At 30.7% G+C, this 72,089-nt stretch overlaps 1 long non-coding RNA gene across 1 annotated transcript; it reads right to left on the bottom strand.

Annotated features, from left to right (window-relative positions):
- Positions 1-39,749: 39,749 nt before the first annotated feature.
- LOC124162810 lies at positions 39,750-67,749 on the bottom strand. Its single transcript, XR_006865682.1, has 2 exons — positions 67,667-67,749; positions 39,750-40,386 (listed from the first exon to the last, which is right to left on the bottom strand). It is a non-coding gene; the product is annotated as an uncharacterized LOC124162810 (long non-coding RNA).
- Between the last annotated feature and the right edge of the window lie 4,340 nt (positions 67,750-72,089).

Below are 72,089 nucleotides of genomic sequence, written 5' to 3'. Positions count from 1 at the left end.
GAAATATTGACAAAAAGAAATATTGAAAAAAGGAAATATTGACAAAAGGAAATATTGAAAAAAGGATATATTAAAAAAGGAAATATTGAAAAAAGGAAATATTGAAAAAAGGAAGTATGGAAAAAGGAAATATTGAAAAAAGGAAATATTGAAAAAAGGAAATATTGACAAAAGGAAATATTGACAAAAGGAAATATTGAAAAAAGGAAATATTGACACAAGGCAATATTGAAAAAAGGAAATATTGACAAAAGGAAATATTGACAAAAGGTAATATAGAAAAAAGGAAATATTGAAAAAAGGAAATATTGACCAGAGGAAATATCGAAAAAAGGAAATATTGAAAAAAGGAAATATTGACAAAAGGAATTATTGACGAAAGGAAAAATTGACAAAAGGAAGTATAGAAAAAATGAAATATTGACAAAAGGAAATATTGCAAAAGGAAATATTGACAAAAGGAAATATTGAAAAAAGAAAATATTAAAAAAAGGAAGTATAGAAAAAAGGAAATATTGAAAAAAGGAAATATTGAAAAAAGGAAATATTGAAAAAAGGAAATAAGGAAATATTAAAAAAAGGAAATATTGACGAAAGGAAATATCGAAAACGAAAATATTGACAAAATGAAATATTGAAAAAAGGAATTATTGAAAAAAGGAAACAATGAAATTAGGAAATATTGAAAAAAGGAAATATTGACAAATGGATATATTGAAAAAGGAAATATTGAAAAAAGGAAATATTTACAAATAGAAATATTGAAAAAAGGAAAAATTCAAAGAACGATATATTGAAATAAGGAAATATTGACGAAAGGAAATATTGAAGAAAGGAAATATTAAAAGAAGGAAATATTGAAAAAAGGAAATATTGACAAAAGGAAGTATAGAAAACGGAAATATTGAAAAAAGGAAATATTTAAAAAAGGAAATATTGAAAAAAGGAAATATTGAAAAAAAGAAATATTGACAAGAGGAAATATTGAAAACAGGAAATATTGACAAAAGGAAATATTGAAAAAGTAAATATTGACAAAAGGAAGTATAGAAAAAAGGAAATATTGAAAAAAGGAAATATTGAAAAAACTTTATATTGAAAAAAGGAAATATTGACAAAAGGAAATATTGAGAAAAAGAAATATTGAAAAAAGGATTTATTGACAAAAGGAAATATTGTAAAAAGGATATATTGAAAAAGGAAATATTGAAAAAAGGAAATATTGAAAAAAGGAAGTATGGAAAAAGGAAATATTGAAAAAAGGAAATATTGACGAAAGGAAGTATAGAAAAAATGAAATATAGACAAAAGGAAATATTGAAAAAGGAAATATTGACAAAAGGAAATATTGAAAAAAGGAAATATTAAAAAAAGGAAGTATAGAAAAAAGGAAATATTGAAAAAAGGAAATATTGAAAAAAGGAGTATTGAAAAAAGGAAATATTGATAAAAGGAAATATTAAAAAAAGGAAATATTGACGAAAGGAAATATCGAAAAAGAAAATATTGACAAAAGGAAGTATAGAAAAAAGGAAATATTGAAAAAAGGAAATATTGAAAAAACTTTATATTGAAAAAAGGAAATATTGACAAAAGTAAATATTGACAAAAGAAAATATTGAAAAAAGGATAAATTGAAAAAAGGAAGTATTGAAAAAAGGAAATATTGAGAAAAGAAAATATTAAAAAAGGAAATATTAAAAAAGGAAATATTAAAAAAAGGAAAATATTGACAAAAGGAAATATTGAAAAGGAAATTTTGAAAAATGGAAATATTAACAAAAGGAAGTATAGAAAAAGGAAAAATTGAAAAAAGGAAATATTAAAAAAAGGAAGTATAGAAATAAAGGAATATTGACAAAATGAAACATTATCCAAAGGAAATATTAAAAAAAGTAAATATGAAAAAAGGAAATATTGACAAAAGGAAATATTGAACACAGGAAGTATAGAAAAAAGGAAATATTGACAAAAAGAAATGTTGACAAAATGAAATATTGACCAAAGGATATATTGAAAAAAGGAAATATTTGCAAAAGGAAATATTGAAAAAAGGAAATAATGACAAAAGGAAATATTGAATAAAGCAAGTACAGAAAAAAGGAAATATTGAAAAAAGGAAATATTGAAAAAAGGAAATATTGACAAAAGGAAATATTGAAAAAAGGAAATATTGAAAAAAGGATTTATTGACAAAGGGAAATATTGACAAAAAGAAATATTGAAAAAAGGAAATATTGACAAAAGGAAATATTGAAAAAAGGATATATTAAAAAAGGAAATATTGAAAAAAGGAAATATTGAAAAAAGGAAGTATGGAAAAAGGAAATATTGAAAAAAGGAAATATTGAAAAAAGGAAATATTGACAAAAGGAAATATTGAAAAAAGGAAATATTGAAAAAAGGAAATATTGACACAAGGCAATATTGAAAAAAGGAAATATTGACAAAAGGAAATATTGACAAAAGGTAATATAGAAAAAAGGAAATATTGAAAAAAGGAAATATTGACCAGAGGAAATATCGAAAAAAGGAAATATTGAAAAAAGGAAATATTGACAAAAGGAATTATTGACGAAAGGAAAAATTGACAAAAGGAAGTATAGAAAAAATGAAATATTGACAAAAGGAAATATTGCAAAAGGAAATATTGACAAAAGGAAATATTGAAAAAAGAAAATATTAAAAAAAGGAAGTATAGAAAAAAGGAAATATTGAAAAAAGGAAATATTGAAAAAAGGAAATATTGAAAAAAGGAAATAAGGAAATATTAAAAAAAGGAAATATTGACGAAAGGAAATATCGAAAACGAAAATATTGACAAAATGAAATATTGAAAAAAGGAATTATTGAAAAAAGGAAACAATGAAATTAGGAAATATTGAAAAAAGGAAATATTGACAAATGGATATATTGAAAAAGGAAATATTGAAAAAAGGAAATATTTACAAATAGAAATATTGAAAAAAGGAAAAATTCAAAGAACGATATATTGAAATAAGGAAATATTGACGAAAGGAAATATTGAAGAAAGGAAATATTAAAAGAAGGAAATATTGAAAAAAGGAAATATTGACAAAAGGAAGTATAGAAAACGGAAATATTGAAAAAAGGAAATATTTAAAAAAGGAAATATTGAAAAAAGGAAATATTGAAAAAAAGAAATATTGACAAGAGGAAATATTGAAAACAGGAAATATTGACAAAAGGAAATATTGAAAAAGTAAATATTGACAAAAGGAAGTATAGAAAAAAGGAAATATTGAAAAAAGGAAATATTGAAAAAACTTTATATTGAAAAAAGGAAATATTGACAAAAGGAAATATTGAGAAAAAGAAATATTGAAAAAAGGATTTATTGACAAAAGGAAATATTGTAAAAAGGATATATTGAAAAAGGAAATATTGAAAAAAGGAAATATTGAAAAAAGGAAGTATGGAAAAAGGAAATATTGAAAAAAGGAAATATTGACGAAAGGAAGTATAGAAAAAATGAAATATAGACAAAAGGAAATATTGAAAAAGGAAATATTGACAAAAGGAAATATTGAAAAAAGGAAATATTAAAAAAAGGAAGTATAGAAAAAAGGAAATATTGAAAAAAGGAAATATTGAAAAAAGGAGTATTGAAAAAAGGAAATATTGATAAAAGGAAATATTAAAAAAAGGAAATATTGACGAAAGGAAATATCGAAAAAGAAAATATTGACAAAATGAAATATTGAAAAAAGGAAATATTGAAAAAAGGAAATATTGACAAAAGGAATTATTGACAAAAAGAAATATTGACAAAAGGAAGTATAGAAAAATAGAAATATTGACAAAAGGAAATATTGAAAAAGGAAATATTGAAAAAAGGAAATATTGACAAAAGGAAATATTGAAAAAAGGAAATATTGAAAAAAGGAAATATTGACAAAAGGAAATATTGAAAAAGGAAATATTGACAAAAGAAAATATTGAAAAAAGGAATAATTGAAAAAGGAAATATTGAAAAAAGTAAATATTGACAAAAGAAAATATTGAAAAAAGGATAAATTGAAAAAAGGAAGTATTGAAAAAAGGAAATATTGAGAAAAGAAAATATTAAAAAAGGAAATATTAAAAAAGGAAATATTAAAAAAAGGAAAATATTGACAAAAGGAAATATTGAAAAGGAAATTTTGAAAAATGGAAATATTAACAAAAGGAAGTATAGAAAAAGGAAAAATTGAAAAAAGGAAATATTAAAAAAAGGAAGTATAGAAATAAAGGAATATTGACAAAATGAAACATTATCCAAAGGAAATATTAAAAAAAGTAAATATGAAAAAAGGAAATATTGACAAAAGGAAATATTGAACACAGGAAGTATAGAAAAAAGGAAATATTGACAAAAAGAAATGTTGACAAAATGAAATATTGACCAAAGGATATATTGAAAAAAGGAAATATTTGCAAAAGGAAATATTGAAAAAAGGAAATAATGACAAAAGGAAATATTGAAAAAAGCAAGTACAGAAAAAAGGAAATATTGAAAAAAGGAAATATTGAAAAAAGGAAATATTGACAAAAGGAAATATTGAAAAAAGGAAATATTGAAAAAAGGATTTATTGACAAAGGGAAATATTGACAAAAAGAAATATTGAAAAAAGGAAATATTGACAAAAGGAAATATTGAAAAAAGGATATATTAAAAAAGGAAATATTGAAAAAAGGAAATATTGAAAAAAGGAAGTATGGAAAAAGGAAATATTGAAAAAAGGAAATATTGAAAAAAGGAAATATTGACAAAAGGAAATATTGAAAAAAGGAAATATTGAAAAAAGGAAATATTGACACAAGGCAATATTGAAAAAAGGAAATATTGACAAAAGGAAATATTGACAAAAGGTAATATAGAAAAAAGGAAATATTGAAAAAAGGAAATATTGACCAGAGGAAATATCGAAAAAAGGAAATATTGAAAAAAGGAAATATTGACAAAAGGAATTATTGACGAAAGGAAAAATTGACAAAAGGAAGTATAGAAAAAATGAAATATTGACAAAAGGAAATATTGCAAAAGGAAATATTGACAAAAGGAAATATTGAAAAAAGAAAATATTAAAAAAAGGAAGTATAGAAAAAAGGAAATATTGAAAAAAGGAAATATTGAAAAAAGGAAATATTGAAAAAAGGAAATAAGGAAATATTAAAAAAAGGAAATATTGACGAAAGGAAATATCGAAAACGAAAATATTGACAAAATGAAATATTGAAAAAAGGAATTATTGAAAAAAGGAAACAATGAAATTAGGAAATATTGAAAAAAGGAAATATTGACAAATGGATATATTGAAAAAGGAAATATTGAAAAAAGGAAATATTTACAAATAGAAATATTGAAAAAAGGAAAAATTCAAAGAACGATATATTGAAATAAGGAAATATTGACGAAAGGAAATATTGAAGAAAGGAAATATTGAAAGAAGGAAATATTGAAAAAAGGAAATATTGACAAAAGGAAGTATAGAAAACGGAAATATTGAAAAAAGGAAATATTTAAAAAAGGAAATATTGAAAAAAGGAAATATTGAAAAAAAGAAATATTGACAAGAGGAAATATTGAAAACAGGAAATATTGACAAAAGGAAATATTGAAAAAGTAAATATTGACAAAAGGAAGTATAGAAAAAAGGAAATATTGAAAAAAGGAAATATTGAAAAAACTTTATATTGAAAAAAGGAAATATTGACAAAAGGAAATATTGAGAAAAAGAAATATTGAAAAAAGGATTTATTGACAAAAGGAAATATTGTAAAAAGGATATATTGAAAAAGGAAATATTGAAAAAAGGAAATATTGAAAAAAGGAAGTATGGAAAAAGGAAATATTGAAAAAAGGAAATATTGACGAAAGGAAGTATAGAAAAAATGAAATATAGACAAAAGGAAATATTGAAAAAGGAAATATTGACAAAAGGAAATATTGAAAAAAGGAAATATTAAAAAAAGGAAGTATAGAAAAAAGGAAATATTGAAAAAAGGAAATATTGAAAAAAGGAGTATTGAAAAAAGGAAATATTGATAAAAGGAAATATTAAAAAAAGGAAATATTGACGAAAGGAAATATCGAAAAAGAAAATATTGACAAAATGAAATATTGAAAAAAGGAATTATTGAAAAAAGGAAACAATGAAAATAGGAAGTATTGAAAAAAGGAAATATTGACAAATGGAAATATTGAAAAAGGAAATATTGAAAAAAGGAAATATTTACAAATAGAAATATTGAAAAAAGGAAAAATTGAAAGAACAAAATATTGAAAAAAGGAAATATTGACGAAAGGAAATATTGAAGAAAGGTAATATTGAAAAAAGGAAATATTGAAAAAAGGAAATATTGACAAAAGGAAGTATAGAAAATTGAAATATTGAAAAAAGGAAATATTGAAAAAAGGAAATATTGAAAAAAGGAAATATTGAAAAAAAGAAATATTGACAAGAGGAAATATTGAAAACAGGAAATATTGACAAAAGGAAATATTGACAAAAGGAAATATTGACAAAAGGAAGTATAGAAAAAAGGAAAATTTTGAAAAAAGGAAATATTGAAAAACTTTATTTTGAAAAAAGGAAATATTGACAAAAGGAAATATTGAGAAAAAGAAATATTGAAAAAAGGATATATTGAAAAAAGGAAATATTGAAATAAGAAAATATTGAAAAAAGGAAATATTGAAATAAGGAAATTTTGAAAAAAGGAAATATTGACAAAAGGAAGTATAGAAAAAAGGAAGTATGGACAAAAGAAAATATTTAAAAAAGGATATATTAAAAAAAGGAAGTATAGAAAAAAGGAAATATTTACAAAAGGAAGTATTGAAAAAAGGAAACATTGAAAAAAGGAAATATTTACGAAAGGAAATAGTAAAAAAAGGAAACTTTGACAAATGGAAATATTGAAAAAAGGAAATATTGAAAAAAGGAAAAGTTGAAAAAAGGAAATATTGACAAAAGGAATTATTGACAAAAGGAAATATTGACAAAAGGTTAAATAGAAAAAAGGAAATATTGACAAAAGGAAATATTGAAAAAGGAAATATTGAAAAAAGGAAATATTGACAAAAGGAAATATTGAAAAAAGGAAATATTTAAAACAGGAAATATTGACAAAAGGAAATATTGACAAAAGGAAATATTGAAAAAGGAAATATTGACAAAAGAAAATATTGAAAAAAGGAATAATTGAAAAAGGAAATATTGAAAAAAGTAAATATTGACAAAAGAAAATATTGAAAAAAGGATAAATTGAAAAAAGGAAGTATTGAAAAAAGGAAATATTGAGAAAAGAAAATATTAAAAAAGGAAATATTGACAAATGGAAATATTGAAAAAAGGAAATATTGAAAAAAGGAAATATTGAAAAAAGGAAATATTGACAAAAGAAAATATTGAATAAAGGAAATATTAAAAAAGGAAATATTAAAAAAAGGAAAATATTGACAAAAGGAAATATTGAAAAGGAAATATTGAAAAATGGAAATATTAACAAAAGGAAGTATAGAAAAAGGAAAAATTGAAAAAAGGAAATATTAAAAAAAGGAAGTATAGAAAAAAAGGAATATTGACAAAATGAAACATTAACCAAAGGAAATATTAAAAAAAGTAAATATGAAAAAAGGAAATATTAACAAAAGGAAATATTGAACACAGGAAGTATAGAGAAAAGGAAATATTGACAAAATAAAATATTGACAAAATGAAATATTGACCAAAGGAAATATTGAAAAAAGGAAATATTTGCAAAAGGAAATATTGAAAAAAGGAAATATTGACAAAAGGAAATATTGAAAAAAGCAAGTACAGAAAAAAGGAAATATTGAAAAAAGGAAATATTGACAAAAGGAAATATTGAAAAAAGGAAATATTGAAAAAAGGATTTATTGACAAAGGGAAATATTGACAAAAAGAAATATTGAAAAAAGGAAATATTGACAAAAGGAAATATTGAAAAAAGGATATATTGAAAAAGGAAATATTGAAAAAAGGAAATATTGAAAAAAGGAAGTATGGAAAAAGGAAATATTGAAAAAAGGAAATATTGACAAAAGGAAATATTGACAAAAGGAAATATTGAAAAAAAGAAATATTGAAAAAAGGAAATATTGACACAAGGCAATATTGAAAAAAGGAAATATTGACAAAAGGAAATATTGACAAAAGGTAATATAGACAATAGGAAATATTGAAAAAAGGAAATATTGACCAGAGGAAATATCGAAAAAAGGAAATATTGAAAAAAGGAAATATTGACAAAAGGAATTATTGACGAAAGGAAAAATTGACAAAAGGAAGTATAGAAAAAATGAAATATTGACAAAAGGAAATATTGAAAAAGGAAATATTGACAAAAGGAAATATTGAAAAAAGGAAATATTAAAAAAAGGAAGTATAGAAAAAAGGAAATATTGAAAAAAGGAAATATTGAAAAAAGGAAATATTGAAAAAAGGAAATATTGAAAAAAGGAAATATTAAAAAAAGGAAATATTGACGAAAGGAAATATCGAAAAAGAAAATATTGACAAAATGAAATATTGAAAAAAGGAATTATTGAAAAAAGGAAACAATGAAAATAGGAAATATTGAAAAAAGGAAATATTGACAAATGGAAATATTGAAAAAGGAAATATTGAAAAAAGGAAATATTTACAAATAGAAATATTGAAAAAAGGAAAAATTGAAAGAACGAAATATTGAAAAAAGGAAATATTGACGAAAGGAAATATTGAAGAAAGGAAATATTGAAAAAAGGAAATATTGAAAAAAGGAAATATTGACAAAAGGAAGTATAGAAAACGGAAATATTGAAAAAAGGAAATATTGAAAAAAGGAAATATTGAAAAAAGGAAATATTGAAAAAAAGAAATATTGACAAGAGGAAATATTGAAAACAGGAAATATTGACAAAAGGAAATATTGACAAAAGGAAATATTGACAAAAGGAAATATTGACAAAAGGAAGTATAGAAAAAAGGAAATATTGAAAAAAGGAAATATTGAAAAAACTTTATATTGAAAAAAGGAAGTATTGACAAAAGGAAATATTGAGAAAAAGAAATATTGAAAAAAGGATTTATTGACAAAGGGAAATATTGACAAAAAGAGATATTGAAAAAAGGAAATATTGACAAAAGGAAATATTGTAAAAAGGATATATTGAAAAAGGAAATATTGAAAAAAGGAAATATTGAACAAAGGAAGTATGGAAAAAGAAAATATTGAAAAAAGTAAATATTTACAAAAGGAAATATTGACAAAAGGAAATATTGAAAAAAGGAAATATTGACAAAAGGAAATATTGACAAAAGGTAATATAGAAAAAAGGAAATATTGAAAAAAGGAAATATTGACCAGAGCAAATATCGAAATAAGGAAATATTGAAAAAAGGAAATATTTACAAAAGGAATTATTGACGAAAGGAAAAATTGACAAAAGGAAGTATAGAAAAAATGAAATAATGACAAAAGGAAATATTGAAAAAGGAAATATTGACAAAAGGAAATATTGAAAAAAGGAAATATTAAAAAAAGGAAATATTAAAAAAAGGAAATAATGACGAAAGGAAATATCGAAAAGGAAAATATTGACAAAATGAAATATTGAAAAAAGGAATTATTGAAAAAAGGAAACAATGAAAATAGGAAATATTGAAAAAAGGTAATATAGACAATAGGAAATATTGAAAAAAGGAAATATTGACCAGAGGAAATATCGAAAAAAGGAAATATTGAAAAAAGGAAATATTGACAAAAGGAATTATTGACGAAAGGAAAAATTGACAAATGGAAGTATAGAAAAAATGAAATATTGACAAAAGGAAATATTGAAAAAGGAAATATTGACAAAAGGAAATATTGAAAAAAGGAAATATTAAAAAAAGGAAGTATAGAAAAAAGGAAATATTGAAAAAAGGAAATATTGAAAAAAGGAAATATTAAAAAAAGGAAATATTGACGAAAGGAAATATCGAAAAAGATAATATTGACAAAATGAAATATTGAAAAAAGGAATTATTGAAAAAAGGAAACAATGAAAATAGGAAATATTGAAAAAAGGAAATATTGACAAATGGAAATATTGAAAAAGGAAATATTGAAAAAAGGAAATATTTACAAATAGAAATATTGAAAAAAGGAAAAATTGAAAGAACGAAATATTGAAAAAAGGAAATATTGACGAAAGGAAATATTGAAGAAAGGAAATATTGAAAAAAGGAAATATTGAAAAAAGGAAATATTGACAAAAGGAAGTATAGAAAACGGAAATATTGAAAAAAGGAAATATTGAAAAAAGGAAATATTGAAAAAAGGAAATATTGAAAAAAAGAAATATTGACAAGAGGAAATATTGAAAACAGGAAATATTGACAAAAGGAAATATTGACAAAAGGAAATATTGACAAAAGGAAATATTGACAAAAGGAAGTATAGAAAAAAGGAAATATTGAAAAAAGGAAATATTGAAAAAACTTTATAATGAAAAAAGGAAGTATTGACAAAAGGAAATATTGAGAAAAAGAAATATTGAAAAAAGGATTTATTGACAAAGATAAATATTGACAAAAAGAGATATTGAAAAAAGGAAATATTGACAAAAGGAAATATTGTAAAAAGGATATATTGAAAAAGGAAATATTGAAAAAAGGAAATATTGAAAAAAGGAAGTATGGAAAAAGAAAATATTGAAAAAAGTAAATATTTACAAAAGGAAATATTGACAAAAGGAAATATTGAAAAAAGGAAATATTGACAAAAGGAAATATTGACAAAAGGTAATATAGAAAAAAGGAAATATTGAAAAAAGGAAATATTGACCAGAGAAAATATCGAAATAAGGAAATATTGAAAAAAGGAAATATTTACAAAAGGAATTATTGACGAAAGGAAAAATTGACAAAAGGAAGTATAGAAAAAATGAAATAATGACAAAAGGAAATATTGAAAAAGGAAATATTGAAAAAAGGAAATATTGAAAAAAGGAAATATTAAAAAAAGGAAATATTAAAAAAAGGAAATAATGACGAAAGGAAATATCGAAAAAGAAAATATTGACAAAATGAAATATTGAAAAAAGGAATTATTGAAAAAAGGAAACAATGAAAATAGTAAATATTGAAAAAAGGAAATATTGACAAATGGAAATCTTGAAAAAGGAAATATTGAAAAAAGGAAATATTTACAAATAGAAATATTGAAAAAAGGAAAAATTGAAAGAACGAAATATTGAAAAAAGGAAATATTGACGAAAGGAAATATTGAAGAAAGGAAATATTGAAAAAAGGAAATATTGAAAAAAGGAAATATTGACAAAAGGAAGTATAGAAAACGGAAATATTGAAAAAAGGAAATATTGAAAAAAGGAAATATTGAAAAAAGGAAAAATTGAAAGAACGAAATATTGAAAAAAGGATTTATTGACAAAGGGAAATATTGACAAAAGGAAATATTGACAAAAGGAAATATTGACAAAAGGAAGTATAGAAAAAAGGAAATATTGAAAAAAGGAAATATTGAAAAAACTTTATATTGAAAAAAGGAAATATTGAAGAAACTTTATATTGAAAAAAGGAAATATTGACAAAAGGAAATATTGAGAAAAAGAAATATTGAAAAAAGGATTTATTGACAAAGGGAAATATTGACAAAAAGAAATATTGAAAAAAGGAAATATTGACAAAAGGAAATATTGTAAAAAGGATATATTGAAAAAGGAAATATTGAAAAAAGGAAATATTGAAAAAAGGAAGAATGGAAAAAGGAAATATTGAAAAAAGGAAATATTGACGAAAGGAATTATAGAAAAAATGAAATATTGACAAAAGATAATATTTAAAAAGGAAATATTGACAAAAGGAAATAATGAAAAAAGGAAATATTAAAAAAAGGAAGTATAGAAAAAAGGAAATATTGAAAAAAGAAAATATTGAAAGAAGGAAATATTGAAAAAAGGAAATATTGAAAAAAGGAAATATTAAAAAAAGGAAATATTGACGAAAGGAAATATCGAAAAAGAAAATATTGACAAAATGAAATATTGAAAAAAGGAATTATTGAAAAAAGGAAACAATGAAAATAGGAAATATTGAAAAAAGGAAATATTGACAAATGGAAATATTGAAAAAGGAAATATTGAAAAAAGGAAATATTTACAAATAGAAATATTGAAAAAAGGAAAAATTGAAATAACGAAATATTGAAAAAAGGAAATATTGACGAAAGGAAATATTGAAGAAAGGAAATATTGAAAAAAGGAAATATTGAAAAAAGGAAGTATGGAAAAAGGAAATATTGAAAAAAGGAAATATTGACAAAAGGAAATATTGACAAAAGGAAATATTGAAAAAAGGAAATATTGAAAAAAGGAAATATTGACACAAGGCAATATTGAAAAAAGGAAATATTGACAAAAGGAAATATTGACAAAAGATAATATAGAAAAAAGGAAATATTGAAAAAAGGAAATATTGACCAGAGGAAATATCGAAAAAAGGAAATATTGAAAAAAGGAGATATTGACAAAAGGAATTTTTGACGAAAGGAAAAATTGACAAAAGGAAGTATAGAAAAAATGAAATATTGACAAAAGGAAATATTGAAAAAGGAAATATTGACAAAAGGAAATATTGAAAAAAGGAAATATTAAAAAAAGGAAGTATAGAAAAAAGGAAATATTGAAAAAAGGAAATATTGAAAAAAGGAAATATTGAAAAAAGGAAATATTGAAAAAAAGAAATATTAAAAAAAGAAAATATTGACGAAAGGAAATATCGAAAAAGAAAATATTGAACAATTGAAATATTGAAAAAAGGAATTATTGAAAAAAGGAAACAATGAAAATAGGAAATATTGAAAAAAGGAAATAATGACAAATGGAAATATTGAAAAAGGAAATATTGAAAAAAGGAAATATTTACAAATAGAAATATTGAAAAAAGGAAAAATTGAAAGAACGAAATATTGAAAAAAGGATTTATTGACAAAGGGAAATATTGACAAAAAGAAATATTGAAAAAAGGAAATATTGACAAAAAGAAATATTGTAAAAAGGATATATTGAAAAAGGAAATTTTGAAAAAAGAAAATATTGAAAAAAGGAAGTATGGAAAAAGAAAATATTGAAAAAAGTAAATATTTACAAAAGGAAATATTGACAAAAGGAAATATTGAAAAAAGGAAATATTGACAAAAGGAAATATTGACAAAAGGTTATATAGAAAAAAGGAAATATTGAAAAAAGGAAATATTGACCAGAGGAAATATCGAAATAAGGAAATATTGAAAAAAGGAAATATTGACAAAAGGAATTATTGACGAAAGGAAAAATTTACAAAAGGAAGTATAGAAAAAATGAAATATTGACAAAAGGAAATATTGAAAAAGGAAATATTGACAAAAGCAAATATTGAAAAAAGGAAATATTAAAAAAAGGAAGTATAGAAAAAAGGATATATTGAGAAAAGGAAATATTGAAAAAAGGAAATATTGAAAAAAGGAAATATTGAAAAAAGGAAATATTAAAAAAAGGAAATATTGACGAAAGGAAATATCGAAAAAGAAAATATTGACAAAATGAAATATTGAAAAAAGGAATTATTGAAAAAAGGAAACAATGAAAATAGGAAATATTGAAAAAAGGAAATATTGACAAATGGAAATATTGAAAAAGGAAATATTGAAAAGAGGAAATATTTACAAATAGAAATATTGAAAAAAGGAAAAATTGAAAGAACGAAATATTGAAAAAAGGAAATATTGACGAAAGGAAATATTGAAGAAAGGAAATATTGAAATAAGGAAATATTGAAAAAAGGAAATATTGACAAAAGGAAGTATAGAAAACGGAAATATTGAAAAAAGGAAATATTGAAAAAAGGAAATATTGAAAAAAGGAAATATTGAAAAAAAGAAATATTGACAAGAGGAAATATTGAAAACAGGAAATATTGACAAAAGGAAATATTGACAAAAGGAAATATTGACAAAAGGAAGTATAGAAAAAAGGAAATATTGAAAAAAGGAAATATTGAAAAAACTTTATATTGAAAAAAGGAAATATTGACAAAAGGAAATATTGAGAAAAAGAAATATTGAAAAAAGGATTTATTGACAAAGGGAAATATTGACAAAAAGAAATATTGAAAAAAGGAAATATTGACAAAAGGATATATTTAAAAAAGGAAATATTGAAATAAGAAAATATTGAAAAAAGGAAATATTGAAATAAGGAAATTTTGAAAAAAGGAAATATTGACAAAAGGAAGTATATAGAAAAAAGGAAGTATGGACAAGAGAAATTATTTAAAAAAGGATATATTAAAAAAAGGAAGTATAGAAAAAAGGAAATATTTACAAAAAGGAAATATTAACAAAAGGAAATATTGACAAAAGGAAATATTGACCAAAGGAAATATTGAAAAAGGAAATATTGACACAAGAAAATATTGAAAAAAGGAATTATTGAAAAAAGGAAATATTGAAAATAGGAAATATTGAAAAAAGGAAAAATTGACGAATGGAAATATTGAAAAAGGAAATATTAAAAAAAAAGGAAATATTTACAAATAGAAATATTGAAAGAAGGAAATATTGAACAAAGGAAATATTGACGAAAGGAAATATTGAAAAAAGGAAATATTGAAAAAAGGCAATATTGACAAAAGGAAGTATTGAAAAAGGAAATATTGAATAAAGTAAATATTGAAATAAGGAAACTTTGAAAAAACGAAATATTGAAAAAAGGAAATATTGACAAAAGGAAATATTGAAAAAGGAAATATTGACAAAAGATAATATTGAAAAAAGGAATTATTGACAAAAGGAAATAGTGAAAAAAGGAAATATTGACAAAAGGGAGTATTGACAAAAGGGAATATTGACAAAAGGAAATATTGAATAAAGGAAATATTGACAAAAGGAAATATCTAAAACAAGAAATATTGACAAAAGGAAATATTGAAAAAGGAAATATTGACAAAAGAAAATATTGAAAAAAAGAATTATTGAAAAAAGGAAATATTGAAAATAGGAAACATTGAAAACAGGAAATATTGACAAAAGGAAATATTGACAAAAGGAAATATTGACAAAAGGAAATATTGACAAAAGGAAGTATTGAGAAAAAGAAATATTGAAAAAAGGATTTATTGACAAAGGGAAATATTGTCAAAAAGAAATATTGAAAAAAGGAAATATTGACAAAAGGAAATATTGAAAAAAGGATATATTGAAAAAGGAAATATTGAAAAAAGGAAATATTGAAAAAAGGAAGTATGGAAAAAGGAAATATTGAAAAAAGGATTTATTGACAAAGGGAAATATTGAAAAAAGGAAATATTGAAAAAAGGAAATATTGACACAAGGCAATATTGAAAAAAGGAAAAATTGACAAGAGGAAATATTGACAAAAGGTAATATAGAAAAAAGGAAATATTGAAAAAAGGAAATATTGACCAGAGGAAATATCGAAATAAGGAAATATTGAAAAAAGGAAATATTGACAAAAGGAATTATTGACGAAAGGAAAAATTGACAAAAGGAAGTAAAGAAAAAATGAAATATTGACAAAAGGAAATATTAAAAAACGAAATATTGACAAAAGGAAATATTGAAAAAAGTAAATATTAAAAAAAGGAAGTATAGAAAAAAGGAAATATTGAAAAAAGGAAATATTGAAAAAAGGAAATATTGACAAAAGGAAATATCGAAAAATAAAATATTGACAAAATGAAATATTGAAAAAAGGAATTATTGAAAAAAGGAAACAATGAAAATAGGAACTATTGAAAAAAGGAAATATTGACAAATGGAAATATTGAAAAAGGAAATATTGAAAAAAGGAAATATTTACAAATAGAAATATTGAAAAAAGGAAAAATTGAAAGAACGAAATATTGAAAAAAGGAAATATTGACGAAAGGAAATATTGAAGAAAGGAAATATTGAAAAAAGGAAATATTGAAAAAAGGAATAATTGACAAAAGGAAGTATAGAAAACGGAAATATTGAAAAATGGAAATATTGAAAAAAGGAAATATTGAAAAAAGGAAATATTGAAAAAAAGAAATATTGACAAGAGGAAATATTGAAAACAGGAAATATTGACAAAAGGAAATATTGACAAAAGGAAATATTGACAAAAGGAAGTATAGAAAAAAGGAAATATTGAAAAAAGGAAATATTGAAAAAACTTTTTATTGAAAAATGGAAATATTGACAGAAGGAAGTATTGAGAAAAAAAAATATTGAAAAAAGGATATATTGAAAATAGGAAATATTGAAAAAGGAAAATATTGAAAAAAGGAAATATTGAAATAAGGAAATTTTGAAAAAAGGAAATATTGACAAAAGGAAGAATATAAAAAAGAAAGTATGGACAAAAGAAGATATTAAAAAAAGGATATATTAAAAAAAGGAAGTATAGAAAAAAGGAAATATTTACAAAAGGAAGTATTGAAAAAAGGAAATATTGAAAAAAGGAAATATTTACGAAAGGAAATAATAAAAAAAGGAAACTTTGACAAATGGAAATATTGAAAAAAGGAAATATTGAAAAAAGGAAATATTAAAAAAAGGAAATATTGGCAAAAGGAAATATTGAAGAAAGGAAATATTGAAAAAAGGAAATATTTAAAAAAAGGAAATATTAACAAAAGGAAATATTGACAAAAGGAAATATTGACCAAAGGAAATATTGAAAAAGGAAATATTGACACAAGAAAATATTGACACAAGAAAATATTGAAAAAAGGAATTATTGAAAAAAGGAAATATTGAAAATAGGAAATATTGAAAAAAGGAAAAATTGACAAATGGAAATATTGAAAAAGGAAATATTGAATAAAGTAAATATTGAAATAAGGAAACTTTGAAAAAAGGAAATATTGAAAAAAGGAAATATTGACAAAAGGAAATATTGAAAAAGGAAAAATTGACAAAAGATAATATTGAAAAAGGAATTATTGACAAAAAGAAATAGTGAAAAAAGGAAATATTGACAAAAGGTAGTATTGACAAAAGGGAATATTCACAAAAGGAAATATTGAATAAAGGAAATATTGACAAAAGGAAATATCTAAAACAGGAAATATTGACCAAAGGAAATATTGAAAAAGGAAATATTGACAAAAGAAAATATTGAAAAAAGGAATTGTTGAAAAAAGGAAATATTGAAAATAGGAAATATTGAAAAAAGGAAAAATTGACAAATGGAAATATTGAAAAAGGAAATATTGAAAAAAGGAAATATTTACAAATAGAAATATTGATTGAAGGAAATATTGAAAAAAGGAAAAATTGACGAAAGGAAATATTGAAAAAAGGAAATATTGAAAAAAGGAAATTTTGAAAAAAGGAAATATTGACCAAAGGAAGTATAGAAAAAGGAAATATCCAAAATTTCCTTTATTCAATATTTCCTTTTGTTAATACTCCCTTTTGTCAATATTTCCTTTTTTCACTATTTCCTTTTGTCAATAATTACTTTTTACAATATTTCCTTTTTTTTATACTTCCTTTTTTCTATATTTCCTTTTGTCAATATTTCCTTTTTTCAATATTTCCTTTTTTCAAAATTTCCTTTTTTCAAAATTTACTTTTTTCAACATTTCCTTTTTCTATACTTCCTTTTGTCAATATTTCCTTTTTCATTATTTCCTTTTTTCAATATTTCCTTTTTTCAATATTTCCTTTCGTCAATATTTCCTTTTTTCAATATTTCCTTCTTTCAATATTTCTATTTGTAAATATTTCCTTTTTTTAATATTTCCTTTTTCAATATTTCCATTTGTCAATTTTTCCTTTTTTCAATATTTCCTATTTTCAATATTTCCTTTTTTCAATAATTCCTTTTTTCAATATTTTCTTTTGTCAATATTTCCTTTTTCAATATTTCCTTTGGTCAATATTTCCTTTTGTCAATATGTCCATTTGTTAATATTTCCTTTTTTCAATATTTCCTTTTTTCAATATTTCCTTTCTTTAATATTTCCTTTTGCCAATATTTCCTTTTTTCAATATTTCCTTTTTTCAATATTTCCTTTTTTCAATATTTCCATTTGTCAGTATTTCCTTTTTTTATTATTTCCTTTCGTCAATATTTCCTTTTTTCAATATTTCCTTTTTTCAATACTTCCTTTTGTAAATATTTCCTTTTTTCTATACTTCCTTTTTTTAATATATCCTTTTTTAAATATTTTCTTTTGTCCATACTTCCTTTTTTCTATACTTCCTTTTGTCAATATTTCCTTTTACAAATACATACAAAATGATGAAAAATGGGACTATTTCAAAATATTAACAAATGAATGTATTTTACATGTCAACGGATAGAGGGCGTCTCAAAAAGATAATATCATATCATCTCAACCCTTAAACGATCATTTGTTAGTGTTTTGATAGTGGTCGTAACAATGGGATTTACCTTTCAAAAACAAGAATACGAATTAATGATGAAAATGGGACTATTACAAAATATTAACAAATGAATATTTTTTACATGTCAACGGATAGAGGGCGTCTCAAAAAGATAATTCCATATCATCTCAAACCTTAAACGATCATTTGTAAGTGTTTTATTAGTGGTCGAAACAACGGAATTTACCTTTCAAGAACAAGATTACGAATTAATGATGAAAATTGGGACTGTTTCAAAATATTAACAAATGAATGAATTTTTCATATCAAGGGATAGAGGGCGTCTCAAAAAGATAATTCCATATCATCTTAAACCTTAAACGATCATTTGTAAGTGTTTTATTAGTGGTCGAAACAACGGAAATTACCTTTCAAAAACAAGAATACGAATTAATGATGAAAATTGGGACTATTTCAAAATATTAACAAATGAATGAATTTTTCATATCAACGGATAGAGGGCGTCTAAAAAAGATAATTCCATATCATCTCATCCCTTAAACGATCATTTGTTAGTATTTTATTAGTGGTCTAAACAATGGTATTTACCTTTCAAAAACAAGAATACGAATTAATGATGACAAATGGGACTCTTTCAAAATTTTATTAAATGAATGTATTTTACTTGTCAACGTTTAGAGGGCGTCTCAAAAACATAATTCCATATCATCTCATCGCTTAACACTAGAATGCCGAAGGGTGTCATTTTGACACCCTACGCGTACATTTTTTACGGAGCTGGCCCTTAGAGAGTGTTGATTCCATATCATCTCATCCCTTAAACGATCATTTGTTAGTATTTTATTAGTGGTCAAAACAAATGGTATTTACCTTTCAAAAACTAGAATACGAATTAATGATGAAAAATGGGAATTTTTCAAAATTTTATTAAATGAATGTATTTTACTTGTCAACGGTTAGAGGGCGTCTCAAAAAGATAATTTCATATCATCTCATCGCTTAATCGATCATTTTTAAGTGTTTTATTAGTGGTCGAAATAATGGAATTTACCATTTAACAACATGAATACGAATAAATGATGAAAAATGGGACTATCTCAAAAAATTAACAAATTAATGTATTTTACTTGACAACGGATAGAGGGCGTCTCAAAAAGATAATTCCATATCATCTCATCCCTTAAACGATCATTTGTGTTTTATAAGTGGTCGAAATAATGGTATTTACCATTCAAAAACATAAATACGAATAAATGATGAAAAATGGGACTATTTCAAAATATTAACAACTGAATGTTTTTTACTTGATAACGGATAAAGGGCGTCTCAAAAAGATAATTCCATATCATTTCAACCCTTAAACGATCATTTGTAAGTGTTTAATGCGTGGTCAAGATAATGGAATGAACCATTAAACAACATGAATACGAATAAATGATGAAAAATGGGACTATTTCAAAATATTAACAAATGAATGTATTTTACCTGTCAACGGATAGAGGGCGTCTCAAAAACAATTCAATATCATCTCATCCCTTTAACAATCATCTTTAATTATTTAATGCGTGGTCAAAGAAATGGAATTTACCATGCAAACACATGAATACGAATAAATGAAGAAAAATGGGACTATTTCTAAAACTCAACAAATGAATGTATTTTACATGTCAACGGATAGAGGGCGTCTCAAAAAGATAATATCATATCATCTCAAGACTCAAAGGATCATTTGTAAGTGTTGTATTAGTGGTCGTAACAATGGGATTTACCTTTCAAAAACAAGAATACGAATTAATGATGAAAAATGGGACTATTTAAAATATTAACAAATGAATGTATTTTACATGTCAACGGATAGAGGGCGTCTCAAAAAGATAATATCATATCATCTCAAGACTCAAACGATCATTTGTAAGTGTTGTATTAGTGGTCGTAACAATGGGATTTACCTTTCAAAAACAAGAATGCGAATTCATGATGAAAAATTTGACTTATTAAAAATATAAACAAATGAATGAATTTTACATGTCAGCGGAAAGAAGGCGTCTCAAAAAGATATTTCCATATCATCTCATCCCGTAAACGATCATTTGTAAGTATTTTATTAGTGGTCGAAACAATGGTATTTACCTTTCAAAAACAAGAATACGAATTAATGATGAAATATGGGGCTTTTTCAAAACTTTTTAAATGAATGTTTTTTACTTGTACACGGATAGAGGGCGTCTCAAAAAGATAATTCCATATCATCTCATCCCTTAAACGATCATTTGTAAGTATTTTATTAGTGGTCAAAACAATGGTATTTACCTTTCAAAAACAAGAAGACAAATTAATGATGAAAAATTGGACTATTTCAAAATATTAACAAAAGAATGTATTTTACTGTTCAACGGATAGACGGCGTCTCAAAAAGATAATTCCATATCATCTCATCGCTTAAACGATCATTTTTAAGTGTATAATGCGTGGACAAAGTAATGGAATTTACCATTCAAAAACATGAATACGAATAAATGATGAAAAATGGGACTATCTCAAAAACTTAACAAATGAATGTTTTTTACTTGATAACAGATAGGGGGCGTCTCAAAAAGATAATTCCATATCATCTCATCCCTTAAACGATCATTTGTAAGTATTTCATTAGTGGTCGAAACAATGTATTTACCTTTCAAAAACAAGAATACGAATTAATGATGAAAAATGGGACTATTTCAAAATATTAACAAAAGAATGTATTTTACTGTTCAACGGATAGACGGCGTCTCAAAAAGATAATTCCATATCATCTCATCGCTTAAACGATCATTTTTAAGTGTATAATGCGTGGTCGAAATAATGGAATTTACCTTTCAAAAACAAGAAAACGAATTAATGATGAAAAATGGGACTATTTCAAAATATTAACAAATGAATGTATTTTACTTGACAACGGATAGAGGGCGTCTCAAAAAGAAAATTGCAAATCATCTCATCCCTTAAACGATCATTTGTTAGTATTTTATTAGTGGTCAAAAAAAATGGTATTAACCTTTCAAAAACTAGAATACGAATTAATGATGAAAAATGGGAATTTTTCAAAATATTATTAAATGAATGTATTTTACTTGTCAACGGTTAGAGGGCGTCTCAAAAAGAAAATTCCATATCATCTCATCCCTTAAACGATCATTTGTTAGTATTTTAATTGTGGTCAAAACAAATGGTATTTACCTTTCAAAAACTAGAATACGAATTAATGATGAAAAATGGGAATTTTTCAAAATTTTATTAAATGAATGTATTTTACTTGTCAACGGTTAGAGGGCGTCTCAAAAAGAAAATTCCATATCATCTCATCGCTTAATCGATCATTTTTAAGTGTTTTATTAGTGGTCGAAATAATGGAATGAACCATTAAACAACATGAATACGAATAAATGATGAAAAATGGGACTATTTCAAAATATTAACAAATGAATGTATTTTAATTATCAACGGATAGAGAGCGTCTCAAAAACAATTCTATATCATCTCATCCCTTAAACAATCATCTTTAAGTGTTTAATGCGTGGTCAAAGTGTTGGAATTTTCCATTCAAAAACATGAATACGAATAAATTATGAAAAATGTGACTAATTAAAAATATTAACAAATAAATGTATTTTACATGTCATCGGATAGAAGGCGTCTCAAAAAGATAATTCCATATCATCTCATCCCTTAAACGATCATTTGTAAGTATTTTATTAATGGTCGAAATAATGGAATTTACCTTTCAAAAACAAGAATACGAATTAATGATGAAAAATAGGACTATTTTAAAATATTAACAAATGAATGTATTTTACATGTCAACGCATAGAGGGCGTCTCAAAAAGATAATTCCATATCATCTCATCCCTTAAACGATCATTTGTAAGTGTTTATTAGTGTTCGAAACAATGGAATTTAACTTTCAAAAACAAGAATACGAATTAATAATGAAAATTGGGACTATTTCAAAATATTAACAAAAGAATGTATTTCACCAGTCAACGGATAGAGGGCGTCTCAAAAAGATAATTCCATATCATCTCATCGCTTAATCGATCATTTTTAAGTGTTTTATTAATGGTCGAAATAATGGGATTTACCATTTAACAACATGAATACGAATAAATGATGAAAAATGGGACTATCTCAAAAAATTAACAAATGAATTTTTTTACTTGACAACGGATAGAGGGCGTCTCAAAAAGATAATTCCATATCATCTCATCCCTTAAACGATCATTTGTGTTTTATAAGTGGTCGAAATAATGGTATTTACCATTCAAAAACATAAATACGAATAAATGATGAAAAATGGGACTATTTCAAAATATTAACAAATGAATGTATTTTAATTGTCAACGGATAGAGAGCGTCTCAAAAACAATTCTATATCATCTCATCCCTTAAACAATCATCTTTAAGTGTTTAATGCGTGGTCAAAGTGTTGGAATTTTCCATTCAAAAACATGAATACGAATAAAATATGAAAAATGTGTCTAATTAAAAATATTAACAAATGAATGTATTTTACATGTCATCGGATAGAAGGCGTCTCAAAAAGATAATTCCATATCATTTCATCCCTTAAACGATCATTTGTAAGTATTTTATTAATGGTCGAAATAATGGAATTTACCTTTCATAAACAAGAATACGAATTAATGATGAAAAATGGGACTATTTAAAAATATTATTAAATGAATGTATTTTACTTCTCAACGGTTAGAGGGCGTTTCAAAAAGATAATTCCATATCATCTCATCGCTTAATCGATCATTTTTAAGTGTTTTATTAGTGGTCGAATTAATGGAATTAACATCAAACAACATGAATACGAATAAATGTTGAAAAATGGGCCTATCTCTAAGACTTAACAAATGAATGTTTTTTACTTGATAACAGATAGGGGGCGTCTCAAAAAGATAATTCCAGATCATCTCATCCCTTAAACGATCATTTGTAAGTATTTCATTAGTGGTCGAAACAATGTATTTACCTTTCAAAAACAAGAATACGAATTAATGATGAAAAATGGGACTATTTCAAAATATTAACAAAAGAATGTATTTTACTGTTCAACGGATAGACGGCGTCTCAAAAAGATAATTCCATATCATCTCATCGCTTAAACGATCATTTTTAAGTGTATAATGCGTGGTCGAAATAATGGAATTTACCTTTCAAAAACAAGAAAACGAATTAATGATGAAAAATGGGACTATTTCAAAATATTAACAAATGAATGTATTTTACTTGACAACGGATAGAGGGCGTCTCAAAATGACAATTCCATATCATCTCATCCCTTAAATGATCATTTGTAAGTATTTTATTTGTGGTCGAAATAATGGAATTTACCATTCAAAAACAAGAATACGAATAAATGATGTAAAATGGGACTACCTCAAAAACTTAACAAATGAATGTTTTTTACTTGACAACGGATAGAGGGCGTCTCAAAAAGAAAATTCCAAATCATCTCATCCCTTAAACGATCATTTGTTAGTATTTTATTAGTGGTCAAAAAAAATGGTATTAACCTTTCAAAAACTAGAATACGAATTAATGATGAAAAATGGGAATTTTTCAAAATATTATTAAATGAATGTATTTTACTTGTCAACGGTTAGAGGGCGTCTCAAAAAGAAAATTCCATATCATCTCATCCCTTAAACGATCATTTGTTAGTATTTTATTTGTGGTCAAAACAAATGGTATTTATCTTTCAAAAACTAGAATACGAATTAATGATGAAAAATGGGAATTTTTCAAAATTTTATTAAATGAATGTATTTTACTTGTCAACGGTTAGAGGGCGTCTCAAAAAGATAATTCCATATCATCTCATCGCTTAATCGATCATTTTTAAGTGTTTTATTAGTGGTCGAAATAATGGAATGAACCATTAAACAACATGAATACGAATAAATGATGAAAAATGGGACTATTTCAAAATATTAACAAATGAATGTATTTAAATTATCAACGGATAGAGAGCGTCTCAAAAACAATTCTATATCATCTCATCCCTTAAACAATCATCTTTAAGTGTTTAATGCGTGGTCAAAGTGTTGGAATTTTCCATTCAAAAACATGAATACGAATAAATTATGAAAAATGTGACTAATTAAAAATATTAACAAATAAATGTATTTTACATGTCATCGGATAGAAGGCGTCTCAAAAAGATAATTCCATATCATCTCATCCCTTAAACGATCATTTGTAAGTATTTTATTAATGGTCGAAATAATGGAATTTACCTTTCAAAAACAAGAATACGAATTAATGATGAAAAATAGGACTATTTTAAAATATAAACAAATGAATGTATTTTACATGTCAACGCATAGAGGGCGTCTCAAAAAGATAATTCCATATCATCTCATCCCTTAAACGATCATTTGTAAGTGTTTATTAGTGTTCGAAACAATGGAATTTAACTTTCAAAAACAAGAATACGAATTAATAATGAAAATTGGGACTATTTCAAAATATTAACAAAAGAATGTATTTCACATGTCAACGGATAGAGGGCGTCTCAAAAAGATAATTCCATATCATCTCATCGCTTAATCGATCATTTTTAAGTGTTTTATTAATGGTCGAAATAATGGGATTTACCATTTAACAACATGAATACGAATAAATGATGAAAAATGGGACTATCTCAAAAAATTAACAAATGAATTTTTTTACTTGACAACGGATAGAGGGCGTCTCAAAAAGATAATTCCATATCATCTCATCCCTTAAACGATCATTTGTGTTTTATAAGTGGTCGAAATAATGGTATTTACCATTCAAAAACATAAATACGAATAAACGATGAAAAATGGGACTATTTCAAAATATTAACAACTGAATGTTTTTTACTTGATAACGGATAAAGAACGTCTCAAAAAGATAATTCCATATCATCTCAACCCTTAAACGATCATTTGTAAGTGTTTAATGCGTGGTCAAGATAATGGAATGAACCATTAAACAACATGAATACGAATAAATGATGAAAAATGGGACTATTTCAAAATATTAACAAATGAATGTATTTTAATTGTCAACGGATAGAGAGCGTCTCAAAAACAATTCTTTATCATCTCATCCCTTAAACAATCATCTTTAAGTGTTTAATGCGTGGTCAAAGTGTTGGAATTTTCCATTCAAAAACATGAATACGAATAAATTATGAAAAATGTGTCTAATTAAAAATATTAACAAATGAATGTATTTTACATGTCATCGGATAGAAGGCGTCTCAAAAAGATAATTCCATATCATCTCATCCCTTAAACGATCATTTGTAAGTATTTTATTAATGGTCGAAATAATGGAATTTACCTTTCATAAACAAGAATACGAATTAATGATGAAAAATGGGACTATTTAAAAATATTATTAAATGAATGTATTTTACTTCTCAACGGTTAGAGGGCGTCTCAAAAAGATAATTCCATATCATCTCATCGCTTAATCGATCATTTTTAAGTGTTTTATTAGTGGTCGAATTAATGGAATTTACCATCAAACAACATGAATACGAATAAATGTTGAAAAATGGGTCTATCTCTAAGACTTAACAAATGAATTTTTTTTACTAGACAACGGATAGAGGGCGTCTCAAAAAGATAATTCCATATCATCTCATCCCTTAAACGATCATTTGTGTTTTATAGGTGGTCGAAATAATGGTATTTACCATTCAAAAACATAAATACGAATAAATGATGAAAAATGGGACTATTTCAAAATATTAACAACTGAATGTTTTTTACTTGATAACGGATAAAGAGCGTCTCAAAAAGATAATTCCATATCATCTCATCCCTTAAACGATCATTTGTAAGTGTTTAATGCGTGGTCAAGATAATGGAATGAACCATCAAACAACATGAATACGAATAAATGATGAAAAATGGGACTATTTCAAAATATTAACAAATGAATGTATTTTAATTGTCAACGGATAGAGAGCGTCTCAAAAACAATTCTATATCATCTCATCCCTTAAACAATCATCTTTAAGTTATTAATGCGTGGTCAAAGTGTTGGAATTTTCCATTCAAAAACATGAATACGAATAAATTATGAAAAATGTGTCTAATTAAAAATATTAACAAATGAATGTATTTTACATGTCATCGGATAGAAGGCGTCTCAAAAAGATAATTCCATATCATCTCATCCCTTAAACGATCATTTGTAAGTATTTTATTAATGGTCGAAATAATGGAATTTACCTTTCATAAACAAGAATACGAATTAATGATGAAAAATGGGACTATTTCAAAATATTAACAAATGAATGTATTTTACATGTCAACGGATTGAGAGCGTCTCAAAAAGATAATTCCATATCATCTCATCCCTTAAAAGTTCATTTGTAAGTATTTTATTAGTGGTCGAAGCAATGGTATTTACCTTTCTAAAACAAGAATACGAATTAATGATGAAAAATGGGACTATTTAAAAATATTATTAAATGAATGTATTTTACTTCTCAACGGTTAGATATCGTCTCAAAAAGATAATTCCATATCATCTCATCGCTTAATCGATCATTTTTAAGTGTTTTATTAGTGGTCGAAATAATGGGATTTACCATTTAAAACCATGAATACGAATAAATGATGAAAAATGGGACTATCTCAAAAAATTAACAAATGAAATTTTTTACTTGACAACGGATAGAGGGCGTCTCAAAAAGATAATTCCATATCATCTCATCCCTTAAAAGTTCATTTGTAAGTATTTTATTAGTGGTCGAAACAATGGTATTTACCTTTCTAAAACAAGAATACGAATTAATGATGAAAAATGGGACTATTTAAAAATATTATTAAATGAATGTATTTTACTTCTCAACAGTTAGAGGGCTTCTCAAAAAGATAATTCCATATCATCTCATCCCGTAAACGATCATTTGTAAGTATTTTATTAGTGGTCGAAACAATGGTATTTACCTTTCAAAAACAAGAAAACGAATTAATGATGAAAAATGGGACTATTTCAAAATATTAACAAATGAATTTTTTTTACTAGACAACGGATAGACGGAGTCTCAAAAAGATAATTCCATATCATCTCATCGCTTAAACTATCATTTTTAAGTGTATAATGCGTGGACAAAGTAATGGAATTTACCATTCAAAAACATGAATACGAATAAATGATGAAAAATGGGACTATCTCAAAAACTTAACAAATGAATGTTTTTTACTTGATAACAGATAGAGGGCGTCTCAAAAAGATAATTCCATATCATCTCATCCCGTAAACGATCATTTGTAAGTATTTTATTAGTGGTCGAAACAATGGTATTTACCTTTCAAAAACAAGAAAACGAATTAATGATGAAAAATGGGACTATTTCAAAATATTAACAAATGAATTTTTTTTACTAGACAACGGATAGACGGCGTCTCAAAAAGATAATTCCATATCATCTCATCGCTTAAACTATCATTTTTAAGTGTATAATGCGTGGACAAAGTAATGGAATTTACCATTCAAAAACATGAATACGAATAAATGATGAAAAATGGGACTATCTCAAAAACTTAACAAATGAATGTTTTTTACTTGATAACAGATAGAGGGCGTCTCAAAAAGATAATTCCATATCATCTCATCCCGTAAACGATCATTTGTAAGTATTTTATTAGTGGTCGAAATAATGGAATTTACCTTTCAAAAACAAGAAAACGAATTAATGATGAAAAATGGGACTATTTCAAAATATTAACAAATGAATGTTTTTTACTTGACAACGGATAGAGGGCGTCTCAAAAAGAAAATTCCAAATCATCTCATCCCTTAAACGATCATTTGTTAGTATTTTATTAGTGGTCAAAAAAAATGGTATTTACCTTTCAAAAACTAGAATACGAATTAATGATGAAAAATGGGAATTTTTCAAAACATTATTAAATGAATGTATTTTACTTGTCAACGGTTATAGGGCGTCTCAAAAAGAAAATTCCATATCATCTCATCCCTTAAACGATCATTTGTAAGTGTTATAATAGTGGTCGAAATAACGGAATTTGCCTTTCAAAAACAAGAATACGAATTAATGATGAAAAATGGGACTATTTCAAAATATTAACAAATGAATGTATTATACTTGTCAACGTATAGAGGGCGTCTCAAAAAGATAATTACATATCATCTCATTCTTTAAACCATCATTTTTAAGTGTTTAATGCGTGGTCAAGATAATGGAATTTACCATTCAAAAACATGAATACGAATAAATGATGAAAAATTTGACTAATTAAAAATATAAACAAATGAATGAATTTTACATGTCAGCGGAAAGAAGGCGTCTCAAAAAGATATTTCGATATCATCTCATCCCGTAAACGATCATTTGTAAGTATTTTATTAGTGGTCGAAACAATGGTATTTACCTTTCAAAAACAAGAATACGAATTAATGATGAAATATGGGACTTTTTCAAAACTTTTTAAATGAATGTTTTTTACTTGTACACGGATAGAGGGCGTCTCAAAAAGATAATTCCATATCATCTCAGCCCTTAAACGATCATTTGTAAGTATTTTATTAGTGGTCGAAACAATGGTATTTACCTTTCAAAAACAAGAAGACGAATTAATGATGAAAAATTGGACTATTTCAAAATATTAACAAAAGAATGTATTTTACTTGTCAACGGATAGACGGCGTCTCAAAAAGATAATTCGATATCATCTCATCGCTTAAACGATCATTTTTAAGTGTATAATGCGTGGACAAAGTAATGGAATTTACCATTCAAAAACATGAATACGAATAAATGATGAAAAATGGGACTATCTCAAAAACTTAACAAATGAATGTTTTTTACTTGATAACAGATGGAGGGCGTCTCAAAAAGATAATTCCATATCATCTCATCCCTTAAACGATCATTTGTAAGTATTTTATTAGTGGTCGAAATAATGGAATTTACCATTCAAAAACAAGAATACGAATAATGGTGTAAAATGGGACTACCTCAAAAACTTAACAAATGAATGTTTTTTACTTGACAACGGATAGAGGGCGTCTCAAAAAGAAAATTCCAAATCATCTCATCCCTTAAACGATCATTTGTTAGTATTTTATTAGTGGTCAAAAAAAATGGTATTTACCTTTCAAAAACTAGAATACGAATTAATGATGAAAAATGGGACTATCTCAAAAACTTAACAAATGAATGTTTTTTACTTGACAACGGATAGAGGGCGTCTCAAAAAGATAATTCCATATCATCTCATCCCTTAAACGATCATTTTTAAGTGTATAATGCGTGGACAAAGTAATGGAATTTACCATTCAAAAACATGAATACGAATAAATGATGAAGAATTGGACTATCTCAAAAACTTAACAAATGAATGTTTTTTACTTGACAACGGATAGAGGGCGTCTCAAAAAGATAATTCCATATCATCTCATCCCTTAAACGATCATTTGTAAGTATTGTATTAGTGGTCGAAACAATGGTATTTACCTTTCAAAAACAAGAATACGAATTAATGATGAAATATGGGACTTTTTCAAAACTTTTTAAATGAATGTTTTTTACTTGTACACGGATAGAGGGCGTCTCAAAAAGATAATTCCATATCATCTCATCCCTTAAACGATCATTTGTAAGTATTTTATTAGTGCTCGAAACAATGGTATTTTCCTTTCAAAAACAAGAAGACGAATTAATAATGAAAAATTGGACTATTTCAAAATATTAACAAAAGAATGTATTTTACTGTTCAACGGATAGACGGCGTCTCAAAAAGATAATTCCATATCATCTCATCGCTTAAACGATCATTTTTAAGTGTATAATGCGTGGACAAAGTAATGGAATTTACCATTCAAACACATGAATACGAATAAATGATGAAAAATGGGACTATCTCAAACACTTTACAAATGAATGTTTTTTACTTGATAACAGATAGAGGGCGTCTCAAAAAGATAATTCCATATCATCTCATCCCTTAAACGATCATTTGAAAGTATTTTATTAGTGGTCGAAATAATGGAATTTACCTTTCAAAAACAAGAATCGAATTAATGATGAAAAATGGGACTACTTCAAAATATTAACAAATGAATGTATTTTACTTGACAACGGATAGAGGGCGTCTCAAAATGACAATTCCATATCATCTCATCGCTTAATCGATCATTTTAAAGTGTTTTATTAGTGGTCGAAATAATGTAATTTACCATTAAACAACATGAATACGAATAAATGAAGAAAAATGGGACTATTTCTAAAACTTAACAAATGAATGTTTTTTACTTGATAACGAATAGAGGGCGTCTTAAAAAGATAATTCCATATCATCTCATCCCTTAAACGATCATTTGTAAGTGTTATAATAGTGGTCGAAATAACGGAATTTGCCTTTCAAAAACAAGAATACGAATAAATGATGAAAAATGGGACTATTTCAAAATATTAACAAATGAATGTATTTTACTTGTCAACGGATAGAGTGCGTCTCAAAAACAAGTCATAATCATCTCATCCTTTAAACAATCAACTTTAAGTGTTTAATGCGTGGTCAAAGTAATGGATTTACCATTCAAAAACATGAATACGAATAAATGATGAAAAAATAGACTAATTAAAAATATTAACAAATGAATGTTTTTCACATGACAACGGATAGAAGGCGTCTCAAAAAGATAATTCCATATAATCTCATCCCTTAAACGATCATTTGTAAGAATTTATTAGTGGTCGAAACAATGGTATTTACCTTTCAAAAACAAGAATACGAATTAATGATGAAAAATGGGACTATTTCGAAATATTATTAAATGAATGTATTTTACTTGTCAACGGTTAGAGGGCTTCTCAAAAAGATAATTCCATATCATCTCATCGCTTAATCGATCATTTTTAAGTGTTTTATTAATGGTCGAAATAATAAAATTTACCATTAAACAACATGAATACGAATAAATGATGAAAAATGGGACCATCTCAAAAAATTAACAAATGAATTTTTTTTACTTTACAACGGATAGAGAGCGTCTCAAAAAGTTATTCCATATCATATCATCCCTTAAACGATCATTTCTAAGTGTTTAATTAGTGGTCGAAATAATGGTATCCACCATTCAAAAACATGAATACGAATAAATGATGAAAAATTTGACTAATTAAAAATATTAACAAATGAATGTATTTTACATGTCAGCGGAAAGAAGGCGTCTCAAAAAGATAATTCCATATCATCTCATCCCGTAAACGATCATTTGTAAGTATTTTATTAGTGGTCGAAATAATGGAATTTACCTTTCAAAAACAAGAATACGAATTTATGATGAAAAATGGGACTATTTAAAATTATTAACAAATGAATGTATTTTACATGTCAACAGATAGAGGGCGTCTCAAAAAGATAATTCCATAACATCTCAACCCTTAAACGATCATTTGTATGTGTTTTATTAGTGGTCGAAATAATGGAATTTACCTTTCAAAAACAAGAATACGAATTAATGATGAAAAATGGGACAATTTCAAAACATTAACAAATGAATGTATTTTACAAGTCTACGGATAGAGGGCGTCTCAAAAAGATAATTCAATTTCATCTCATCCCTTAAACGATCATTTGTAAGTGTTTTATTAGTAGTCGAAATAATGGAATTTACCATTAAACAACATGAATACGAATAAATGATGAGGAATGGGGCTATTTCAAAATATTATTAGATGAATGTTTTTTACTTGTACACGGATAGAGGGCGTCTCAAAAAGATAATTCCATATCATCTCATCCCTTGAACGATCATTTGTAAGTATTTTATTAGTGGTCGAAACAATGGTATTTACCTTTCAAAAACAAGAAAACGAATTAATGATGAAAAATTGGACTATTTCAAAATATTAACAAAAGAATGTATTTTACTTGTCAACGGCTAGACGGCGTCTCAAAAAGATAATTCCATATCATCTCATCGCTTAAACGATCATTTTTAACTGTATAATGCGTGGACAAAGTAGTGGATTTTACCATTCAAAAACATGAATACGAATAAATGATGAAAAATGGGACTATTTCAAAATATTAACAAATGAATGTATTTTACTTGTCAACGGATAGAGTGCGTCTCAAAAACAAGTCATAATCATCTCATCCTTTAAACAATCAACTTTAAGTGTTTAATGCGTGGTCAAAGTAATGGATTTACCATTCAAAAACATGAATACGAATAAATGATGAAAAAATAGACTAATTAAAAATATTAACAAATGAATGTTTTTCACATGACAACGGATAGAAGGCGTCTCAAAAAGATAATTCCATATAATCTCATCCCTTAAACGATCATTTGTAAGAATTTATTAGTGGTCGAAACAATGGTATTTACCTTTCAAAAACAAGAATACGAATTAATGATGAAAAATGGGACTATTTCGAAATATTATTAAATGAATGTATTTTACTTGTCAACGGTTAGAGGGCTTCTCAAAAAGATAATTCCATATCATCTCATCGCTTAATCGATCATTTTTAAGTGTTTTATTAATGGTCGAAATAATGAAATTTACCATTAAACAACATGAATACGAATAAATGATGAAAAATGGGACCATCTCAAAAAATTAACAAATGAATTTTTTTTACTTGACAACGGATAGAGAGCGTCTCAAAAAGTTATTCCATATCATATCATCCCTTAAACGATCATTTCTAAGTGTTTAATTAGTGGTCGAAATAATGGTATTCACCATTCAAAAACATGAATACGAATAAATGATGAAAAATTTGACTAATTAAAAATATTAACAAATGAATGTATTTTACATGTCAGCGGAAAGAAGGCGCCTTAAAAAGATAATTCCATATCATCTCATCCCGTAAACGATCATTTGTAAGTATTTTATTAGTGGTCGAAATAATGGTATTTACCTTTCAAAAACAAGAATACGAATTTATGATGAAAAATGGGACTATTTAAAATTATTAACAAATGAATGTATTTTACATGTCAACGGATAGAGGGCGTCTCAAAAAGATAATTCCATAACATCTCAACCCTTAAACGATCATTTGTATGTGTTTTATTAGTGGTCGAAATAATGGAATTTACCTTTCAAAAACAAGAATACGAATTAATGATGAAAAATGGGACAATTTCAAAACATTAACAAATGAATGTTTTTTACTTGATAACAGATAGAGGGCGTCTCAAAAAGATAATTCAATTTCATCTCATCCCTTAAACGATCATTTGTAAGTTTTTTATTAGTAGTCGAAATAATGGAATTTACCATTAAACAACATGAATACGAATAAATGATGAGGAATGGGGCTATTTCAAAATATTATTAGATGAATGTTTTTTACTTGTACACGGATAGAGGGCGTCTCAAAAAGATAATTCCATATCATCTCATCCCTTAAACGATCATTTGTAAGTATTTTATTAGTGGTCGAAACAATGGTATTTACCTTTCAAAAACAAGAAAACGAATTAATGATGAAAAATTGGACTATTTCAAAATATTAACAAAAGAATGTATTTTACTTGTCAACGGCTAGACGGCGTCTCAAAAAGATAATTCCATATCATCTCATCGCTTAAACGATCATTTTTAACTGTATAATGCGTGGACAAAGTAGTGGAATTTACCATTCAAAAACATGAATACGAATAAATGATGAAAAATGGGACTATCTCAAAAACTTAACAAATGAATGTTTTTTACTTGATAACGGATAGAGGGCGTCTCAAAAAGATAATTCCATATCATCTCATCCCTTAAACGATCATTTGTAAGTGTTTTATTAATGGTCGAAATAATGAAATTTACCATTCAAAAACATGAATACGAATAAATGATGAAGAATTGGACTATCTCAAAAACTTAACAAATGAATGTTTTTTACTTGACAACGGATAGAGGGCGTCTCAAAAAGATAATTCCATATCATCTCATCCCTTAAACGATCATTTGTAAGTATTGTATTAGTGGTCGAAACAATGGTATTTACCTTTCAAAAACAAGAATACGAATTAATGATGAAAAATGGGACTATTTCAAAATATTATTGAATGAATGTATTTTACTTGTCAACGGTTAGAGGGCGTCTCAAAAAGATAATTCCATATCATCTCAACGCTTAATCGATCATTTTTATGTGTTTTATTAGTGGTCGAAATAATGGAATTTACCATTCAAAAACATGAATACGAATAAATGAAGAAAAATGGGACTATTTCTAAAACTTAACAAATGAATGTTTTTTACTTGACAACGGATAGAGGGCGTCTTAAAAAGATAATTCCATATCATCTCATCCCTTAAACGATCATTTGTAAGTGTTTTATTAGTGGTCGAAATAACGGAATTTGCCTTTCAAAAACAAGAATACGAATTAATGATGAAAAATGGGACTATTTCAAAATATTAACAAATGATTGAATTTTACTTGTCAACGTATAGAGGGCGTCTCAAAAAGATAATTACATATCATCTCATTCTTTAAACGATCATTTTTAAGTGTTTAATGCGTTTTCAAGATAATGGAATTTACCATTAAGTACTTTTAGTTGTTTAAGTCGTTTTAGTACTTTTCTTGCTTTAGTTGTTCAAGTTGTTTTTGTTGTTTTAGTAGTTATAGTTGTTTTTGTTGATTTACTTGTTTTAGGACTTAAAGTAGGCTTAGTACTTTTAGTTGTTTTAGTTGTGTTAGTTGTTTTAGTTGTTTCAGTAAATTCAATTTTTTTAGTTATTTTAGTACTTTTAGTTGTATTTGTTGTTTTAGTTGTTTTTATACTTAAAGTTGTTGCTGTTGTATCAGTAATTGTAGTAGTTTCAGTTGTTTTAGTTGTTTTAGTAATTTTATTTTTTTTAGTTGTTTATGTTGTTTTAGTACTTTTAGTTGTTTAAGTTGTTTGTAGTTTTAGTTGTTTTAAATGTTTTAGTGCTTTTAGTTGTTATGGTTTTTTTTAGTAATTTAAGTACTTTTAGTTGTTTTAGTTTTATTAGTTGTTTAACAATTTTTAGTTGTTTTAGTTATTTTAGTAATTTAAGTTTTTTTAGTTGTTTAAGTACTTTTAGGTGTTTTTTTACTTTTAGTTGTTTTAGTTATTTTAGTATTTTTAGTTGTTATAGTTTTTGTAGTACTTTTAGTTGTTTAAGTTGTTTTAGTACTTTTACTTCTTTTAGTTGTTTTAATGCTTTCACTTGTTTTAGTTTTTTTAAGTTGTTTTAGTTTTTTTAGTACTTTTAATTGTTTTAGTTGTTTTAGTACCTTTAGTTGTATTAGTTTGTTTAGTTTTTTAGTGCTTTTAGTTGTTTTAGTTGTTTTTGTTATTTTCGTTGTTTTAGTTACTTAAGTACTGTCAGTTGTTTTAGTTGTTTTAATTGTTTTAGTTGGTTTTGGTCTTTTCATTTGCTTTAGTACTTTTAGTTGATATAGTTGCTTAAGTTGTTTGAGTACTTTTAGTTGTTTTTGTTCTTTTAGTTGTTTTAATTGTTTTAGTTGGTTTTGGTCTTTTCAGTTGCTTTAGTACTTTTAGTTGTTATAGTTGCTTTAGTTGTTTGAGTACTTTTAGTTGTTTTTGTTCTTTTAGTTGTTTTAATTGTTTTAGTTGGTTTTGGTCTTTTCAGTTGCTTTAGTACTTTTAGTTGTTATAGTTGCTTTAGTTGTTTTAGTACTTTCAGTTGTTTTAGTACTTTTAGTTGTTTTAGTTTTTTTTATAATAATAATATTTATCAGAGATGAGAAATTTTACAAAAATCTATAACAACAATCAAAGATGAAATGTCATTTACAAGAAAATACAATGTGAAAAAAGAAGTCTAGGTCCCGCTAAGCCTTTCAAGGCTTGTCAGCAGGTGCCTATTTGTTTTTTTTTATTCGTGGTCGTACATTGTCTTTTAAAATTGTGTATCTCATAATGTTTCCACTATTACCAAAAACATATTATAAAATTATTGTGAAGCAAGAGTACATACATAAATACACATTAACATAACAGTAATATATGTGTAAAATTTTTATTATATATCGTGATTGCATTGAAGATATTTTTTAATTGGAGACAAAATATATGTATCTTTCTTATATATGTATTAGATATAAATTTTGATAAATTTTTAACAAAACAATGTTTAAAATTTTTAGCAGTATAATGTCATTAAATTTTTAACAATAGATTTTTTTATAATATAATAAATTTAATGGCAGAGATTAGAAATAGCAGAATAGGTTATAACTTTAAACAAAAAAGAAAATAAACGTATTATCACAGAAGCAAACATGAATTCTCACTAATAATGTTTCCACTATTACCAAAAACATATTATAAAATTATTAGGGAGCAAGAGTACATACATAAATACACATTAACATTACAGTAATATATGTATTAAAAAATTTTTTAAATGTATAATGTGATTGCATTTGAGATATTTCTCGTATTGGAAGAAAGAAATTATATATGTGACAAAATAAAGACAAAATATATGTATCTTTCTTTATGCATGTTTAAACCATAAATTTTGATAAATTTTTAACAAAACAATGTTTAAAATTTTTGCAGTATAATGTCATTAAATTTTTAACATATATACATAACATAACATATTTTTAACATATATACAAGACAAAGAAATAAATGTATTATCACATAAGCAAACATGAATTCTCACATATCGGTATCATTATATTTCTCTAGTAACCAATGTCTCAGACGCGTAATTTTAGTAGAGAAATATTTTCTATTGATTGCAAATTTTGTGGTAGCGTATTAAACAATTTAGGAACTACGTGTTCCAAGGTTCTTTTCCCGTAGGCGTTGATGAAACTAGGTACATTATATATTCTAGTACTTCGTAGTCCTATATCGTGTGTTACATTTCTTATAGTTTTGTAGCTATTGTTAAAATAGTTGTCCGTTATTAATATGTAGTGTAATAAGTCACGTATTGGAAGCATGTTTAGATTTTTGTAAATTTTAAAGACATTTCTTTCTCTTGGATCCAATTGTAATACCATATTGTTTTGGATTTTTTTCCACCTTTCTCAACAGGGTTTTATTTGTGGAGCCCCAGATCCTTAAACCATATCTGAGTACTGCTTCACCGAGACTCAAGTACAAAATTTTTAAAAATTGAATTGGTAAGGTATATTTCACACAATATAGTTGGTACAAAATACATTAAGTCTATTACACAAGTGATTAATATGCTCACTGAAGTCAAAATTTTCGTCTACGGTCAATCCTAAATATCTAAAGGAGTTGACTTGGGAAATAAATGAACAGGAATATAAATGACAGTTACTCTTTTTATGGCCAGGGTTACCAGTATGAAGGCATAAATGCGTGTGAAATCTTAAGTTTATTAGTTTTCTCGTTACCTTGGCATTTCGAAATTGCATGGTTACCGTTTTCTTATCATTTATTACTAATTTATTGTCATGGCACCAGCACTGTATCGCATAGAAATCCTGTTGCATTTTTTCCTTAGCCATTTCAAAAGATTTGCTGATTGAAACTAGCGCTATATCATCAGCATACATATATATTTTAGAATGATTGATATATTCTGGTATGTCGTTTATATATATACAGAAGAGTATTGGCCCTAAGATAGAGCCTTGTGGCACACCAGAGGTGACAGATTTAATCGTGCTCTTATGTTCAAATAATTTTACAAGTAATTTCCTATTGGTGAGATAGCTTTCTAACCATGTAAGCGGTATTCCTCGTATTCCACATCGTTCCAGTTTTTTTAAAAGGATGTTAATATCGATAGTATCGAAAGCTTTAGTGAAGTCGATATATACAGAGAGAACGGACCAGTTCTTATTTAGGCTTTTCCGTACATCTTCACTTAAGTTCTCCAGAAGCGATCGTGTACTTTTGTTTCTTTGGTACCCATATTGATGTTTAGTGATAATGTTGAATTTTTCTATGAAGTTAATTAGTTGTACCGCAAAATATCTTTCTGTGACTTTATCGAAGGAGGGTAGAATAGAAATGGGACGATAATTGTTTGTGTCGTTTTTCTTTCCTTGTTTATATATCGGTCTGATTACCGCTAACTTTAAATCGTTATGTAATTTACCTTCAGTTATGCTTTTGTTTATCCAGTGGGTTGTTGCAGCAATGATGTCATGTTTACAACTGAGATCGATCATTCTTATATTATCGTGCCCTGGGCATTTATTTTTTGATTGCTGTAATATACTTTGGATATCAGCTGGAGTTGCTGGCAACAATAAAAAGGTAGATGGAATTATTTTTTTAGCACCAGGGTTGAGAATGTGTTGTGAGCATTGGGGCAGTATTTTTTGTATGTCATTAGTGAATTGAGATGCAAAGGATTCGCAGACATAGTTTAAATTAATATTCTTAAAATTTGATTTTATTTACATATCAATGCTTGTCTTACTGGTGACACCCCTAAGGCTATTGATCAGTAGCCAAGTCTTCCTAATGTCGTCTTTGTTCCTTTCGAGATTAGAGCGAACATAAGAGATTTTAGACCGCCTTATCAAGGAAGTTACCTTATTTCTTTGGGTTCTGTAAATATTTCTGTGCACTTTGTTTTTGTATTGGATTTGTATTTTTTGAAAAGTGTGTCTCTTATCTGTATTTCTGAATAAATAGCATTATTCATCCACGGAAGTTTAAATGTATTATTACCTATATTTTCCCGTTGCCTGATTTTAGATAATGAATAAACATGATTTAACTTTTCGCACAGTAGCTGATAAATGCTGTCAGAATCATTGAGTGTAAGTAGTGTCGACCCGTTTATCCTGTTAATTAATTGTGTTACCCTCCGGTCGCAAAGATGAGTAGATTGTCCCATAACCTTATCATCAGGTAAGCTCTTATCTGTGTGTATGAAAACACCAACAGGGAAGTGATCAGATATTTTTGTTTTGATAATGAAACCATCAAGTTTTGAGTGGAGACCTTTAACGTTAATGTGATCCAAGCATGAAGCTGTCACTTTACGTTTTTTTATTTCTATTCTAGTGCTTTTTGTGATACAAGCAGTGAGCCCATGGGATGCAAGTAAATTTTTGTATGCGTCCACATTAGTATCTTTTTTCGATTTTAGATTCAAATTAAAGTCACCGATCAATATTATCTGGTTTTCTGATCTACTTTCGAGGAAGGATTCTAGACTAATGAGGAAATCCTTCTTCTTACAATGTGGTGGTCTATAAACACATACTAATAACACTGTGTTAGAATCATAAACCATTTTCAAGATCAATGACTCGCATTCGTCCAACTCGAAATCAACAACCGTTGCAGGCAAGACCTCCCTCAGAAAGACAATCATTCCTCCACCCTTTCGTTCTTCCCTCAGTCTATGGGAAGAGTTGAAACCTAGTATGTTGTAAGGACCCAATTATGATGATTTTATGGATTGACCTCTGTCTACCTTTGGTATTTTCGGCGCATTTTTAATTTTGGTGAAAATGTTTTACCAAGTTTTTTGTGAACTTTCCGTTCACGAGAACTTTCATAACGAGACTCAATTATTCATGAGTCCATAATATTTCACCTTATAGGGCCCTTTTTTACCAAGAGTTGAATTTCATTCCTATCTCATGAGAATGCGTCGTCCCTCTTTTAACGCATTGACCAAAGAAATACCTTATTTTGCCTTTATACCTTGGTATATACCATGATGATGATCTTTTGATTGGATGCATCCTGTGGAGGAAAACACATAACATGCATGGCATTTCAGGAATCACTCAATAATATGAAAGACAATACCCTCGGTGATGGACAGCGTCCTGCCCATCACTGCAACCCCAATTTGTTAGAAGGTCCATGTGCCCGCAAACACGCCTTCAGTAATGCTAGGTCCATCTTGCATATCATTCATTGTTAATTCTTCATTGTTTTAGCACTGTTTATGCTTCAGATAACAGCACAATTTCCATACTCCAGACTGATAATTTCCTTTGTTCACCCTGGAATATATAAAAATAATAATTACATAGCAATTCAAAGTTTTAACATTTAATCGAAAAAGGGAAATCTCTATTCAATATAATGACTACCTTAAGGTTATAAGCCAAATTATTGTTGCCATAACATGCTGCTAACTTAATTTTCTGTTACTTGTCACGTACTGTCGTAATTCTGATTAAATTAATATATATTTAATATAATAATTCTGTAATGTATTAAAAATTGGAAATGTTGTGAAAATTAAGGTTGTCTTCAACTTCCGATGACATAAAATTTTCATTTGTTGACTCGTTAGTATTCAATTTTCAAAGCCGTTTCTGGAGCGTGATACTGAAGCATCTATAATACAAGTGTATTGGCAGTAGATGTAAAAGATTTCTCAAGGAAGAATAAGGTTATTTCTACGGTTTGTGTAAAATTTAATACCGTTTTCTTTATAAAATATCATGTGATATCTACCTTTCAATTTGAACATAATTAATGAGAAGAACGTAATAACAGGGCCCAATAAAAATTAAAAACTGAAATATTGTAAAATAGTGTCACAAATAAGACACGGGTTGGGAAATAAATAGTGAATTTATTGATTAATGTTATCATAAAAGGACGGTTTGATGTTTAATAATGATGTCTTGTTCCTCCGTGATAATCTCTCGCGGTAAGTAAATTGCTGTTATTTATTTATGAGCAAATAAAAACTTCAACACAAAAAAATTGCCACTAGCTGATCTGATGATTCTCCATTTCGTGTAAAAGTTGGCTAATGGAAAAAACTTTTTTTTCTAGAGAACCCTCCGAAAAATTATCTCACGACATATTTTAGGTAAAATTTATGATATACCAAGAAAAGTAATGAAACACTAGAAATTTGGTGCAATATAAGAATGATGGACATGCAATAAGTTACGTAATAAACTAGTAAGTAACGAGAATTGCTAAGAAGGGTTGGGTAAGAGGTTAGATTAAATACCCCAAGAAGGAAGGACAACTTGATTGGCTTATTCATGAGACATGTTATTTTGTTGAAGACAATTTTGTAAGGACAATTCGACGGAAAGAAAGGCAAAGGACGGTGCCTAATGAGTAGCAAGGAAAAAGGTATTTAGGGTTTAAAACTGGAGCAATATATAAATAAGAAAATGTTTTGCAGAGGAGAATGGAGACCTGGTGAGACCTCTCAATCTTCGGATTGGTAACTCAAGATGATAATATTTAACTCATAATTTTTTTAATATACTTAGAGGTGCCTGATAAAGACGATGCATTAGTAACACCTAAGTCATGCCCCACAGAGGAAGGTAAATATAATTATTGATTTCAGCTCTTGCAGAAATTTCGTCATAATATTTCATTTTCCATGCGGCTGACAAATATTGACAGCGTTAATAGTTAATCATTGAAGCTATTGGTCATGTTACCGTGGTGTGCGGAAATTAATAGAACCAAGGTTTTCTACTTTAACCCCAATATAAGAATTTTAAATTGAGACCCAAAGAACCACACGGGATAAAGAACCGAAGTATCCATTTTTACCGGAATTAATTAACGTTGAATATTTATTTAAAATAAATTTTTAAGTAATGCGGGATATATTTTTAGTCAAAGTAAATTACATGGGCATTTCCGAGACGACCCATTCGAGATACGATAATTATTTATATTTGTCAACATTAAAGATGAATAAAATTTAGGAATTGTAAGCAAATCAATTTTCATGCTACCTATGAGTGAATCGCAATCTAAAAAATATAAACTAAATATAGTTGCTCAACGACAATTTAATGCAGATATATGAGAATAAAAAAGTGTATTAAAAGGAATTACTTACAGCACCTCGAAATAGTAAAGGGAGTGGTACGGGTAACGCTCCGATAAGGCGCCAGTATGTATGAGAAAAACCTTTTCTATACAATTAAATAATAGTTACGACGAAAATAGTGACAGAAAAGGTTTTCACGCCTAGACACACACTAAAACTGAAGTATAGTAAGAAGTTTACAAGGATATGGTTGAAGAAATAAAATAAGAAAAATGGAATAAAATCATATAATTCTAAGAGTTGGACCGTCATCGTTGGGGAAGGCTAAGATGGATGAGTAACGGGAAAATATGGATTAGGAATATAGAAATGAAAGAGGAGAAAGATTCCGGAATTTCCACACAGAACACAAGTTAGTGGTCGCCAACGCACTGTTTAAGATTCACAAGCGAAAATGCAAAATGCACTTGAAAATTCCTGGCGAAAAACAAGATCACAACTAGTCTACATTTTAGTGAAGTAGGGGTTTTGGAACCAGGTGAAGTTTCACAAAAGCTACTCTGGGGCAGACGTTGACATTGATCAACGTTTAATGATTCAGACAGTCCATAAGAAATTCAAATATTAATGAAAGTATCGGGTAGCATACGGCAAGTAGAATAAATAAAAGTACGGCAACTTCAATAGACAGTTAATTCAAGGAACAGTAGAAAACAAAGTAGTGAAATAAAAAACTTAGAAATAAGTGAGAGATAGATGTAAAATTATTTAAATAGCACTAGAGGAAGAAAAAAGGAACTTCTTGATTGAAGTAAGGCTATCAAGAAAAAAACATGGATCACGGAAGAAGTATTAAGCCCCATAGAAGAAACAGAGAATAGGAGATTGTGAAAACAAAAGAAGGCCAGAGTTACTTCTATGGGTAAACAAGGAACAAGGCTTGTCTAAAAGCAAGGGAAAATAGTGAAACGTGGATGATGAACATATTCCAAGAGATACATAATAGCCTCTACTATGTAAAAATGAAAATTATCGAGAAAATTTGTGGGAAAAAACAAAAGAACAGTGTGCAAGACGCAAATCTATCAATAACAAGAATGAAAATTTTTAGATTGAAAACCAAAATTAAAGTGAAGCCTTTGGAAAGTATGCCTGGAAGAGTGTTACAAACGAAGAGAAAATGATAGAAGAAGAAAATGAAATAGAAAAAATGTAATGAGAGCCAATTCTTTAAGATCGTAATGAGACATGGATGAGCACTTTTGCCAGGAAATTTTCATGGGTACATCGAGAAAGCCATCAATGTTAAATTCAAATCAGTCATAGAGGAGTCAATATCCATGGAGAAAAAATAAGCTGTTTCACTTATGTGCCGACAAAGCATTCATGGCCGAGGGAAAAAGGCTTGACAAATATTTTGATCAAAATGAAAAGGAGAACAGTGGGATACAAGCTAAAAATCGATTAAAAAAATATAAGGCATGGAGCAAAGCAGAGGAGACCAGGAATAATGTTAGCCTGGAAAAAAAAACCTCGAAGAGATGAAAGAGTTCTGAAACCTATAATTTTGAGCTAGCGATGAACAAAGTTAACAAAAATACCAAGTAGTTTAATAAATGCGAAGAAGGCAGTCTACGTAGAGAAGAACCTACTCACAGCTAAGAATACAGGCATATAAGTAAGGAAACAACTCATCAAATGATACGAATGGAGCATTTTCCCTTTATGGGATTGAGGCACGGACGACGACAGCAAGTCAATACTGGGAGCATTTGTAATGTTGTGATACCGATGAATGATAAAGATAAAATGAATCGACCGATCAATTAATGAGGAATTACTAGCAAGTAAGGAAAAATATATGCATTCCAAAAACCTTAAGAAGACGACAGAATAATTTAAACGGTCACATCATGAGGCAATATGTTCTTATGAAGACAATTGTGGAAGGACAATTCGACGGAATGAAAGGCAATGGACTGCCCCGAATTAGTTGTACACTACAACTGCATAATAATAATAAGTAATTTCCTTTTCATTGCATTTAAGTTTTAGCTTTAACCTTACATCAAACACAATATTCCGACAGCCCTATGTAACGTCCATTTGCGTGTGTTCAAGAGCGGGGTCACGAACTTCATCTCAGCAAATGACCGCGGTACAATAGGGTGGTTTCCTATTATTTTTTTATTGCATAAATCGAAAGATTATTACTCCTGGAGTACGAATATCACGCTCTTAGATTTTTGAATGACGATATCTATTTTTCGCGATTAAATGAAAAGTGAAAAATTTCAAGCGGGCGAAAACGCGACAGCTAATTAAGAATGCTGGGAAAAGCCCGTGTGACGTAATTCTGGTTCCAGGTGCCACCGTATGAGTCCACCTGGGTGCGAGTCTATGAGCGCCCCCACGATGCAGGCTACTAGCGGGTAACTGAGTACCCTACTACCATGTAGCGCTTGGCTTAAATAATGAATATTATTACCCTATCAAACGAAGGAAACTCTCCGAACTTAGTTAATTTTAATGGGTGATTATTGCATGCATTGGTAATCTCAGACAATGTAAAACTCTATCCACTCGTAAAGAAACTAGGTCACTGTGACGTCACGTGGAGTGGAATCTCATGGGCGCCAATCTGGCCTTATTCAAATGAGGTTAAAATTGACCATTGCCATCGTCTGAACTGAGAATTCTAAAACCAGATAATTTGCATATTATGAATACAATAATGGTAGGTAAGGAATCGCAATCAATGCATTTCGTTTTCTTTGATGAAGGAAACTACCTAATTCTTGCGGAGATGGTCCAATAATTCCCATATTTTTGCTGTTGATGGTATAAACATAAAGGCAGCAGAAGAAAAAGAAGAACGTGGGAGTCACGATACTTCGAACCTATGTTAGGGACCACATATCAGAATTATTTGAGCCAAAACCCCTAAGAAGTTGGGATTATAGCGTATTGTGGGAAGATTTTTCGGATGAAAAAGAAAAAGAAAGGTGCTATTTCGCACTATTCCAACCAACACCATGAATATTTGGCAGGCACGCGAGATCCGGTGCAGAAAGACTGAATTGGCGAACTGAATAACATGTAAAGGAATAGCTGCGCGTTTCGTCAAACATTGCCACGGGCGTGCAGAAAGCGTTATCCAGATGTTGAGCGAATTATTCTGGGAGCCGACAGAGACTACGAGGCTGCGCGCTGGGCATAGAATGCTTGAGCAATTGAGTTTGGATCTTTAAAGGCCGTTTTACACCGGGCACGTGTTTGCGAATTTTTGACGCACGTACGAAGGCGGAATCAAAATTTCGTCGTGTAAAGCGGTGAATTTCTGCAACACATGCGATAATACGTGGAAGCGAGTGCGGAAATTGCCCTCGCTCTTATTCTGGGCTCGCATTCTGGCAATTTCATCATTTTTTTCCGATGGATGTCGCAGTGGTAACCATGAGTATTGTTCAGAATATTCTGGTGAACTGAGCAGAAATGCCCCTAATTTCTACTTGTAAATAAGTATCGGAGGTGAAAATTACAAGTTGTGTAAGAATAAATGCCTCAGTTCCCATACATGAAATATATGGTTCGCTAACTTTGAGTGAATTGCCGACCATGGGGTCTCGAATAATGCCTCGCGAATCGCGATACCCTAGTGGTAGATATGTAAACGTTATAATAGAACAATATAATTAGAATATTTTTTTACTAAAATTTATGTATTGGTGTTACATTAAGTATAGAACTGTAGGAAGTTTTGCGACGCATTAATTTTCTTATTCTGCCATAGCGTAGTAATGAGTGAATGATTCATTGATTCATCTAGAGTGTAAGTTGCATGACCATACACATCAGTTTAAGTTCATTGTACTTTCCATTACATTTCCAAGATATATGAGATTCACCATGTTACAATATTTATGTCCACATACTACAATAATCTAGCGAATTCCATGAATTTGATAGCCGTGAAAATTTGTACTTGGATTATGATTTCTGTCTTATTCCGATTAATAAGCGTCGAGGAAAAGTATAAATCCTAGGAAGTGGCAAATGCAATCTTAGCTATGCGTGGGATCTTCGTCTCCCTTTTCAATGTTTTACCTCATTAATTATACGCATACTATCATCTGCTTAAGTTATAAGGATAATCGTCTTTGTGTCAGTGCACTTACGCGAAAGAAACCAGTAAGTATGTCAACAACGTCGCGCACAGAATTTCGTTTGTTCCTTGTTCTAACAAGTAACGCGCTACTTGAGCGCTCAACAGACGACGAAATTTCGTGAATGAATGCTTGATTGCGAGTACCGTGTGAAGCGGTAATGCATTTTTAGCGCCATAAATATTGCATGCAAGATTGAGAAATGAATGCAGTGCTAATCAGCTCATTGACCGTGTAGAACGGCCTTAGGAGGGACACGGCGACCATCATATTAGAGCTCCGGTATGGTTCCGGTATGTGCTAGAGGATAAATTAAGAGAGATATTTTGTCAAACGGATGGATATATGGGAATTCATCTTTTCCCCTGAACCATAAAGAACATAAAGAAGAAAATAGAAAAATTTATGAGATAAAATCAGTCACCTTTATCTATCACGTTAACCTTTACCTTTTAATTACCGGTTACCGGTTACCTTTTAATTATGTTAATTTCAAAATGAAGTTCCTGATTTATGGAATGCTCTTATAACCATTTCATTGGGATTACGAGGGTTGCTATTTATGTTTCCAGAATTGGCAACAATGGCGTTTCTAGGACTTGGCATATATACTGAAATTTTCGACGTTATACGTACTAGAAATAAATGAATGGGAGCATAAATTGTGTTTTTTTAACGTAGTTTGAACATTTCATCCCGATCAAACAATGGAATTAACTCGGGAGAATTTTCGTGCGATGATTTAAGGTACGTTTTCATGAACGCGTTTCAGGCGAACCGACGCGAAAGCGAAATTTTCAGCCAATCAGAAGCCCGGATTTCTTCGTGTGATACCGCGTACGTTCGCCTAGCTTCGCGTCTCCCGAGATGAAATATGTTCAACTTTCGACGCGTGGGACGCGTAGAATCTCAAACATGGCCGACCAGCGAGGTTTCGTTGATGAAGTTATCATTTCGGAAATCCGGGTAATTTGGCAGAAATGATTTTGTTTTTATTATTTGTGATGGCGATAAAGTTTTAATTTTATTTACGTTCATTTTTTATTTCTGCTTTACATTGCAATGTTATCCGTAAGCCGGTGCATCAAAGACAATGATTGAACAGCGTATTATCATGGATATTAAAGCTGTTAGGAGATGTTTGTGTATTTCGACACATAAAAACCTTAATTGGAGGTATTCCTGAGGCATAATCATTTGCGATCATGTTGAATGACGTGATTAAAGTCGTCATACTAGACGCAATCCATGCTAAGGATATCACCCAGCACGTTAAAATAACCTCTAGATCGATGTAAAAAGCGTACAAACAAAGTTTTCTTGCGCCTATGCACTAGATATGGATATGGAGTAACTACTTAGTGCAATTGTGTGCATCAAGTATTACTCTTAAGCTTACAAAGGGAAAGTTTAACCACATCTTATTCACATTTCAACGCAAAGGTTGATTATGAACATTAATAAAATATTAGTATGTTTGTGTAAGCATTGTTTATGGCAACCGATTTAGCCTAGTGGTTAGCGCCCAACGCTACCATGCGGAGGGCCCACGTTCGATGCTGCTAGCAGGTGTGTTTTTTTTTTTACTTTTTTATGTATATTTTTTGTATAAACTTACGTTAAACTATTAATTTTATGATTTTAAATCATAAGAGTGTTTTCTGGATTGAAAATATTTCACATGTGCACGCTACGTATGTTTTATTATCTTTTGATTTTGATAGTTTTTATCGAACTGCTGTGGCCATTTCGGTATCAATTACCAAACCAGTTTGATATAATTTATCAAATTGGTTTGGTAATTGTTACTAAATTTTTCAATGAGCCATATGACGACCGAAAATTTTGATAAATTTCATCAGAATTCGATAGTTCTAACTAAACCATTTCTGGGAGCATTCTTAAGTAATTAAAAAATGACTCGCGGTCGTTAAGCCTCATCTCTTGGAGGAGATGATGGTAGTCTCCCTGCCTTCTGCGTTCCTCAAATATTGGGCGAACCCACCACCTCTTTCTTGCATATCGCCGTCTTCTTAGTAAAACAAGGCCCATTAAGGCATTAAACCTCCATTCCATTTGTACAGGATTCAATGGCAGTACTGCATCCATTTCTTCCCTTCAAATATGTTCGCAGAAAGCCGTAGATGTCGCGCAAGCACATCCTACGCGCAGGTTCGCTTTCGCTTGCATGTGAACGGTTCACGCGAATACGTGACGCGTATTGTCGCGCGCGTGCGCCTCTGACGCGTCTATGAAAACGTACCTTTAAGGTACGTTTTCATGAACGCGTTTCAGGCGAACCTACGCGTAAGCGAAATTTTCAGCCAATCAGAAGCCCGGATTTCTTCGTGTGATATCGCGTACGTTCGCCTAGCTTCGCGTCTCCCGAGATGAAATATGTTCAACTTTCGACGCGTGGGACGCGTAGAATCTTAAACATGGCCGACCAGCGAGGTTTCGTTGATGAAGTTATCATTTCGGAAATCCGGGTAATTTGGTGGAAATGATTTTGTTTTTATTATTTGTTATGGCGGTAAAGTTTTAATTTTATTTACGTTCATTTTTCTGTTTATTTCTGCTTTACATTGCAACGTTATCCGTAAGCCGGTGCATCAAAGAACAGCGTATTATCATGGATATTAAAGCTGTTAGGAGATGTTTGTGTATTTCGACACATAAAAACCTTAATTGGAGGTATTCCTGAGGCATAATCATTCGCGATCATGTTGAATGACGTGATTAAAGTCGTCATACTAGACGCAATCCATGCTAAGGATATCACCCAGCACGTTAAAATAACCTCTAGATCGATGTAAAAAGCGTACAAACAAAGTTTTCTTGCGCATATGCACTAGATATGGATATGGAGTAACTACTTAGTGCAATTGTGTGCATCAAGTATTACTCTTAAGCTTACAAAGGGAAATTTTAATCACATCTTATTCACATTTCAACGCAAAGGTTGATTATGAACATTAATAAAATATTAGTATGTTTGTGTAAGCATTGTTTATGGCAACCGATTTAGCCCAGTGGTTAGCGCCCAACGCTATCGTGCGGAGGGCCCACGTTCGATGCTGCCAGCAAATGTATTCTTTTTTTACTTTTTTTATGTATATTTTTGGTATAAACTTATTAATCTAAATATTAAAATTATTAAACTATTAATTTTATGATTTTAAATCATAAGAGTGTTTTCTGGATTGAAAATATTCCACATGTGCACGCTACGTATGTTTTATTATCTTTTGATTTTGATAGTTTTTATCGAACTGCTGTGGCCATTTCGGTATCAATTACCAAACCAGTTTGATATAATTTATCAAATTGGTTTGGTAATTGTTACTAAATTTTTCAATGAGCCATATGACGACCGAAAATTTTGATAAATTTCATCAGAATTCGATAGTTCTAACTAAACCATTTCTGGGGGCATTCTTAAGTAATTAAAAAATGACTCGCGGTCGTTAAGCCTCATCTCTTGGAGGAGATGATGGTAGTCTCCCTGCCTTCTGCGTTCCTCAAATATTGGTCGAACCCACCACCTCTTTCTTGCATATCGCCGTCTTCTTAGTAAAACAAGGCCCAATAAGGCATTAAACTTCCATTCCATTTGTACAGGATTCAATGGCAGTACTGCATCCATTTCTTCCCTTCAAATATGTTCGCAGAAATACACTTCAACTCATATATCTGAAAGTTAGTTTGCAACATTCACACACGGTCGTGTCGTTTCTTTTTTTATAATTTCTTCTTTGCCGTAGATGTCGCGCAAGCACATCCTACGCGCAGGTTCGCTTTCGCTTGCATGTGAACGGTTCACGCGAATACGTGACGCGTATCGTCGCGCGCGTGCGCCTCTGACGCGTCTATGAAAACGTACCTTTACTGTGACTTTCGACGTGCATTATCTCCACAACAGTGCATCGATCAACTCCATTCGGCTTTTCGCGATTTTTAATCTTCTAAAACCGCTGTATATCATTGGTTTAGTTACTTCTTACTGGTTTGGTTACGTCTCAATCGTGGCCATTGTTCACTCAATGACGAATTTAAAAATGGTCATCCAAAATCGATTGTAGTGCCAGAAAACATCGATGCTTTGCGCGAAGTAATAAAGTAAGATAGTCATGTGACATACCGTGAGATTTATTCATTCTTAGGAATTAGTATGACAAGTATGCACAATATTTTACACGAATATTTAGCCGTGAAATATATTTGTGCGCGTTGGATTCCACACAATTTGAAAATTACACAAAATAATTCTGGTGTGGATTGGTGCAAGAAAATCGTCAAAAAATACCATCATGGTGCGTCGAAAGTCATGTATAGCATTGACACTAGCGAAGAATCTTGGATCTATGCATTTGAGCCCGAAAGGAAACGAAGGGCTGAATGGGTCTTCCTAGATAAGCCAAACCCAAGAAAAGATGTTCGGGCCAGAAGCACTTCGAATCAAATGGTGGCCTGATTTTTTGGAATAAACGGGCATGAGGCTACTGTGCCGTTAGAGAATCGTAGAACGGTGAATTCTGAAAGGTATACAACAATTTGTTTTCCATAAGTCCTTGAAGAAATAAGAAAGAACAATCAGCGATGTAGGATCATCCTTCCCCATGACAATGCGAGCTCTTACACATCGGCCAAAACAAATGAAAATGTCATCGGTCAAAACATCGTATGCATGGATCATCCGCCATACAGTCCTGGTATGGCATCCAGTGATTTCTTTTTGTTTCCGTTCGTGAAGAATCAACTATGTGGTAAACGATTTTCGACGCCAGAAGAAGCGTTAAAAACACATGTTTTTGAAGATATCTCAGTCGTAATGACAAAACTGCTGTAAAAATTGCTGCAAACGTATGCAAAAGCGTATCGATCATCGAGGAAAATATTTAGAAAAACAATTAAACCATTTTTAATGACAAATATTATTTTTTTTATTCTGGATATATAAATAGCAACCGTCGTATTATTGAGTTCTAGGCAAGGAGGGCGTCCTACAAAAAGAAGAATTTCCTGATCACAGCTGTTGATATCAGTTTAAACTGAGGAAACAATTCATCAGATGCTACATATGGAGCATATATCTGAATGGGAGCGAGGCTTGAAAGTTAATATATTTAGGCTTGAAAGAAGATAAAATTAATCGACCGATGTAGTAATAAGCAAGTGCTAAGAAGGGAATGGTCCAGCATAGTTGGGCATGTTGGCCTGAAGAAAACGATCGCAGGACAGGTGTAAGGGAAGAGGGGCAAGGTAAAGTCACTTTCAAAAGTCGGTCCCCACGGCCAGCGCCAGCAACTACGTTTTCCGATGAGCTCGAACTTCAGGTATTTATGCCTTCTGTGCCTTGAAAGGGCCTGTTTGACTTACTTTCACCGTCCGCGAAAGTCTTACCGATGCATTTTTCTCTATTCCAAAATTTTTCGCGACTTCCCCAAATCCCGGTGCCAGCACACAAGGCGAAGCATAAGTTCTCAATGCCGCGCCCTGACAGTATTCTGAGATAGATGTCTTAGTAGTCTGGCCTGCACTAAAAAATACCGACACGTATCTGCGTCGCAACGCACATACATGGAAAAAACGAAAATCGGAATTTAAGTCTGATCGTGAAAGAGTATTCTAAAGGTTGTCTACAAAAGAACTTCTAGATTATGCCTTTAACAGATTATTACCAAATTCTATAAATGCATATTGCTCTATTTTTAAGTATTTTAAACACTCTGATAGGCTCATTCATTATTCCTAAGCATTTACTTGGGACATATGCGTGACATATATGCTACAGTTTTCTACGTGTCTCATCGCACGATAAATCAAAAATACTAATGCGCACTAAATTATTATGTTTACTTCGGTATGATATTCAGTCCAGTCGTTGCTAAAATTTCCACAAGCAAATATTTAAGTAATGCTTAATTTATTCCAGGTATCAGTAAGTAATTAACTCCCATCTTCATATTAATTGAAAGTTCGGATGTCTAAATAATTATTGAAGAGAGAGTTATACGGGTGTATGCCGCGTGATGTATCGGAATTGCCCCTAAGTTTCGTGACCGACTGCTCGCCACTTCTTCAAGGTAATGGGAAAGGCTGTCCACTTCTTCATGAAAACCATTCCCTTGAAGAAGTGGCCAGCAGTCAGTCACGAAACGTCGAAAATTCTAATACATCACGCGGCGTACACCCGTACCTATGTCTCCCTTAAATCACCATGAGCCGCGAAAGTTTTAATCAAGGGTAAATAGTTATCATAACATATATTTTCGATTATAAAACCATCGAAAGCATTAATTACATGACTTGTTTGCCTATTTATTACCTTTTTAAGGCAAATTTAGTTTATCCTTTGTCTTTGCCCCTTTCATTGAGAGGTCGAACTAATACTTTCCCATTTTTCGTTTCATTTTTTCTGCTATAATCAGTCGTAATTAGAACCTATTGATATGATGCATGTCAATGCCCTCCACATTATTATATATAAGTGATTTTTCTTAGTAATAATAGAACTTACACTCACGTAATGAATACCCTGAGTCGGTCTTACAGGTTAACAGATACTAATCATATTCCTCCAAGTACAAAACTACGCTTGCATCATTTTCATTCGATAAAAATATATCGTGTTGGGTAGGGGATGACTATTTCTGCGAAATTAATACAAAGTATATTTGTTATCTACCAATAATATTATTAGGGTGTGGCACTTTACGGTGGGGAAACTTAGACGCCTACGAAAGAAGGAGCAGTAAAGAATGAAAGCATTCGAGATATGAGTATGAAAAAGAAAGGAGAATGTCAGATGGACGTAGAGGAAAAGAAATGAAGAAGAGCTGTCCATAGTGGAGAGAATTGAGGTAAGGGGGAAGGATGAAGGTAAGGATATAGATAGAATGAAAAGGCCTTATGTGAACGGGCGTTACCGTTAATTAAAGTGGTAAATTCAAGTTGGGAGGGGCACTCGTGGGATGATTCATAAAATCTTCCTTCTTATAGAGGATGAAGAACCTCTGAAAACGAAAGCAACTGACTTGTTGTATGGAAGAAGATGTTATTGCAGAATAGAAATAAAAATTTCAAATGCTAACAATACTGAAAGTAAAGTTCTTTGTAATAATCGAAGGAATCACAAGCTTGGATCCCTAAGGTTTGGGAAATAAGAAGGAAATACTGCAACCCTGAGTGGAAGGCTGGATTGAGGAATTTGATTTCCCGTCATTTAATAGCTGTTAGAAAATTAGACCACCGTCAGTACACCCATAGCATTCAATTAATTTTCTCCTCCAGGTTAAGGTTTATTTGAAACCTTAACACAACGCGTTTATCGAGGTATCCTGCAGTGTAAAATGTAAATAAAGACTGTAAAACAAACTTTTAAATAAGATAGAGAAACTACCATTCCCGTTCGACCTGCTATCTTTCTCGAATTTTTGCCGTACTATTTGTGCAATACTTAATGATATCATTATGAAATTATCAGGATATGTGGAAAGTATACCCTTATCAGCAATCTTCTGTATTTAAAATACAAAAATTTAGCATCGGTTTTTTAAATAACGTTCGTTTCCTTCGCCAAGCCGACATTCTCATTTAAATGCACGAGATTGCGTGCCAGCCACAACTAGGGTGTGTGTCGTAGGTTGACTTCATACCAGCCAAGCAGCACTCATAATAGCCTTAGTCACAAACACGATCGTTCGTCGGACTCTGGTCAAGCACTCATGTCAACGACACGCCGCACACAGTGGGCGGAAATCGGAAACAGCCGGAAAAAATTACAAAACGGCTTTTTTGAGTTAGAAACTTGAAACTTCGCAGGTATACTAAAAATGATTACAATTTTTGCATATATACTTCATTTGACATAGTTCTCACCCGTTACTGAGATACAGAGGCTAAATCGTAAGCATATTTCCATAAAAACGCCCGTCTTCAATTTTCTCTGAAAATTTTCCAAAGTAGATGGTGGTCATAGATGGGTTCTTGCGGAATAAAAAGCCACATGATCTGTTGCTATGGTGTTCTTTCTTTAATTTTCCGTAATTTTAAAGAATATGATTGATAAATTCTTACATTGCACTTAGATAATGGCAAACACTGTTTTTCGACAAGGTTTTACATTAAGGTAGAGTTTCAAATGGGTTTTAGGCAAAGACACGCGGAGCAACTTATATGAGAGCATTCTTTGAAGATTTATTGTGGCGCAGTTATCTTTGAAATAAGTTTGTGAAGCTGGAAATTACAGTGATTTTTTCGATCACGCGGTAGGGTTCGTCTCGGCGCGTCGGCAGTTGAATTAGCCGCGACGTGGTAAGGTTATTGAAACTGTATTGGTTTTAACGCTCAGGATTCACCGTTTTTAAGTTTTTCTTCAAGAGACCGATTCTCAAATAGTCTATGGTGAAGACAGTGGAGTTTTCAGCCGAGGTAAGTGCACGTATCATTGAAGTTCATTTAGATATCTTTGGACAGGATCGAAGACAATGATTCCATTAAGAGCGTTCGAACCTCGAAAAAGTGAGTTGTTTTCCTGGGACTCGTGACAGAAGACCTTCCAGAAAGACGAGCTCCGTCTGGCCAGGAAATAGGAAAGTGCTATGGACACAGAAATGCAACCATGCAAATAAAACTACGAGTTAGTAATAGAAAAACGAGAAGTTGGAGCAGCACGTGATTCATGCATGAGTCATAACATGCCAACAAATACATGCATAAACCTAGTATTGACAATTATAGTAAGTTCTTGACTATTCACGAAGAAGCCATTGTACCTAGCCCTAGTCAATTTATTTTAGAGCTAAACTATCACAGGCATTGTGGTCAATTATTGTACACGGAAAAAATTACATCTGAAATCTATCGGTTCTACAGAATATTTCCCTAATCTTATACATGTGATCGTTTCTGCCATCTACATCTGCATTATACCCCGCAAGCCACAAACACACGAAAGTAATTACTAAACCTTAAGTTGCACATCAATATTTTTCGTAATATGAATAATATCGGCTTTGAGTTGCTTTAAAATTACAGTATATTAAGTGATTCCAATGTAATCACTCGGGAAACTATTACTGGAAATACAATATTGAGCAGGACATTGCCATACTGAATTGAAAATAGACAACCGATTTCTTTGAAGCAATAAAATGGCTCAAAATTTACTTTCACTCCGCTTACACTGACGCTGCATGTGCATCGCATATATGCAGCTAATCGTTAGGGGCGCTGACGCGGGGCTGGACGACGCGGAAAAGATAGTCAAAATTCACTCCACAGTCAACTACCCAAATGGTTTTACAAGATAGGAGTAAGAGTTCAACAAAAAGTGCATAAGAATGCAGTAGCCATGCAGCATTTTTTCTGAACGTCGTACTAGAATTTTTGAAAATTAAATATCAGAAAAAATCTCGGATCAAGTCTCAGCGACGGCTCACATCAGTCACTGAGACTTGATCCGAGGAACTTCTGGTTCGTTGCATAATGCTTTACCCACTAAACCACCGGAGCGAATGTTTCCTTGGGTACTTTCAATTCCCAAAACGTCTGTTGTGTTCACAGATATCCCGAGTAGTGTAAGCTTCATTCTTTGAGAGACGTGAGCGAAGCATATTTCAGAGAATATGGGGAAGTATTCGTAGTTAGTTGTCTTATAATGCGATGGATATGATTAATTTCCACAGTATAAGGAATATATAGTTTTTTTCAATTTCCGTTTGTATGAGAGCCTTACGAGGAGAAAATTTTAGAAAACGGACGTCTTCAAGGATTCCTAAGCTGGCCGCTTTCAAAAGACAATGAGAGTTGCGTTAATTTTTCCGCCTCTGTACTATGGGGGGAAAAAGTATCCCAACAAAGGTTGTGCCGCCACTATCACTCCGCGGGGTAGTGGATTTCCTTTCCAGTGGGTAGTTATTCTTTGGTCAGTGAGGGAAATTCAATCAAGGATTCAAGCAAACCATTTCCTTTCTTCGTCGTCCAAATACGCGACCGACCACTGAGTCTCCTGCAACCCACAGCATGACTGGCGATGAACTCCGTAGAATTGAGACGCATTCGACGGCATCAAGTCCGCACATTGGGAACGCTCTTCTTAATTTTCCTTCGCATATCTACACGAAACGACAAAAATCACTCGGGTCATAGCAAGCTTTCCCTTGGGATAAACAAGACAGTCAACGCGCAGATTCGATGGGCCACGCATTTGAATGCAGTATTTGGAAGAAGTTTTTAGCTTTTCTGGAAGGACTGACGAGAACATCGCCAGAACGGAATTTTCTTTGGATCAAGAAGGATATGTTCCTATCTTGCTTTGAGATACCTTTGTCAACAGGCGAGAGGGGGAAAAGCAGTCGGCTTGTTGGAGGCAGTAGCAGTAGCTAGCTTAACAGCAGCGGAAACATAGCGAAGGATGAATAAAAATAGAATTACCGTGTACCAGTAGGAGAAACGCAACAAAGAAGTTAATGAAGCATTACAAAATCGAAGAAGAGTTGTACAATCTACACCTGGGTGTACAAACGGAGATTTTGATGCTAATACATAATACGTGGAAGTGCTGCCAAGATTTCGAATTTAATAAAAGAAGAGTGAGTGTCCCAAGTGAAGTGTGAATTCATTGCAGTATGTTTTTCGTGCCCGTATCTTTTTGTTCACATTAACTTAGACACTTTTTTACTCTTAAATATTGCCAAAAGTAACTTGAAAGAGATAGACGTCATTAATTGTTTCAAATATAAAAAATTGGTTTTCAAATCAATTGAAAAAAATCGATGTATCAAACCAAAGAAAAATAAAGTTTTTTTTTGTTTGTATGTTATTTTTTACGAAACATGGAATTTACCGCGGAAAATTTTGTTTCGTCCTTTTTTAATTTGTAGCAAATATGAGTAGGAAATATTTTAAGTCGCAATTGACGTACTAAAACATTTAAATGTGATGATTGCCTAGGTGTTTAGAGAAATTCATGATGCTCAAAATCTCTCCTCACCATTGCTGCCTTGCAGATTACGTCTAGCGAATATTCATGACGTAAATTTTCAGAGACGAGGAAATGAGGAAATGGAGGTGGGCTTTAAGTGATTTTGAGAACGAAAGCCAGAGTAGCTTCGAAGAAGAAAAGGAAAGGAGGGTTAGAGGGAGATAGCGGAAAAAGGAAGGCACAACAGATAAGGATATCGAATGCGCCAACATTCTGGTGAGCAGTGCGAAATACGTTCGAGCCTCGGTGCGGGGCAGGCGAGTTTACCGTCACGACCTTGGTGGCTGAAAAAAGACCGTATCTAAATTTCCCTCGTCTCGTTCCAAATATTATACACTGTTAGAGAGGGAAATGTCATGGATTATGTGGAAATTTCATGTATTTGTAAGTGCAAGGAGCGGAACCCCTTGGAAAAATAAAATCATTTATAGAATTCGGTTGATCCTGGAGTCACTTTGAAAAATGATGATATAATCCTATTTCGCCTCATCATTCCTCCATTCTCCTACGAGAATTCTCCCATTTTCAAGTCAGTCCGTAAATGTGTTTTTACCCACCGCGCATTTCTTTGGGCTCACACAAGTCGCCGCTTGTGTTACTAACGGGAAAAGAGATCCGAAAATCACGGAGGAGTAAGTTATAACTGGGGCTGTTGACATAAATTCATATTACTAAAGATTTTATCTATCAAATTCCTCTATGCAGTCCGAATGATTTTGACACTTTCGCAAAAAGTGGAATGTGCTCTCTCAACAGCATGGACTGTGATGATGTCCATGTGGAGCACTAGGAAATGAATATAAGCAATGTGATTATATATATTAAAATTTTAAAGCTATTCAAGAACGCTGGCCAAAAAAAGGAACAGAGTTTGCCAAACTTTTAAATAGCACTAACTATTACAGTGATTTTCGGTGGAAATGTCATGTATCTGTAAGTGCAGGGAGCTGAACCCCTTGGAAAAATTAAATCATTTAAAGAATTCGGTTGATCCTGGAATCACTTTGACAAATTATGATATAATTGTCTTCCGCCTCATCACCTTTGCTGGATTCAGTCGGAAGGACCAACCAAACTAGGTTTGGAGTGTATGGTAGATATGTCTTCATTGAAATTAAACATTAAGACGAATCCCGAAGCGCAGCATTCGAGGACGGATAATTAATAGTACCATAGATAGTGAAAATTGGAAGTTAACAGGGATGGGAGACGGAATAAAATCAATGAAACCGATATCTTGTTACAAATTTGATAATAGACCTTTTAGCAGTAAGCCATCCTAAGTTGATAAAACAAATCGATATTATTGCCGGTATTAGTGATCACAGAGTAATTTTTGCAACTTTACAAATTGATGTAGTGTCAGCTGTAAAACCAAAACGCTATATTTACTTATTTTATAAATGCAACTTCATTAAATTTGGCGAGATGCTTAATGACTCCTGTACAAAATTCGTTTCTAAAACAGAGGGTAAAAGCACAGATGTAAGATGGAAACACTTTGAAATTCTGCGCCAAGGAATCAACGAATATATTCCGCAAAAACTGAAAAGTGATAATGAAAAACCACGCTGGTACAACAACGGTGTCAGAAGGAACCTTAAGAAAGAAGGAATACCATATAACTTGTACAAAAAGTCCATCACTTTATGTAATAAATTGAAAGAATTTGAAGCAAAAGAAAGCTACGCTGCACGGAAAAAAAAGTTTAGTTAGAACTATCGAATTCTGATAAGATTTATCAAACTTTTCTGCTCATATGGCACATTGAAAAATTCAGTAGCATTTACCAAACGAATTTCATAAATTCTTCTATCAAACTGGTTTGGTAATTGTACCGAACTGACCACAGAAGTTCGATAAAAATTATCAAAATCGAAAGGATAATAAAAATGACGTAGCGTACACATATGAAAGATTTTCCACCCAGATAAACATTTTTCTGACTGAAAATCATAAAATTAAGAGTATAACGTAAATTTCTGCAAACTAAATACAAAAAAATGGAGAACAAAATACGCCTGCATATAGCATTGAACGTGGGCCCCCCGCATGGTAGAAACGAACTTTAGCAACTAGGCTAAATTGATTGCCATAATGGCATCTTACACAAACGTCGTTGTATTATTGTAAATATTTAATAAATTAAACTATTATTTTAAATAATCAACCTTTGTTTTGAAATGTGAATAAGGTGTGACTACAGTTTCCGTCTGTAATCTTAAGCCGAATACTTGATGCACACAATTGCATTACGTAGGTAGGTACTCCTTATCAATATCTAGTGCAGATGCGCAAAAAAACTTTATTTGCAGGATTTTTACATCGACGTAGAGATGACTTTAACGTGCTGGGTGATATCCTTGGCATGGATTGGGTCTAGTATGACGACTTTTATCACATGTTATTAAACATGATCGCGAATGATTATACCTCATGAATACCTCTAATTAACGCTTTAATGTGTAGAAATACACAAACATCTCCTAACAGCGTTAATATCCATGATAATACGCTATTCAATCATTGTCTTTGATGCACCAGCTTACGGATAGCATTGCATTTTAAAGCAGAAATAAACAGAAATATGAACGCGAACAAAGTTAAAACGTATTCGCCATCACAAATAATGAAAATAAAATCATTTCTACCAACCTATCTTTTATGCAAGGCCTGAGTAAGAATCTTTCAACTGCAAATGTGTATTGGTACAAACAAAAGAGGAACGACAGACCGTTCGATAGATTACGAAACACTAAATTCTATCAAAGCAAATTTGCATAACAATGTAGAGTTTGATAAGTTCAACCAAACAAGCAAGAAAATTCGTAAAATTAATCATAACTTCGATAAAAGTTACCAAACTCTGAATCGTAATAAATTAATTTAGTTATTTTTACCAAACTCTTTCGTGCGACTGACCAAATTATGAAATATCAAAATGTTTGATGAAATATAAAAGAGCGTTTGGTAAAATAAATCAAGTGCTTAATAATTTACATCAAAGTATAAGTATATTTAACAAAAATACTCCCTGTCACACCAGTTTGATAGTTTCAATCAAATCTTTTTTTCCGTGTGCACAACACTCAATAAGCAAGAAAGCAATGCGAAATGAAATTCGTAATTTCAAGAAAAAAGTACCTACTCGATGAATTACTAGAAGAAATCCGAAATCCTTTCGGTCGTATACGAAAGATCTTCCGGGAAAATCTTCAACCGTAAATTCGTCATTTGTTAAAGATGGTAAACTTTTTACCGAAATGTTTGAAAATGCTAAAACGTTAAATTCCCACTTCGAAAGCATATGCACTACAGAAGATACAGAATTCAATTTATACGTCCCATGTACTGAGGAATCGATGGAAGAAATCTATATACAACGTGATGGGATAACTAAATAACTAAAATCTATAAAGAATAGTATATCTCCGGGTCCGGAGGGAATACCTGCGGGTGTCTTCAAGGAGTTAGCTCCACAAATCGCACTTTACTTAGAGATAATATATTCAAGAAGTCTCTGAAGTCTGAAATCTGAAGGAAAGTTACCGCTAAACTGGAAAATTGCAACCGTTACAGCGATATCCAAAAATGGAAACAAACATGACCCAGGCAACTTATCGTTGTGTATGACGAGCATATTGTCGTTAGCAACATCATGACTTTCTTGGGCAGTCGTCACTTCCTCCATGGCTGTCAGTACGGATCCCGAAAAGGTAGATCATGCGAAACACAGCTCGAGCTCTTTATACACGACGTTCTTAAATCTAGTGAATCGAAAACATAATTTGATGCATTGATTTTAAGAAAACTTTCCACATGGTACATCACAACAAACTTTAATGCAAATCACATTAATGCGGATTAAACGAAACAGTGGTAAAGTGGACACGTATTAGCTTTTGACGCGACATCTTTCGGAATTATCGTAAACAAAAAGTAGTTCTTGACGGAATTAGCACTGATATAGTAAGAGTGACATCAGGTGTTCCATAAGAAAGAGTAATCGGCCCTCTTTTGTTCATTTTATACATTAATGACCTGTGCTCCCGAATTTGCAAAAACATTCATTTATTTGCTGACGGAGCTGTCATCTATCGCAAAATTAGTGATTACTATGACTATGAAATTCTATCATCGAATTTAAACAACGTTAATTTATAGAGCTAAGAGTGGGGACTCGAACTTAATCGGAGCAAATGCATGTCGGTACATTTTTTGCAGAATTCATCCAACTATAACCACGTTTATGCTGTGGATGGTATTAACATAAAGGCAACAGACGAAGTGAAAAACCTGGGAGTAACGATAACGCCGAATTTCTCGTGAGGAACAAATATAAGGAATATTTGCGGCATATCCCCGAAGAAATTAGGAGTCGTCAATCGTATTGTGGTAAGATTTTCGGATGAGAAAGTAAAAAGAAGGTGCTATTTCGCACTCGTTCGACAGCACCTTTAATATGCAGCGAGCGTATGGGATCAGCTACAGAAATACAATACGTGAACTGAATAAAATACAATGAAATGCAGCGCGGCTCGTCAAAAACTGCTGCGGGCGTACAGACAGCGTTAGCCAGATGTTAAGCGAATTAGGCTAGAAGCCGCTGGAGACTCGGAGGCTACGCGCTAGGCTTAGATTGCTTGAACAATTGGGAATGGATATCTTAAAGAGCAACACGGAGAACATAATATTAGAGCCACACTATATTTCCAGGCCCGATAGAAGTGATAAATTAAGAGAGATATTTTACCGAACGGAAGGGTAAGGGAATTCGTTTTTCCCCCGAACCATAAAGAACTTTATTAAATGATAGCCGTAATTTCGTTAGCGCATTTCTTTTTTTGCGCAAATGGCTGGTGCCCTAAACCCCCTGCCACACACCTTTTAGACGGCTTGCATGGGAGCATGTAGATGTAGAAATAGAAGTTTCAATATTAATATAAGTTAAAAACCATCTATCTACAATTGGTTGCAGATATCTTGTGAATTGCTTGATTCTGATTCCCTTAATCTTGTTTCCGCCTTTGTCCAAGACAATTTTTCACTAATTATAACAATCCGAAGCGCATCCCCAAAGCATCGCCTATAACTCCCTTAACCAATTCCTTTTCTTCCCTCGCCCTTGACAATGAATATATGTATAAGGAGCTACGATACGGTGCATTAGTACATAATATACTATACTATTATACTATATAATATCCTATTAAGTCCAGCTCTTGCATAAATTTCTTCAAAATAATTAATTAATGATAGAATTAACAATAAATGGCGTGGTTGATAGTTTTTCATTGAATATTTTGGCCATGTTACCGAGGTCTGAAGCAATCAATGAATTTATCCACTAGTATTTTAAATGCCTTCTGTATGTGTTTGCAATGGAGAGAGTACAAAGGAAGAAAGATGAGAATGTTTAAATATTATCCAAAATTCATTTTCAAATTCATGAGTTAACGTTTAAAATTTATTTTTTAAGAAGGCGTGGTGGGTATTCCTAAATTATCTAGAAAAGTTGAAATTCCTGGACATAGTATCCGAGATACGTCATAAGAATTGGGAAAATTGAAAAGAATAGGTGATAGGGAACGGAACCAAACACATTAAATTGATATCGAATGTGTACATTAAAGTCTTAAATATAAATTGAGCTAAGAACCGTCTCTCTGAATGGAATGTCTGAAATGCATATTAAAAGCTTCCTGCAGAAAAGGCTAGTAATGGTCAGGATAGAGTCCAAAACGTTAGATATCGTAGCAGCACAAGTTTAAATACCAACGTCAGACAATGAAAATGAAGTGGTAGAAGACGTAAGCGATGAAATAGCGGGAGAAATCAAACAGGTTAGAACGTAAGAAAATCTTATTGTTTAATGGATTTTGAATTGTATGAGACTAAGATTAACGGGAAATTATGGATCAATATAACGAAATGGAAGAGGAGAAATTCTCCTAGAATTCTGCAAAGAAAACAAGTCAAATGGTTGCCATTTGAGAATCGCATGCAAAGAATTTATTCTTCGAAAATACCTTAGCAATATTTGATTCAGAAATAAGATTTTATGCATTGTACACTTTCACGAAGCATAAGTTTAAAAATTAGAAGGTCTACAAAAGCTGACGTAGCGCAGAATCGATCGTGATCATAATGGAATGAGGATGAATATCCATCAAATTTTATGACAACAACAAAAGGAAAAAGAAAATCGAGGTTCAGAGGGAAATAAATGTTGTCGAGAAAATTAATGGTTCTCAGATGAAGTCTTGGACTTAGTGGGAGACGGAAGAAAACTCGAGAGTGTGAAAACGGAAGGACAGAAGTACTACTCCAGGAGAATATTGAACGAGATTTGTCGAAAACCGAGGAAAGCTAGATAAACATGGATGAAGAACCGTTGCGATGAAAATGAAAATAACCTCCCCATGGAAAAGTGAAAGCTGCCTACGGAATTCTGAGGTACCATTTCAAAGTAAAATGCAAGTTTGTAAGTGGCACGAACGAATATGAGCTGATTGTAATAGAAGACCGAACTTTGAGATGGAAAGAATACCTGAAAGAATGATACAAAGGAAGAAAAAAAATGATCAAAGAGGAATGCGATACAGAAAAGAATGAAATGAGAGCTAGCACCTTATGATAGGAATTTGATGCAGTAATGTTAGACCTGAGAAAGACTAATACTCCATGTGTGGACGATATTCCTGCAGAGCTAATTAAAAATCCAAAAAATGAGACTTTAAACTAGCTCTATAGAGCATATGCAAAATATACACATCAGGGGATATACAAAGTGACATCGAGAAGAACCTCATTATTCCTCTTCCATAAAATAAGGGAGCAGAGTAGTGTGAGGATCAAAATAATGAAATATTCGTTAAAGATATCGAAGAGAATCATTTACAGGAGAATAAGAACGAAGACCAGAATAATTCCTAGAACTGGACCAAGTCGGATTCAAAAATTATAAGGTCCGAGGAAAATAAATGTTGTTAATTAGACTGATAATAAACAAAAGTGTGAAAAGGAACCAAATTTCATAGCATTTGTCGGCTTGGAGAGGCCTTTTGACAGCGTGAATTTGAATTTAATTATCATAGTTCTCAAAGAAATGTTTTTTTTCGTACAATGATCGAAGAATTCCCCCAGTCCATTTAAAGGCCTAGTATCCGTGATGAAATATGAACCAAACCGTGCAGAGCATAATTAGCGAAAGGAACGATACAAGTTGTGAACTTTTTCCCGAAATTTTTCATGTTAAATCGAGAAAACAATCAAATAAATCATAGAGAAGGCTACAGGAGAAGACATCCGTGACGAAAGAATTAGCATGAATTAACGATTTGCTGACGAAAAAGGAAAAAGAAGAGAAGACCCTGATAAAAATGAAAAGGGTAATACGCAGCCGAACATCCACAAAAAATCTCAAAGATTAGCGTCAAAAGGAGAGGAGACTTGGAAAAATGTTTATCCAATAAAATTAAGGTTTAAGATGAGAAAGAATGTTACTACCCAGGAATTCAGAGAAAGCAGCGAAGGACGAAGACAAACAAGAAATAGTCAGTACAATAACTTATGGAAAGGAGGTATTCTGCGCAAAGAATAATCTACGCACAGTTTAAAATGCAAGCTCAATCGCAAGGAAATAAGTTTGCATGCTACGTATGAAGTATGTTTCTTAATGAGAGTTAAGCATGGACAACGAAAGCGGCAGAAAAGTCATGAGTAAAAGGATTGGTAAAGTGGTGCTGACGAAAACTAATGAAACTAAATAGGTTCGCTTCAATAAGTAATAAATAAGGGGTAATAAGAGTAGAAGCAAACAGAAGTTCAAAAATCATTAGAAGAAGACGGAACAACTTAATTTTCCACACCTCAGGAATGATGGCCTGATAAAAATAATCGAAAATTTACTGTAGTCCTTCCCTCTTATTAACTCCGTTATTTTTACTCTTAAAGATAATGTAAATTATAATTTCATTTTATAAAAACGCTACACAGTTTTTAGCGTTCTTCAAAGACATTTAACAAAGATAAATATTCAGATATTCCTTGTATGAGCAGTCAATGTTTTGGGTAAGATTGAGTACTTCGTAAAAATGTAAATGTAAAGAAAGCGGGAAAAACTCTGACGCTTTGTAATGAAGAAAAATAAAAACATCAGGTTTAATAATCTGCGATAAAGGTTTTCGAAGGTTTTTTTTAAATCGTGGGATCTTCCAATGGAAGAGCATTGAGCGATATGCAGCTCACCATATTGCTTCCAAGGCCATCGCATACCACAGGCAACAGGCACACAGCAAGAAATATTAATTTTCATCATGCTAAGAGGGCCATTACCTATTTTGCCCTCAATCAAATATTGTTTCATAGAATGAATTCATTGTATTTTTACTCCGTGTGGAATTTATCAGTTTTAAGTTTGACAAAGATAATAAAGTCAGAGCTATTCATTTTTGCTAGCACTTCTCCACTTCGACCCTTGATAATCAAACCATATGTTACGCGAAAGGCGTGAGGTAGCGAACGAATAAGGCTATTAGAATATTGAATAGCAGGATATTATTTATCATTAGTAATGGAATTCCATCCATTTTTCAAAGCCCCGTTTCAATCAACGTTGAGAATATTCCTTCAGAACTTTTGAAAATGGCAAAAAACATAATTATTCAGTATTCGATTTACGGAGAGAGATGCAGTGTAGGATAATAAAAAAATGATCCACTGAAGTCAAAAAAGTATAGCGTTAGCTGAGAAAATCATTGAATTGAAGAAAGCTCCCATTAAATATAAGTTTAGTATTGAGACTAGGCAGAAATTCCTGAAACTCTTTGAATGTAGTGCAGTAACACATGGATGTAAGACATGAACACTAAGAAAGAAGGTGACCAAACTTGAGAAAAGCAGATATGAGGTTAAAAGAAGGAGTATAAGAACTATGTCGACCAAATTCTAACTTAGCGCGCACCAAATGAACTCCATGCAGATAAAAAACAAATGGAAAAATTGAAAACAAGAAACTTGAGGTCATCGGACAGTTACCCAAGCAACACAACTTCAAACGGAATCTCATAAAAGGAAATTTTCTTTGGAAAATAAAGAGAGGACGACCAAGACCTTGATGCATTTAAGTTTTGGCGATGGAAATGGGATGAACTTCTAACAACGACATGAAAAGGATGGCCGAAGAAAGAGATTGTTGAAGTCATGACCGCAGAAGAGAGGGCAGCTTTTGAAAGAGGAAGGACATTAAGAAAACTGACTTCGGAACATTAAAAAATTTGCGAAAGATTAAAATTAATTTCAACTACTCCAATGATAAACGTCACCATTCCGCAAAAATCAGCAAGGAGAGTTCAGGAGTAAGCAACCATGTTACAATTATTTGATCGTATTTTCAACCGTATGTTTCATAAAATTTTGTTGTCTTTTATTATTGCTGAGGCAAATACTCCAATAAAAATGTGCGACTCAAAAATTCCCTCATAAATAACGTTGGAAAACAAGAAAGGGACGGCGATAGGTGTCCCCAAGGGTAAAAAAACAGCAGGATAGGTTATTTAAGCGTTAAACGCTAGTATCTATAGCAAGGATTTCGTAATTGCACAGAATCCTTAACTGGCTTTATAACTCAATGCGTTTTAAAAAGGGTGAACGATTAAGTAAGGTGCCTTTGCCACACGTTTTACCAACATTTAGATACCAGCGCAAGAACTTATCAAAAACTTCTGCCGTTGCCAAGAAGAGAGTGCATTGAAGTCGAATAGATTTTCAGAAAATTTCTTCTGAAGAAGATAATTTTATCAAGTTAAAATACTATTGAATAACAGAAAGAGAATCGATAGAAAATAATAATGAGACGTAAACGTGTTAATATGACATGAGAACCAATCTAGTGCCCCAAAAAATAACAGCTGCGAAATGAATCAGGTCAACTATGCACCAAGTGTCAATGTAATGAGAAGATAAATTGTCAAGTGTATTCAGAAGACGCTAATATTCATAACGAAGTGTAGGTAATATTTTAGATACCACTAATTGTAAGAGGTCTAATGGTACGTTTAGCCAAACAAGTAAACTATGAATGAGAGCATAAGTACAAGAATCCGTCAACTCTATCTCGAGAACAGCTTAAAAAAAACCTGAACCCAAAAATCACCTCGTATCTTATCTGGTATTTGAAAGTTTTTAAGAAATCCCGAAGGAAGAAGCCAAACAAAAATAAAATTGTGTGTTATTGCGCTTAAGTATATCATGCCGTCATTTGAAAAAAAATCCTTCTATTTCTAGTAAACACTGAATATTAGCATACCAATGGCAACTTTTTGGCATATAACATAATAAAATGTTGAAAGAAGTAAATTGCTTACCTTTCACTCCTCACCATGTAGAAGAATGCCAAGAAATATCACTAGTAAAATAGCACACCACTACTTTCACACGGCTCGCTTTTTCTGAAAAAAATAAGAAAAAAGTCACACATTAACAAAGCACCGTTATCATGCAGGAATCGGGAGTACAAAATAAATAAAATCTGAATTATATTGTATTATCGCAGCAAAATCAGTCTGCCAAGGCGACGGAAAACTTTCAACGAGAAATTAAATTAGCGAGAAATGATAGTAAATCCACTTACTTATTCAATCGTCTTTACTTATTGGTTACTCAGGTCATGTAAATCAACGGCCAAGGAGAGAAAATTAAGGACGAAAACTGAAAGTTCTTGGTTGTATTTGGAGGAAACTCCCGAATAATTGAGATAAATTTGAGGGATGACAACCACTTTCTGAGTACACCAAAGAGAGGCGTTTATTTCAACTCAAAAAACGAAATTTTGAGAACTCAGTCCCGTAGGCTCCGCATGATACTATGTGACTGACAACATCAATGCAAGGCAGTCTACAGTCAAATGGGACAGTCCTACATAACTCAATCATTTTAATGACAAGCCACCGATATATCTTCTAAAATTTTATTGCGGCAAGAGCTACGATTAAGTAAAAACTCGATCACAATAGTTTTAAGCCAACGATGGGAGACAAATCATTATATTTTGGGTGTTCTCAAAATCCTTAAGAAATTAACCAAGTAGCACGCACGAATGACCTTGGGTAATGCACTTCGTCAGCGATCCACAAACACATAAATCAGGTAAAATTAATCAGAATCCACCTAAGTAACAAAATGATCACGATAAGATCAATGGACAATCTACCACTATCTGATACGTGTGACATGAAAGCAACATTACCGAGCCTACATTACGAGGCATCGCACTTAATGATGAACAATTCAGACGCATCGCGTCTCACAACAGCAGTCGAACCCGTCAAAATGAATAGTCAGCTATAAAAATGGACGCGTTGGAAAAATATTCTCACTATTCTCGTATTGGCAGGAACAATTAAAGCTCTGAAATCACCGACTAAGTATTACAAAAGTACTTACTTCAAGCCTCGTCGTACTTTGCAAACGGTAAAAAATTATCGTAGGTGAAATAAAGCAGTGTAATCACAAATAATTATCGGCATTAATTGCAGCAAATATAATGATATCATAAACCCTAACATGAAACAGTAATGACACACATATGAAACGAGGAACCGATAACTTAAGCATGACTTGCTTACTTACCTCCTGACTCCAAGCCGGCTAAGATCAAACTGAAGAATCGAAGCGCTTCAGAATGAATAGCGCCAGGGAATAGTTACCTGATTGGATAACGAATGTGACGTCACGAAAAAGTCAGATATATTTTCGTAAAAAAAATAAAATGGATTGTTATAATATATGAATGAATAGGATTTATTTGAATTAAATATTAAAAGGTATAACTTTATATCGATTCGTGTAAAATAGTTAATTTTTCCGAAATCTAATTTTTATGGAGAGTAAAAATTGCTACGTCACATGCTGTTCACCTATGGCGAAAATTGATTGTCTTTTGTTTTCTTGTGACGTCGTTCACCTCTTTCCCACTTAGTTCTCTAGTTTCGGTGCCTGGCCGCTTTTGACTCTCCAACGGTCTCAATGCCCTATTCAATGATGTCCCACTATATTCCATTGTTGACCTCCACACCCACTAACTTTCGCGGTATATTTCCTCCCCAACCCTATATTAACGATCTTTTTTAGCCTTTACAGACTATGACTCATTCTCTCGTGCAATTTCAAACTACTTCCGCACTCTGAGCGTAACAGTGTCTACTCCGACAGACCACCGTCAGTTACTCCATTTACATCGATGTGACGCCCAACGGATACACGGATGCAGCGACGTGACTGTTTATTGCATACATACCACGCTGGAGAAATTAAAAAGGAGTGAAAATTGTGTGCAAGTGAAGCTTCAGCTGGAGGATAAGACGGCGCAAAGAGCGGCTTATTTGGACGATATTCATCTGATCGATCGTGATTAAGCGAGTGAGTACAAAATTGTTGTGTAGTTTTATTGCCATTATAATTTTCATTCCATCACTTAGTGCGCCGGTTTTCGACAAATTACCATCAAAATACAAAGATAAGGCCGATTGTTTGTATAAAATGATACTATTCCAATATTAAGCAAACTCTAAATAGCTCCTTAAGATGTGATAAAAGGTAAGAAATGATATTCCTTCGAACTTTGATATTCTCCGATAAATTCTCAGGAATGCAATAATAACTTGTGCGTGTCCGTCTTTTACGTGCGTTTATCAGCAACCTTCTTCATTAGCGTGTGTTTTGACAATGATCCAATGGTGTAACATAGTACCTGCTTTACTGTGTTCAGGGAATGTGATTTACTGATTGTTACGGAGTGAAGGGGAAGATTTGGTACAGATTTAAGTAAATGAAAGGTCGTAGCACTTTTCCACAAGAATTTTTAATTCGTACAACGCGTTTCAGCTCACTGAGCCATCATCTGGTACAAGACGCTTGAACACATGTGAAGATCCCTTTTATACCCTTGAGAGAGGAGAGTATTGGAGAAGGAGAGGATTTGACATCTTTGAGGATGGGGGGGGGTGGGAGCAGGTGTACAGAGTATAGACAATGGGGAAAGATACAACTACGGGATGTGGAGAACCCACGTTGGAGGGGGGGTTCTGGTCATAACTGTAAAATGACGACACGTGCGGAAGACCATAGCAAAACAGGAGGAGGGGGTGTTGAGAAGAGTGAAAAAAGGGGGGCTTAGGGTAAAAAGAGGCCGCGTGTCTTTTGAAAGTGAGAGGAGTAAGTAGCGACGCAGAAAAAAGGCGGGGTGAGGAGTCCCTTTGGGTTAGCTGAGAAGGAGTGAAAGTTAGCGGGGGTTCAAGGGAGGAAATTGCCAGCAATAGAAAATGGTCAAATGCGTAGAGAGGATGGGCGGACGGGAAACACCCCGTGGATGTTGGGGCACTTAAGGCGTGGGTGAGGAAAGAATTTCACCATTTGTTTTGGTGAAGGGTATCTTTAGGAGAGGGGAGTGGGTGAAAAACACTTGCTCATTCATAAGCGTATTCAAATCACTTTGTACAATTTCAAATTGCTCAAAAACATCCAGTCTTGTACCCTTACTTTCTAAATGTAGAATTTCAGGTTTAAAATTACAATTATGTAAGGTCTGAAGAAGGTGTTTAGCGAGAAGTGACGTTTCATCTCCATTTTTCCAGCACCGTCTATGTTCTTTCATTCTGGTAATGAAACTTCTGCCTGTTTGGCCGATGTAACACATGTTGCATGACTCACAATTAACCTTGTAAATGCCAGATTGATTGATTGAATCTATTTTGTCTTTGTTGCGGCACAAAACTTTACCAAGAGTGTGGGGGTTATAAAAAGAGACATTGAATTTATTTTTGGGGAATTTGCGAGCAAGCCTATTTGAAAGATCCCCTACAAACAATAGCCGGCACCATTTTTTGGATTTCTCAGTGATGAGGGGAAGGGAGCAAAGCTGTGAAATAGCTCGCGTTTTTAACTTTCTTTGAAGCATTTTGGTAATGATGTTTACACTATAGCCGTTTGAAACTGCAATTGACTTGATATTAGAAAGTTCACTATTGAAATTCACAGCACTTAACGGTAAATTCACCAATCTATGCAACATGGAATGAAATGAGGATAATTTCTGGGAGGTTGGGTGGCATGAGTCACTTGGAATGATTGTATCACTATAACAGGGTTTTCTATACACACCAAATTCATGTTTGTCACCAACTATGGATATGGAGAGATCAAGAAAGTTTATTTGTTTATCGGATTCTATTTCCACTGTGAACGTAATGTTGGGATGTTGGGTATTTAAAAGATTCAGAAATGTATCTAATTGTCTAGCACTTCCGGTCCAGCAGCAGATGATGTCATCAACATAACGGTACCAGTAGAATATGTTGGATAAAAGTGGATGTCTGGAATCAAATAACTGGCATTCTAAATTGTCCATAAATATTTCAGCTAACACAGGTGAAAGAGGGGAACCCATGGCAAGGCCGTCTGTTTGTTGATAAAAATTCTTATTATACAGAAAATAATTTTGGTTCGCACATAGTTCCATGAGACGGTGAAGTTCACTAGACACACTGTTGTCGATGTTGCAGTCTTTCAGCAAGTCTCTCGTAAGTAACAAGGTTTTCTGTACAGGTACAGAAGTAAATAAATTTTTTACATCAAATGAAACTAGCTTGGCGTTTGGAGGTAACGTGAGGCTTTGAAGTTTCTGTGACAAAATGATGGAGTTCTTAATGCTATATTTTGGAGAAAAACCAGACAATTGCCTAAAAATGATATTAAGTTTGGAGGCCAGCTTATAGGACGGTGAGCCTATGC

Source organism: Ischnura elegans, chromosome 7 (genome assembly GCF_921293095.1).
Source record: "Ischnura elegans chromosome 7, ioIscEleg1.1, whole genome shotgun sequence".
Lineage (NCBI taxonomy): Eukaryota > Metazoa > Arthropoda > Insecta > Odonata > Coenagrionidae > Ischnura > Ischnura elegans.
The sequence above is the reverse complement of the archived record's forward strand: the minus strand, read 5'-3'. Positions and strand labels throughout refer to the sequence as shown.